This window comes from Apodemus sylvaticus, chromosome 1 (genome assembly GCF_947179515.1).
Source record: "Apodemus sylvaticus chromosome 1, mApoSyl1.1, whole genome shotgun sequence".
NCBI classification, from domain to species: Eukaryota; Metazoa; Chordata; class Mammalia; order Rodentia; family Muridae; genus Apodemus; species Apodemus sylvaticus.
The window spans coordinates 37344244-37403067 of NC_067472.1; the positions used below are offsets into that span (position 1 = coordinate 37344244).

General features: G+C 37.9%; 1 protein-coding gene across 1 annotated transcript; it reads left to right on the forward strand.

The window, feature by feature from the left end:
- The first annotated feature begins 1025 nt into the window (after window positions 1–1025).
- Window positions 1026–47844, forward strand: LOC127688892 (zinc-regulated GTPase metalloprotein activator 1). The gene is made up of 15 exons (XM_052188005.1): window positions 1026–1252; window positions 4866–4952; window positions 7753–7849; window positions 10024–10115; window positions 15566–15625; window positions 16766–16803; window positions 21878–21924; window positions 23638–23724; window positions 26247–26291; window positions 31994–32050; window positions 35914–35962; window positions 43968–44036; window positions 44138–44203; window positions 45860–45989; window positions 46312–47844. Exons 1-15 carry the CDS (start codon window positions 1102–1104, stop codon window positions 46425–46427), a joined length of 1191 nt encoding a protein of 396 aa, XP_052043965.1. The 5' UTR covers window positions 1026–1101; the 3' UTR covers window positions 46428–47844.
- The last annotated feature ends 10980 nt before the right edge of the window (window positions 47845–58824 follow it).

Genomic DNA, 58824 nt, shown 5'->3' on the forward strand with positions numbered 1-58824 from the left:
ACTATTTTCTATTTAACTGGTTAAAAAAAATTTAGGTCTGCTAATATTGACCTTACACCAATACAATCTCTCACATTGTTGGGAAAATGTATGAATGGCTCAAAATGAAACAAAACGGCAACACCTGAAAACAATTGACAGGAAATTCAGTAGTGAAGCTGGAAATCCAGCAAACCCCAAGAGATTATACATTGAATGGTACTCTTTTTTATGAAATTGAAAAACAAACAATGGTCAACATTATTTATGTGCATGTGTGTAAAGACAAACCATAGCAAACACATAAAGGAATGTTCAGTATTCCCAAGCAGATTCATGCCTGTAGTTAGTATTCTAGACTGGAGTATAAGAGATGCAATTTATTATTTTTGAGTTAGGGGGTACTGTCAAGGAGTCCATTACAAACAAGTACAAAGGATTCCAGAGACTAATGAGAATATTATGAACCAACAAATACAATCAATGATCTGAGTTTAACTTATATCAAAGTAAATGAGAAAGAAAAGTAAATAAAACTAATTATTATGTTGTAAAAGATGAGATAGCTATAATACATAATTATAATTGCAGAACAGTTACAACTAATAGCATGACTTCATAATCACTCTTTTTCTTTGTGAATGAAAACGATGTACTTCGTGAGAATTAAAAAGTGTTCAGTTGAGAAAGTCTGTCCTGTGGTGAAGCTGCCCAAGTCCTAACTGGTTTTGCCTCAGCCCTAACAACAGATGGTAGCTAACTGCTGGAGCGCACTGCAGCTTCGAAGCTAGGGAGCTCCTAGCGTCCTAACAACAAAGTGCAGTTTGGCTCACCCTTAGAGGACACGCCCCTAGAGCGTGCCCCGCACCCGGGGGTGTGTCCCGCTCTATAAGGGGCGGGCCCATTGCGCGTGGGGGCGTGCCTATCTCTGCGTAGGGGCGTGCCTCCCCGGAAGGCGTGTCTAGTTTCCATAGAGGCGTAGCTGGAGGGCGGGCTGGTTCCTTAGAGTCAGGCTGCGCGACTTGTTGTGGTGACGTCATCAGCCCCGCGCCGACTGAAGCCTGTTGCGGAAGTGCGCCTGGCGGCAGCGTTTTACCTAAAAACAGCTGTGCTGCTGGCGGCATGTTACCTACTGTGAAAACTGTGGAGGCGGAAGAAGAGTACGCGGAGGATTGTCCTGAATTGGTCCCCATTGAGACCAACAACCAAGAAGAAGAGGGAAATCTTGACTTCACCATTAAGATTCCAGTCACAATTGTCACCGGGTATTTAGGTAATTAACGGGGGGCTGCCGTGTCTCCTCAGGCACCCGGGCCTCCTGGCCAAGGACGAATCTTCGAGGTAGGGGCTGGGGTCTCTCTCCTAGCATTTTCAAAGGTGGTTTTGAAACCTTGACTCACCTTTTAATTTTATGGCCTCTTGATAAGTTGTCTTAGATTTGTGAAGCTCATCTCCCCTCAGTTTAGAATGGAAGTAGTAAGAGTCATTTGAGTTTTCTCATCTAACAAAACAAAACAAAGCAAACACGGTCTATTGTTATTAAAGGATGCCCTGATCAAGAGAAAAAAAGAAAAGAAAAAACAAGGTTGCCGTCTATGGATTGCCTCACACCTTGCTTAGTGGATTCCATTTCACAGGAACCAAACACTTCCAGCCATGAGTGGCAAGTATTTACTGTCCTAAACTGCCCTCTCCCCTTTTGAGGTCTGCTTGGAAAGCACTGTACGAGATTGCCTTAGAATAAGACCTTTGTTTTGGAAACTTTCCTAGGCTGGGGGTCCTTGAAAACACAGATTTGTGAACATGGTGCAGTTTTCTGAAGATCAGTTCATGTTATTTTTTTGCTGGAAATGTTTAGATATCCTTTTAAAGCGTTACACTTAACAAACAGCAACAACAAATAAGTGACTAAAAATGTGGAAAAATAAAAATTGTGGAAAAAATATGAATCAACTGGTATTCTCGTTCCTGTGTGCTGCAACAAACAAGTTGGATCTTGGTGCGATCTTTAGATGCGACAAAGAAATCACTGGTGTCTCCACACCACCAAGTTTTTTTTTCTTTCTAGAGTCAGACCAAGGATATTCTAGATTTGACTTGGGCTTCATTTTTAAAAAGGGATAATGTTTGGGATTCAGATGCTACTCTATAGAGTCAGAACAAATTTCCTTGTCCAAAGAGCATACTTCAAACTTGCCTTTCTGCCTCTGGCTTACTGATAGGTGAAAGGAACAGTATAGGTAATGAATGGCCTGAAGCTGTGGGGTCAGGACTTACTCCATCAACCTCCTTGTTACTGACTGAACCTAGGGGACAGTTTGCCACCTTTGTCTTTTTTTAAATTTTGAAATACTGGGAACTCTGTCCCACTAGCCTCTGACATCTTTCATTCTTAATTTTCAACCTATTTCTCTGGCTTTCATCCTTCAGTTTCACTTCTGTATAGTTTTTTATTTTAATGTCTTACAGGCATTTCCATACTTAATGTGTCCAACACTCTAGATGCTAATAACTTCACAAATCCTGCTCCTGAGATTCCCAACTATCTGCAACACTAACAGTATTTCCTCTTAACTACAGAAGTCCTGAACCTCCCTGCTCCTTATTATATCTTTGTGCTAGCTCTACCTTTCACTACAAAGTGTTAGTTTGATTGTCACAATCTTTAGTGGGTTCTACTTGGATGAAAATTTAAGTTCCTTAGCAGGAATTTAAGGAATTCAAGGACTTCTGTGATCTGGTTCCTACCTAGCCCCCTAGCTTGTCAGATGACTCAACATATTGATTTTACTTTACTTCTTTTCTTTCTTTGTTTGTTTGATTGATTGATTTGGTTTTTTTCGAGACAGGGTTTCTCTGTATAGCTCTGGCTGCCCTGGAACTCACTCTGTGACTCACTCTGGTATAGACCAGGCTGGCCTGGAACTCAGAAATCCGCCTGCCTCTGCCTCCCAGAGCGCTGGGATTACAGGCGTGCACCACCACCGCCTGGCTTTTACTTTACTTCTTAAGTGATTTCAACCTTCTCAATGTTGTAACCCTTTAGTACATTTCCTCATGTTCTGGTTAGTGGACCCCCCAGTTATTTTTGTTGCTACTTCATAACTAATTTTGCTACTGTTACATATTATAAATATCTGATATGTAGAATGGTCTTAAGTGACCGCTGAAAGTTATTTAACCCCACCAAAGGAGTCAGGACCTAAAGGTTGAGAACTATTTTCTTACAGGCAATGCTTGGAATACTTCTTCCTGTAACTACTCCAAAAGTTACTCTACATAGCATTTTGTATGTTTCCTGTTGAATGATCAACCTGCAACAAAATTACGGCCTAATTTGTATCTAAGTCCTCCACTATCTTCCCCCATTTAACATTTTTAAACTACATGGAGGCAAAAACTTCAATTTGGTGCATGCTAGATTCTTTTGAATGACTGTGAATTACATTGCAGTGTCTTTTTCTTGATAATGTGGTTAATTATTAAGCTCTAATAATTCTTCAGAGGAAATCTCTTACATTCATGGCTTTTCAACTTTCTCATTGGCCTGTTCATAATAATATTCAAGGCCTCCTGTTTTAAAAATTTCCTCATTGTTCTGTGTTCTTAAATTTGTCTCTCCTACACATCACCCAGTTATGCTGAGCTTTCCACAGCATTTTAAAGTATCATCTCTTCAAAAACTCTTAAAATGAATATGACCTAAAGTGTTGAAGATATTAGTACCCTGTTATTCGCTTATTAACTCCTGGTTATACCCTAGAAAATTTGCAAATGTATTTTAGTAGACATGTGCAAACTATGTAAAAACATTTTAGCATTACTGCTTGTGACAGCGAAATATTGAGGACAACCAACATGGCTAACTACATAAAAATGAATTATTTATTCTAATAATGAACTGCTGTGCAGCTATGGTATTGTTTAAAGGTATTTTTAAAAAACATTTGATTATGAACTGGGGAATTTTTGGTTCACAAGATCAATGTTTTTCTTCTGCTTGAGATGAACAAACTAGGTTTATTATGCCACCTGCTGGATAAAGTTTGTGTAGTCTTAGAAATTTCTCTACTGAATAGTCTGTTGTGTATACTTAATACCTCTGTACTCTGTTTCATAAAATCAATTTTATAGTAATAGACTGCTTAAGCATATTAGAAGTAGCTATATAGTCAACCTAAATTTATAGCTAGTTTGTGGATGTTGAAATAGGTTGAATAAGTTTACGGAAGTAACTATTTTGTTTTTTGTTTTTTGGTTTTTGTTTTTTTTGTTTTTTTGTTTTTTTTTTGTTTTTTTTGTTTTGTTTTTTTTTTTTTTTTGATTTTTGATTTTTTTCGAGACAGGGTTTCTCTGTATAGCCCTGGCTGTCCTGGAACTCACTCTGTAGACCAGGCTGGCCTCGAACTCAGAAATCCGCCTGCCTCTGCCTCCCAGAGTGCTGGGAATACAGGCGTGCGCCACCACTGCCCGGCAGGAAGTATCTATTCTTAAGAATGGACATCATGAAAGAAATCGACATTTTTTTTTTTAAATAGGTGACATTTCTTAGAAGGCATAATTCATTAATTTTTTTATTGAATATAAAATTTAGATACCCTTTTGCTGTATAAATTATGAAGATAATATTTTAGTTATATTAAGTTAGAATGACTCAACTTGTAAGATTATAATTACTTATAAGATTATATATACTTATATATATATAAGTAATAGTTTCCAAGTTTTCAAAGATTTTTTTTTAATCTCTTCTGTAAAGTCCTCTGTTCTATTTTTAAGTAATGAAAAATGGCACATAAATTCTTAGAAACACTTAGGATATTTTATATTCTTTTTGTTTCCTCAAAACTAGTCTTTGAATTTTATTGCTTTAATATGTTTTATAGGTGCTGGAAAGACAACACTTCTGAACTACATTTTGACAGAACAACATAATAGAAAAATAGCAGTGATTTTAAATGAATTTGGAGAAGGTAAGTGAAGCTCAGTAACTGTTATGTTGCAGTGATGTTTGGGGCCCTTTATTCTACTGCTGGATTGATGCTCTGTACTTAAAGATAAGATTGGATGGTATTATAATATGGGGCCACTATGAATAATTGCAGAAAAATAGGATTAATTTTTATTAATCTAGCCTGAAGTTTGTAGTCTAGAGGCAAAAGACTAGAGAGACCCTGCCTCCAGCAAGTGAGAACCAGCTTCCAAAAGTTTGATTTCCACATATCAAACACGACCCCTCCCACACACACAAATAAGTAAAATACATTTAAAGAGATTGATTGTGGTGCAAGATTTCCTGTATGCCAAGAAAGCTCTGCCTATCTGAACTACGCTTTCAGCCAAAAAAAAAAAAAAAAAAAAAAAAAGATTTCTAATAGTGCTTTGCTAGCTTTTTATTAATTGATATTTTTATTATACACAGGTTATGTTTACTTTTTAATTTAATTTCTTACTGTTTTTATTTATTTTGTGGTTTTTATGGTTTCTACCTTTTGCAGCATCTCCTGAACTTTCTTTATTAATGTTTTATATAGCTTAGTATCATGCAACTAAACTATGAAGTGAAAATACATGGTTTTTTGTTTTGTTTTGGTTGCTCTTTAAAACTTTTCCCTGGCATTGGTACATTGTATGTAAAACGTTTAAAATCATTCTTTTTTTTTTTTTTTTTTTTTTTTTTTTTTTTTTTTTGGTTTTTAGGTACAGGGTTTTTCTGTGTAGCCCTCGCCATCTTGGAACTCACTCTGCTGTCTTGGAACTCACTCTGCCGGCTGGCCTTGAACTCAGAAATCTTCCTCCCTCTGCCTCCCAAGTGCTGGGATCAAAGGCGTGCACTGCCACTGTCCAGCCTAAAATCATTCTTATGATAAACATCTCATATGTGTTTATTTCCTAGGTAAACCTTACTATATGATTTTTTTTATTTGAATAAAAGTTTAATTTTTAAATGGCTACCTGAAACTTAGGCCAAAAACCTTTGTGAGAATGAAGTCAAGTTTTACTGCATATTTAGAATCTTGAACAATCTTATAACAGGAACCACCAACTTAGTATGGAATTAAAAGCAAAACTGCCTCATAAGAGAAGTACAAAAGCCAGGCAGTGGTGGCACACGCCTTTAATCCCAGCATTTGGGAGGCAGAGGCAGGCGGATCACTGAGTTTCAAGGCCAGCCTGGACTACAGAGTGAGTTCCAGGACAGCCAGGACTACAGAGAAACCCTACCTTGAACCCCTTCCCCCAAAAAAGAACAAAAACCCAGTGTTTAAAAAGAATCTCAGTATTTTTAGAAAGTTGACAATAGATGAGAAGAAAAATGTTTTCAAGGTAGTTCCTTTATTAAAAAATAGAACTGGGCAAGTGAGAGTCCTAAGGAGGAAAGAGATATATTTTTCAGTTTTAGAATTGTCTTCCTGGGAACTTAAATTTAATATTTAATATTTTTTAATTTTTAAAATATTTTACAAATACACTTTATTTAATATTTTATAAATATACTTTATAAAAATAAGTTGCTTTGCCTGCAGGTATGTTTATATACCACATGAATGCCTGGCAAGTATAGAGCTCAGAGGATGGTTTTAGATCCCCTGGAACTAGGGTTATAGCCAGTTACAAGCTGCCATATGAGTGCTGAGAATCAAACCCAGGTCCTCTGTGAGACCAACAAGTATTCTTAACCTCTGAGCCCTCTCTTCAGCCTCTATTCATTTAATTTTTTTTAAAAGTATTTTTATTTCTTGTGCATGTGTGTGTTGTGTTTGCAGGCCCTTGGAGGCCATAAGTGGACCTTGAATCTCCTGTAGCTGGAGTTGTAGATAGTTGTGAGCCATCCACTGTTCAGTGTGGTTCTGGGAATGGAACTTTGGTGCCCCGCAAGAGCAGCAAAAGCTCTTAACCACTGAACCATCTATTTGTTTAGCTCTTGTTTTTAACATTCTTGAGATAAGTTCTCACTGATTGCCCTAGGCTGATGTGGAACTTGCTTTGGACCCAGTTGTATCTTAAACTCCAGATCCTTTTGCCTCAGGCTCCTCAGTGTTGGGTTTACCAGTGTATACCATGCCTGGCTCTATTTAAATTATATAGAAAGAAGAGTTAAAATCATCTAGCATACCATAATCTAATTATTTACTGAATTAAATACTTACTTTGGGTTTGATTTTTGTTGTTTGAAAGAAGAGGGGACTTTGGCTTGCATCACATAAGAGTCATTAGTATACTTTTTGAGACTTTTAAGCTGTTGGTCAAATTTGAAGTTTTATTGATTGATTTAGAGTTATAAAAGAATATGTGTTCTAAGCTATAGTTTTTGCATTATAATCTGCTGTTCAGAACTCCATTTCTGGAGAACTGGAGAGATGGCTCGGGTTAAAAGCACTGTGTGCTCTTCTAGAGGACCTGAGTTCAATTCCTAGCAACCTCATGGTGGCTCACAACCATCTGGAATGGGATCTGGTGCCCTCTTCTGGCCTACTGGCATACATGCAGGCCAAATGCTGTATACATAATAAATCTTTTTGTTTTAAAAAAACTCTATAGAAAATAAAAATATTAAAAAACTGTTTAAAACTGGGCAGTGGTGGTGCGTGCCTTTAATCTCAGCATTTCAGAGGCAGAGGCAGGTGGATTTCTGAGCTCAAGACCAGCCTGGTCTACAGAGTGAGTTCCAGGACAGCCAGGGCTACACCAAGAAACCCTGTCTTGAAAAAAAACCAGAAAAACAAAACAAAAACAAACAAACAAAAAAACCCTGTCTGTTTATATTTTTAGGGAGTGCAGTAGAGAAATCCTTAGCTATCAGTCAAGGTGGAGAACTCTATGAAGAATGGCTGGAGCTTAGAAACGGTTGCCTCTGCTGTTCAGTCAAGTAAGGAGTGGGTTTACTATGTGCCTGTTGGCTGACTTAAGATGTCTGCTGAGTATACTTCCAGCTTCGATTTTCCTTTATAAATTTAACTGAATTTACTTATATAGTTTATACCATTGTATTTTTGGGTAGGATATACATTTATTACATTGTGTCTTCTTTGTTCCTTGCTATTTTCTATTTGTTCTAATGTTTTTATTCTTTCACTGAATTTTTAAAAATTATTTTCAGTGTCTTATTTCATATATAAAAATTATTTTGAGTTAGTCTAATTTTCAAGTATTTAATCTCTTTTTTTCTTAAAATTTTTATTTTTATCTGTATTAATGTTCTGTTTGCATGTATGCCTGTATATCACATTCATGCATGGTGCCCACAGAGTCCAGAGAGGGTGTTGAATGCCTAGAAATTAGAGTTACAGACAGTTGTAAGCCACTGTATGGGTGGTATGAATTTAACTCTGTTCCTCTGGAAGATCACCAATTGCTCTTACGCACTGGACCATCTCTCCAGCCTCTAGTTGTCTAGCCTTTTTAAAGTAAAAAAATGAATAACTGTCCTAAGAGAGAATAACCATGGGGTGGGGGATGTCTCTGTGGGTAAAGTGCTTCCCACACAAGCTTGAGGACCTAAGTGTAAAACCCCATGGCTTTTCCCTGCAAATCCAGGGGTGGCAGTGTGAGTTACCCAGTGCTGGCTAGGCTGGGACTGGTAGATCCCTGACCAGGCTGACTGGTGAGCTCCAGGTTCAAGTGAGAGACCTTGTCAGAAAAAAAGTAAGGTAGGAAGCCATTGAGCAAGACACCCAACATTGGTATCTGTCCTCTGTGTGCACACATGCATGTGCACGTGGGCACACATGCTGAGACATACAAACACATAAGAAAGAAGGAAGAACCAGCCAACACTAATGGCACAGACTTGTAATCTCAGCTACTTGAGAGGCTGATGTAGGAGGATCATAAATTGAAGACCAGCCTGGGCTACCAAGGGAGTCAAAGCTAGCCTGGGGGACTTAGTGAGATCCTATAACAGAACAGAGAAGTAAAAAGAAGGCTGGGAATGCAGCTAAGTAGTAGCCTGCTTGCTTAGCATATGTGTGGCCCTGTGTTCAAGTTCTTGTATGAACACAGAAACAGAAAGAACCTTATGTCACAGCGTAAGTTCCCATGGGCAGCGTCTAGTTTACTAAGCTGCCATCAGTCCTAGAAGAGTACCTGACATACAACAGCAACTCAGATAAGTCATTTGATAAAATAAACTCTTGGATAAATTAATCATAATTACTACATGTGCTATTGATTTTTCTATACAATAGTGAATTAAATTTATACCTTGTTATTTGTGGTCTTAGATGTTAGACACTGAGTTACACTTTTTGGAAAGAGGAAGTAGTTATAAAGTCTTTCTTAACCAAAAGGCAACACATTCAATATTTGCCCTTACTTTTGATATTATAAAAATAAAAAATAGCCAGGCGGTGGTGGCACATGCCCATAATCCCAGTACTCTGGGAGGCAGAGGCAGGCAGATTTCTGAGTTAGAGGCCAGCCTGGTCTACAGAATGAGTTCCAGGACAGCCAGAGCTATACAGAGAAACCCTGTCTCAAAAAAACCAAATCCAAAAAACCAAAAAAATAATAATTGTAATAAAAATAAAAATAAATAAAAAATAGGTAATAAAAGCCTGTAGTGCCAGCATTTGGGAGTTGGAAGCAAGAGATTGACAGTTCTAGGCCAGACTGAGTTGCATAGTTAGATGCTGTCTTTTTTAAAAAAAATTACTTTGTATCCTAATTCAGACCAGAGTTAAATGGTATGCAGTGACATTCCTTTAATTTCAATTTAATCAATTTCCTTATTGAACTACTCTAGATAATAAATTTTATTATTATTTACACTGATTTTCTTTTATAAAGCTGTAAAATAAATACTGACTTGTTAGATGACATATTTTGCTTTTTGTCTTAATCAAGTATTAACTTATTACATAACATTTCTGTCTGTATTTGTACCTATTTTCTTTTTGTTAAATATTGGACATTTCAATAGAATTTAAATTTGTATGTACTTGAAAATATTTTTGTACTGTATTGTTGACACCTTTTAAAATTGTTTTTAGATTTAAAAATGCTCAGGTAATCAGTGATTGCTATGTTTTTGGTATTTTCCAGGGACAGTGGCCTTAGAGCTATAGAGAATCTGATGCAGAAGAAGGGCAGATTTGATTACATACTCTTAGAGACCACGGGGCTGGCAGATCCTGGTAAGAAATGATGTTAGTAGGCACCAACAGATACTTCTTTGAGACCTTAGAGAACTATTTGAAATAGTTTTTTTTTTTTTTGCATATGTTTTGTGTGGAGTGTATCCATGTATGTGTGCATGTTCAAATGTGTGTGAGCTCATATGCGAGCCTCTTCATGTAGAACTTGAGTTTGACACACCTTCAGTTGCTTCCTGCCTTTTATATTGCTGATGTAGGGTCTCTCAGTAAACTGAGCTTGTCACGTTGGCTGCTCAGGCTTGCTACCTTGTGCTAGCCTGTTTCCAGCTTCTCTTTATATACTTCACCATGATGGAATTACATGTGAACAGTTTTATGTGAACATTTTCCATCTAGTCTTGACATTTGTACAGCAAGTCCTTTACCTGTCGAGCTATTTCACCAGCCCTAAAACTTTACTCTGGATTTAATTTTTGTTGTTCAGAGGAAGAGAAATTCTAGCTTGCTTCACAGAAGAGTCATCAGTGTACTTCTTGAGACTTTTAAGCTGTTAATAGAATTTAAAGTTTTAACAACAACAACAACAAAAGTATTAGCAATTGATTTGGAGTTGTTGGTAGGAATAAGTTATGCTTTTTTTTTATAAAGATTTATTTTTGTATGTATGTATGTATGTATGTATGTATGTATGTATGTATGTGCATGTACCATATGTGTTCTGGCCCAAAGAAGCCAGAAGTGAGTGTTAAATCCTCTGGAACTGGAGTCATAGGTGGTCATGAGGTGCCTGACAATGGGTGCTCTTGAGATGGAGTAGGGCAGCATTGGCCATCAAGAATTAGGCTCCAAGCTGGGCAGTGGTGACCTTTAATCCCAGCACTTGGCAGAGGCAGGCGGATTTCTGAGTTTGAGGGCAGCCAGGTCTATAGAGTGAGTTGCAGGACAGCCAGGGCTACACAGAGAAACCCTGCCTAGAAAAACCAAAAAAAATGAATTATGCTCCATGGGGCTGGAGAGAGGGCTTAGCAATTAAGAGCACTGGCTATTCTTCCAGAGGACACAGGTTCAGACCCAGAACTCACATGGCAGCTCATAACCAACTGTAACTACAGTTTTAGGGGATTTAGTGTCCTCTTCTGGTCTCTTTGAGCCCCGAGGATATTTGTAGTACAGATATGTTTGTATGCAATACACCCATAAACATAAAAAATAATTAGGTCCCAAATGTTTGCATAATGTATTAAAATTCACTAGAGTTGGTCCCAAATAATTGAGGTCTAGTAAAAATGTGGAAACTTGGTTTTATTTTTTGCCATTTTTTTTAAAGCTTTATTTAAGAACATTTTCATTTGAAATTATTCTGTTCTAGTACGAATGAGACCAGCTTTCCATAATGAGTTTTATTCTGGTCTTTTAACTAGTCTAATTTTTTTTAAAAAATTATATTAATTTGTTTATATATTTATTTATAGGGGAAGTTGGCTAGAGGGGATGAGGGAGGATGAGGAAGATAGAAAATGAATGAATATAAGTAAATGAGAATGAATATGAATTTGTATGCTGTTAAGTGTGCAGTTGAGAGGACAGCCTATAGGAAGTCAGCTCTCTTTCTCCACTGTGCTGGACGGCTCTCTTTGTCTACCATGTGGGTTCTGGAACTTGAACTAAAGCTGTCAGGTTTGGCAGTGTTTGGCTCCCTTGCCTGCTCGGCCATCTCACTGGCTTCTAATTTTCTTTTTACTGTTTTTGAGTACCTTGCACATGCCAGGTATGTGCTCTGTACTAAGCTATGCCCTATGCCCTATGCCCTATGCCCTATGCCCTATGCCCTATGCCCTTCGCCCTGTTTTAATGGTTCTGGTTTATCATTTGCAGCTACATTTACTCTGATGAACCTTCATTTTCTTTATGCCAGTAATCCCCCTCATGCTTGTTTGTCTGTTCATTATTGTAAATTAATTTATTGGTTAAGCAATGATGCTATTAAATTGATTCCAAAGTGCTACAAAGCTTCTTTTTATATTAGTCTACTCTTTCCTTGTGTTCAAGCTTGGTTTTGTATTGTATTGCTTTCAAGTTCTTTGCTATAAAGAGCTACCTCAAAATTTCATTTGATGCCTTAAGATTATGTTTCCTTGAAGAGTGAATCCCTTGCCATTTGTCTGTCCTATTAAATTCCTCCATTCCTTTCCCTTCCTGACATTTATCTATTTGTTTTCCTCTTCTGTAATCACATATATGCATTTTGGTGTGGGAAGGTCAGAGGACTTTCCTTTACCTGTGTGCATTGATGGGGAATTCCTCTTAGTAGCTTCAGTATCTTACCCAAACATGTTTTCTTGAGCATGTTTGAAAGCTGGATATTAGTGGGACACGTGAAGGGGGAAGCTATGGAAATTGGTGACCGGACAGACAGATGAGATAAAATGGCTATTAATTACTGCCCTCCCATCCCTAGAATGGCTGTCTTGGGTGTGCCATTCACCTAGTAGTAGTACATGGTCAATTCTTGCTGCCGTGGGCAAGCATTAGACCTCAGAACTCTCATTCCTTTTGCTCTCAGTCCTGCAAAGCAAATTCTCCCAACTATAGAAGTGATTAAAAAAAATTATCCTTGAAATCTTTGTTGTTATCATTTACTTTTTCCCTTTATTGCTTTCCAGTTAGTTCTGTATTTTGCCTTTTGAGGAGTTGGTTCTGTTAAAGTAGTAGGATTTTGTAAACTATTTTTGTGCATCCTCTTTTTGGGGGTAGGAATTGAGTTAGGGAAAGACCACAGTAACTCACTGTCTTCTCATTCTGTTGCTGTGAGGAGACACTTTGACCACAGCTACTCTTATAAAGGAAAGCACATAACTGGGGCTTGGTCATTTTCAGAGGTTTAGTCCATTATCCTCACGCGGGGAGCATGGCAGCACATGGGCGGATATGGTAGTTGAGGGTTATACACCTGGCTCCAAAAGCAGCCAGAAGGATCTAGAGCTTGAGCTTTTGAAACCCCAAAGGTTTTTGAAACCCCTGTGACATACTCTTCCAACAAGGCCACACTTACTCCAACAAAACTACACCTCCGGATTCCTGTTAAGTAACCCACTCCCTAATGACCAATCATTCAAATATAATGAGTCTGTGAGGGCCATTCTTACTCAAACCACCACAGTCCCATAGAAACTTTGTTTCTAACTCTATTACTCTTCTAAATTTATGATTAGGAAACTGATCTTTTCTTATTATTTGGTTCTAATTAGATTTTGACATGTAAATTTTTAAATTTTTGCTTAATTGGGTTTTGAATAAGGGAGATTCTATATGTAATTCAGAATTTCTCAGGATTGACACAAATAATATTTTAGATTGTCCAGTTATCTTCTGTGAGAGGTATGTCTTAGGGTTTTATTGCTGTGAACAGACACTATTACCAAGGCAACTCCTATCAGATCAACTTTATTTATTTATTTATTTATTTATTTATTTACTTATTTATTTATTTGTTTGTTTATTTATTCGAGACAGGGTTTCTCTGTGTAGTCACGGCTGTCCTGGAACTCACTCTGTAGACCAGGCTGACCTTTGAACTCAGAAATCCACCTGCCTCTGCCTCCCAAGTGCTGGGATTAAAGGCATGCCCCACCACTGCCTGGCTCAGGACATTTATTTGGGGCTGGCTTACAGGTTCAGTCCATTATCATCAAGGTGGGAACATGGCAGCATCTAGGCATGCATGGTGCAGGAGGAGCTAAGAGTTCTACATCTTCATCTGAAGGCTGCTAGCAGAATACTGAGGTCCAGGCAGCTGGGGGGGGGGGGAGGGTGGTCTTAAAGCCCATGCCCACAGTGACACACCTACTCCAACAAGGCCACACCTACTCCAACGGGGCCACACCTTCTAATTGTGCCACTCCCTGGGCCAAGTGTATACAAACCATTACAGGGTGCTATCTTGAGCATTATAGAGTGTTTAACAGCAACCCTAGCTTCTACATACTAAATTCCAGTAGCATATTTCTAGAAGCAACTGACATTATCTTCAGACGTTACCTAATACTCCTTGGGGAGAAGAATCTCATACTCCATACCATCATCTCTGTTACTTCTAAGCACAGACAGATGGTTCTTGTGTGTCCTGTAAGGATTGTATTACATGGAAATGATGTTTAGAATAAAGACTGTAATACAAATTTACAATTCATCTTGGTAAGAATTAAGACTTAAAGCCATTTACTTGAATGAACAGCAATGAGGTTTTAAAGTTATAAAACTTATGATGTTAACACACACCTATGCATTTGGCTAAGTGAAGAAATTAATAATTTTTTGTATCAGTGTTTATTGTCATAATGCAGTAGATTTATTCTTTTCTCCTTTATCAATTAAAACCATGTTTTTAACTAAAAAAGTGGAAATAATTCTTATTGGCAATTCAGTTGTTTCTCACTTAGGAGATTGACACTCTCCAGTTCTTAGCTAAATAATTGTCATGGTAAAGTAATTTTCTTGAAGAAGACAGACATTGATTCTGCTCCTGTTACTCACAAATCCTATTTCAGTCAAATTGGAAAACTATTAAGTTTTTGGGGAAAAAAATCAATAGGTATCAGGAAACCATTAGATCTTGTGGCCCTTGCTATATCTTGCATGAGTAATCACTGTAAACAGCTGACAGGTGTTTCACTGTTGACACAGAGTGATGCTTAGGGGGACCACATCTTGTCAGAGTAGGCAGACAGCTTTAGACAGTGCAATGAGTTCAGTTCTCCTCGTTTGCCCCTGTGTTCATTCTTCTAGACAGCACCATCACTAACTGGGATGGTAATGCTTGGAAAAATCAAATACTTTCCCTTGCTGTCAGTTTCCTTTTTCTGTATTGTAGCACACTAATCAGAATGTGTGGTTTTGTGTTAAACCAGTTCCTGTCAAAAATAAGTTTTAATTTTTCTCTTAGAAATTATTTTCTAAGAATAATGTTATATTCAGCACTAAGTAAATATATGATGATGAATGATTACCACCAGAGAACTTGTAATTTTTCTTGTTCTTTTTCTTTTATAAAGATTTCAAGTGAAATTTATTGTGACTTTTGGGAAATCACTTTTATAAGTGATTTTTGGAGTTAATGTATTTTATTTACTTTTCCTTGGGAAGGATTTATTATTTGTGAACTATACGATAATCATATTCAGGATGTGAGGAAAAAGAAACATCCTGTGTATACTCAGCTATTGTGCCTAAATTGTTGCACAGTATTGATGACTAAATTCTTTTGGCATTAATAAGAACATTATGTTTGAATGTGAGAGTTTACTGTTTAGAAACGGGGAGAGGAGAGGAGTGGGATAACTACAGATCTTGAAACGTCTTCTTGCTGCAGTTCCCGTGAGAAGACTGAAGCAGAGGTCTAGCTTGTGTGTGTTTAACAGCAATTATTGAAAATTAAGACAATTTGAAGAAATACTGTATTTGATGAATATTATTACATTATGTATTTTCAGGTGCAGTGGCTTCTATGTTTTGGGTTGATGCTGAGTTAGGGAGTGATATTTATCTTGATGGTAAGTTTAAAGTAATATTTTATGGTTGGGCTTATTTTGTTTATATTGCAGTTTAATTTGTTCTTTTCAAATTGTTTAGTTTTTGACGAATCAAGTTTTGTTCATAGGGATTCTAAAGTCCGAGAAAGCAATAATACCAGGTGGTTAGCTATTGATGTTATCTCTGATTCAGGACTTCTACTGAGGCTTTCCTTTCAAACTATTCCACAGACGGCCTGTGTCCCCAGGGTGTGCTCAGTATAATGCCAGAGCTTTGTAGGTAGTCAGGAAGGCAGTGGGAAGAATGATCTTTCATCCCCTGCTTTCAGTTTTCCTTGAAAAAAGAATTAAGAATGCTTCTAAACACACATGTGCTACTTAGCTCTTGTCAGTCTGTATAAATTTATAAGCTTGATCTTACTTTCTTAGTGTGGCAACTCTATTCACTTTCTCCTGTTGTCTCTCTTTTTAAACCAATCATGTAGACTATAGGATAAGAATCATTGAAGCTGTGTTTCATGGAGAAGTAATATATATAGCATGTAGCTTGTTGAATTTCATAGACATCATCAGATTCTGCTGTTATTTTTAAAAACGATTTGACCTATATTCCAAAATTGCTGAGCTAATTGATCCTTTAAGAACTTAGGTACTTGCTCTGATGCTTTGTTTTTGTGAGCTAGGTATGGGATATGTATATGCTTTGTTATGTGGCAGAGGGTAGGAGTATACTATTCTAGGATGGCTCAGATTCATTAAACAATTTATTTAGAAAAGCTTCATTTTGACTGTGAAAAAAAAATAACCTACCTTGTATAGAGTTTTTCTTACTTTGTATTATGGAATTTGTCTTAGTTTGGATTTGAAACACTAAAGAATTTTTATTTTATTATTGACTTAATTTAAAATTTTTATTTTATAAGTTTTCTAGTTTCTTAGAAACAGAGCTAGTCATTTAGTATATATTTGAAACATAATTGCTTATTCCTGAGGTTGAGTTAAAGTGCCACAGAGAAAAAAAAATATGGTATTTATATGGTAAATATATGGTAAAAATTTTATGGTATAGGATTTGTGAACTAAAATATGTTTTAATTTTTCAAGTGTAGTTGCATAATACTGATAACTTTAAAAATGACTATTATGTTTATTTCTTTATAGGTATTATAACGGTTGTAGATTCAAAATATGGATTAAAAGTAAGTTGAGCAAATATAACTTGCTAATTGTCAAAGAGTAGGAATGAGGGGTTGGTTGTTATTGTTTCCTGTTTTTTTAAGAAAAATCTTTTTCTTAAATGCACTTTTTCAAGATGCACTTTGTGCCATCATCATTATTATTATTATTATTATTATTATTATGTGCTTTTAAACTTAGTATTTATTTTAGTCTGGTTGAGTGTTGTGTTAAAAATTGGAGTTACTATGGTATTTTATAAGGTTACTTAGTCAGGATAAAGTTTGGATATGTGTTATTCTCACTAGAATCCATTCCCGTTATTGGATTTTATAGAAAAAAACAGCCTAATAAAATATATAAAATCTTAGTTTGTTATAAACTGTTAGGAAACACAAATTGTACATTAGTTTTTCTTAAAACAAAATATTGATTTATTTAATCTTGAAGAAATAAAAATTAGTGCTTATAAGAAGAAACTGTTAAATGATACTCTTCTGTGAATACTTTTGCTAACTGCTGAGGTCTTTAAGGTTTGTCTTTGTTTATAAAATGAACTAAGATCTCAACAGCTTATTGCTACATAAAATAAAATAGCATTTTCCAGGTTTTCAAGTGAACTGAGAAAATTTTTAAAGAAACAAATGTTGCAAAAGGCTTTGGAGAGTAAGCTTGCCTCTGTCCTAGCGTCAGCCTCAAGCTCACTACCTATCTGGGCATATGAATTGGGAATAAACTCATAATTTCATAGAGGCTGGGTAACACATACACCTTTGTCTCAGAAATTGAGAGGTAGAGACAGGCAGATATCATTGAGTCCGAGGACAGCTTGATCTACATAGTGAATTCTAGGCCTGCTAGTCTGTATAGTAAGAACCTGTTTCAGAAAACAAACAAAATTTCTAGGGAGTATAAACTCAGTGTTTAAAGTTAGTTTAATATTTTACCCCTTGATGTATCTAAAGTTTAATTTTTATGTTGGGTTTTCTTCCAAATCTTTCATGAAATTATGTTTTAGGAAAATTTATCAGGTCTGTCTAAATGCCTATCAGTCTACTTTCCTGCCCCTCCTGCCCCTACTCTTAGTACCCTAATTTAAGATATTTGAATCCTGTTCTAGAGTTTAGAATTTAAGTTTATTAATAGACTACGGATAAAAGGAAGATTGCAAATATTACAGTTTTGGCCAGAACAATTCTAATGGCCGTGTGTGTGTTCGTGTTTGAAGGGTCTACTGTTTAGCTCATGCAGTCTTAATCTTGGTATGGAATCCAGGCTATCCTCAAACTCATATTCCTCCTGCTTAGATCTGTATGCTGGGATTTCAACTGAGGGTCACCACACCTTGTTTAATGAGTTTTCCTTTTAAAGATAAGTTCTAAGTCCTTTAACGACTGTTTTCAAAACATTTTAAAAAATGTGAATGGAGATAGTAAAAAGAAAGCACCAGAAAATTTTAAATTCTATGTTTTGAACATTTTTTTAGGCATGTTTGAATTAATTTCCTCTATAAGTTGATTCACAAATTTGGGGCACATAAGATAGCAGCTAGGACATTTTATTTACTTTTTTGTATACATTTAACATGTTATATCCAAAGTCAAGCTCTAGCATTTTATGTATATAGAAATTGTTTTATATCTATAGTTGGATATAGAGAGGAATTAAATAGAATCTTTTACTGGCATGATAAAGATCCCCAGAACAAAGCCATGTTCTGAATAATACAAATGTAGTATATGTTTAACCCCTTGCCACCTTGATAAAACCGCTTAAATTATTAAATCAATATACCTACACAAAACTGACATACTGTCAGGATAATGGAAACTTTAGATTTTCCAAGTCATATGTCAGATAAATAACTTTGCCTTTATATAAAGAATTTGCCAACTTGTCCAATTCCTCTGGTTGCAAAGCTTGACCTCAGTAGCTGCTTGTGATTCAAAGAATTCTGAGGCAGTACAAGTAATGACAGTTGGATAATGGGCAGCAATTTAAGGGTGTCATGCTTCACAGAGCCAGCCCATCACAAGTGAAGCTGAGAAATAGTACCCTGTGGCCAGCCAGCCAAATTGAAACCGAAGTGGTAATTGATATCATAGGCTATCACTCTAATGGGATTGTCACCCATTGATCTGAAATATTCATTTTTTAATCATGGCCAAAGAATTGGACAACTTAAAATGACAGCTCTCTATTCTCAAGGCTTGACATCTAGGCACTGACATTGTTCTTTTTAGTTCTACAAATGTGACAGCATTTAATGCAATAGAATCAGTGAATGAAGTTTACACATAAAAGGTCAAGTAAGAGGTTTCTTTTTGAGTCTTCTGTTGTATTGCACAAGAGGTTGAAACAATTCAGTCAGAAAACAGTTTGGGTTGGAAAAGGCCAGGAAAATAAATAGATTGACATTATGCAATATTTTTTTTTCAAAGCTGAAACCACAGTCTTTGTAAAGAACAAAAACAAAACAGAAAAAAAAATCCATGCTGTTATTTCTCCCCTTTTCCTTTGTCTGATATCTGACATCTTTGACATTGGATTTGTTTCTACTGTGGTCAGCACAGTTCTTTCTCAGATAATGACATTTTAGACCATCTTAATTTATTTCCTTTGGTCTTGCTTTTTTTTCTTTATTTCTGCAGGAAAGCACTCCTGGAGCTCTTCTAGAAGTTGTGACTATAGTAATAATTTATTTTGAATCATTTCTTTGAGTTCCTCAGCTTTGTTGAGTCATTAACTCACAAATAAAAATTGTATAGGTTTAAGGCATACAATTTACTACCCTGATCTGTGTATATGTTGTGAAAACATTGTCGAACAATCAAGTGTTAACCTTGTCCACCCACTGACATAGTTACTAATTTTTGCTAGCTTAGAGGTGCGATAACTGCAAATTTCTATTATTCCATCTCATAATCCTAATTTTAGTTGCCATGCTGAATTACCTTTTCAGAATAAATTCCCAGAATTTATTCCTCCTGAGAAACTAGGACTTGTGTTCATTGGCCATCACCTCACCTCTTTTGTTGTTCCTGCTGTTGTTGTAGGTCACTCTGAGTTTGAACCTTTACTTTTTGAATATGTTGGTTTGTTGGGTTCATTAGAACCAAAATTATTATTGCCAGTTTTGAAATATAAAGAAAAGCCACTGCCTCTAGCAGAGATGAGGAATTCTTTAGAGATTGGTATCTTTTTTAAAATTTTATAAAACTTCTAAATTGTATGCCTGTATATGTAGATTATAACATCAGTATTTAAATTTTTGTTCTTATTTTATAAATTGAAGTCTGACTTATGACCAAATAGCCTTTGAGTGTCAAACAAAGTTTTGGTCTTTTTGCTAAGCTTGACTTGGGAAGTAGGAATTTTGTAAGGAAAATGTAGTGCTGATACTCAGAAAAATAAGTGTTAGTATACATTTATTACTTTTTATTTTTAGAAAGCTTTCATCTGTGCATAGGCAAGGCTTTATCTCTTCTATAATTGTCACATGTATTTGTAATCAAGTTGTATACATTGGCAGACTTTTATTTTGGGAGGTTTTAAGTTATTTTGTATTTAATATTTCCTGTGTCTAAAGGTAATCAAGTCTTGGTCTGTGCCATTTAGCCCTAATGAAATTTTATCTTGAATAAATGTCTCAAACCTTTGTTAAGTTGCTTTGTGACTCTTCCAAGAATTTTTTATTACATTTAAGAAAAAATTTAAAGTAATTTTAGTATCTTTTTTGCATGTTACAAAGTACCATCAGATATATCAGTTGATATGCATACAGATGAAGCTTCCAGTTGAGCATCTTGAAAAATATTTGTTTTAAAGAATGTTGAATAGGATCATGCAGAGGCAGATGTATCATTGTTTTAGTAGATAGACTGCTCAGTGGAAGGAGATGTGTTACCCCATGTTGGATAGCTTTTTTTTTTTTTTTTCAAATTTAACAGAAACCCTGTGTTTATGTGAACAAATGGGAGTGTTAGCTACAAGTCATTCATGGGCTGTCCCAGGGCTGCGGATAGCTTTAGTCTCTTAAGTGCAGAGTATAGCATGCTGAGTGGACTGTTAATAGTAAGAAGCTACGAATAATTAGGAAAGAATGAATATTAATTCTGGTCTTTTTGGCGTGGAATAAGTTATTGATACATTGCACTCTGTTCTGTGAGCTGTGTGACTGGGAAGTGAGTATGCGGTTGAATTTATAAAAATTGTATTAAAAAATGAAATGGCTATGTCACGATTATAACTTTGGATCTGTCATACCTAAATAGTATTTGCTAAACTTTTAGAAGGAAAAAAACATGCCTCTATAACCTTAACTAAGTCTGTTAAATAATCATCAGTGTGTCTTCAGTTCTAAGCTATGATAGTTACCTCCCCGTGAATTGTGAAACTAGTGTGACAAATGTGATAGAACTTATAGGTGATTCTACATATTCTCTTATTCAATAATTAAGTAGTATTCTCTGTAAAACTGGTTGTACATGACATAAAAAGCTTTAAAAAAGATCTTAAATAGTGTTCACTTTACTTCTATTAAGCATGCTTTTAGTAAAAGATAGTCTGGTGGTGGTGTGTAAAAGTACAATATTCTGTGATGGGTAAAGGCAGTATAGGTATGTGCTACTTCTCATTGTCATATGCCCAAATGAGTTAAAACATTACAAAAATTAAATAATTTATGAAATTCCATTAAAATGTGAAGTGTTGATATAATCTAGTTGTTTATAGTCCTCAGTAGCTAGCTTTTTCGTGTAATAGGGAGTTTCTGTTGAGAGTCATATGGTTGAAAACATGAATTTGCAAAAGACAACCTCTGTTAACCCTTCTATGATAGCATAGATGACTTCAGGATATAAATAGTATTCAGAGAGGGGCTGCTTTCAGAGGTAAAAAGTACCTCATTGCCTTCTAAGTCAATTATATATAATAACTAACTAAACCAAAAGTCTTCTGTAAATCTGTATGTATTTAGTAATGGGACTTGAAGTCTCATTAAGACAAGAAAGGTAGCTTTAAAATAAAATCCTTTGTGTTGATGTTAGATTTTTGTGTTGTATTATAGTAATTTTTTTAAAATTTTGTTTTGTTCAGCATTTAACTGAAGAAAAACCTGATGGCCTTGTCAATGAAGCTACTAGGTATTCATATTTAAAGTTTTTATTAATTGCCAACCAACTAGAAAATAGAAGACAAGTAACCTAAAAACAAAAGAAAAAAGAAAGAATGATAGTAAAGGCAACTTTGTTTCCTTCTCCTTCCTCACATAATTGCTGTCTACCCATCATGGACGCATGGCCACCATTTTATGTCAGCCATTTACATTGTGGGATAAAAATGAATGGTGGATCTAGGACTTAACTGACTTTTATGAATTTCGAAGAGGTTAATATTTAGAAGCGTTTTATTCTCATGCCCCTTTGGAATTGAAGATAGTTAATTTGTTCCCTTAAAAATTGCCTCACTGTTACTTGGTACAGAAGAACAAATACTGAAATACTTTTGACTTGGTACTTAAAACAGTTTAAGTATTTTTAAGTTCTTTTTTGTTTTATTTGTAGACTTTATAAGTATTTAAAGTACTTTGTTTACCCTAGGTGTATTTTTACTAATGGGATGAAGGTTTTGAAATCAAATATGCTTCTGGGCTTAAGAGTGAGGCTTCTTGGGATACAAAATAAAGACCGAAGACAAATGATTCTTTGTTATCTTGAGGTTGATTGAATTCAATTTATTGTTGAACATATTGAATTCTTCTGTAGTCCTTCCTAAATGTTGTGTTATTGTACAATTGTGATTTAAGTTAACATGAATTTAAGTATGATTGAAACTTTTTCTCACCAAAATGGTTATTGTAGAAAATATACATAAAGCAAATAGAAAATACCAGAAAATGTAAAGTTCATGGAAGAATAAATAGATCTTTAATTTGGAAGATTTGGAGATGTGTGCATTCAGCCACATTTTATGTGGCATTTTAGCCACATAAGATTACTTACACAGAAGTAGGGTCGTGATATACATTCTCTAGGTTTTTTTTTTTTTCAATTTTGCTCATGTTTTTTAAATTTTATTTCTAATCCTGTAAAAGAACAGGATTAGAAAATAGTAGTCCTGTGGACTACTATTAGTCCACTAAATTAGAATTTCCTGAGGAATTGAGAAAAATAATGTTATGTTATATAGCATTTTGTCAGCTAAATTCTTTAACTGGGATTGCTCTGTATCTATTTTGCAACAATAAAACATATTCATGGGAAAAAAAAAAGCCAGGCAGTGGTAGTACCTGCCTTTAATCCCAGTACTTGGGAGGCAGAGGCAGGCGGATTTCCGAGTTCGAGGCCAGCCTAGTCTATAGAGTGAGTTCCAGGACAACCAGGGCTATACAGAGAAAAACAAGCAAAAAATACATATTCATAGTGATGAAGGTATCAATAGAAGATCTTGATGTATTTTTTGAAGTATAGTTTTTTAAAGCAAACTATTGTTAAATGAACTTTATATTTCTTTGCAAATTATGATAAATTTTATATTTTTTATCAACTAGTCTGTCCTTATTCCCATCACAGTAGATACTTTTATGCTTTTCTTTAACACATACACACATATACATGAACTGAAAAATAGTCTCTGATCTAAAACTCTAGAGACTTATCTATATAGGATCAATAAATAATACTTTTTGGATGAGCTTATAAAAGTCATGTATGGAATTCTTCTCTAGAGTGAGTAGCTTGGGAGTAAACTGAACCCAAGCTAGTTATTAACTGAAATGTTGACTTAAATATATTGTTTCTGTGGTTTTGTGAGGTCTTAACATTTTTCTTCTGACACTATGTTCTTTGCTCTTTTAGGCAAGTTGCTTTGGCAGACATGATTCTCATCAATAAGACAGACTTGGTTTCAGAAGATGAGCTAAACAAATTAAAAACAACTATCAGGTATAGTACACTTGACTATTGTAATTTAAAAGCTAGAAGAAAGAATATTTGGTGTTTTTACCATTAGGAGACGATAAATTTGGAGGAACTAGGGCTGCTTACTGAAGTGTAATAGTCTGTACATACTTAAATGTCACATGGCCCCCATTATTATATATAGCTCTTATATGCCAATTAAAAATAAGCCTATTTTCAATTTTAATGTACAGTGGAAATTATAAGTATGTTAAATGCCTTCAAATCTAAATTTTAATATGCAAAATATTTTAAACCATGACTATTCCTCTATAGGAATATAAAATAAGGTTTAATGTTGACTTGCTTAAAGGATCATAAAGGAGTCACATATATTGTTCTTGGCTAATTGACTGTTAAATAAGTAGAAATATACAAAATAATTCACCAGCTCTTGCAAAACATAATTCAGAATTTTTCGGCTGATATTCTGGGTCTACTGACTCTCATTATGAGTTTCTATTTCCTGTCCGTCCTTTGACTCTTTTTCTAAGGACTAGCCTCCTTAACCTCCCTAAGACAGCTAATTTACTTCTTCAGATGTGTGTCTTACCAGCTCCCAACTACTGTTTTCTCACTTACCAGTTTCTGAGTCTAGCCCTTCTTTATAATATATAATATCATGAATTTTCATCTGCAGATCCTATTTTTTCTTTTCTTCCCATTCCTTAATGAAATCTTGCTCATGCTGTATCACTTCTTGATTTTAATGGTTTCCTTAGTTATCAGCTGTCCTTTGTCTTTGCTTTGTCTTCATTGCCTATGTATGAGGGTAATCAAAGTAGACTAATATGAATGATCCTATGTTATTAATAAATAATCAAGTGGTCATTTTGCTAGCTGTTTTGGAGATTCCCATTCCTTTTGAAGCCAAAGGTGAACTTTTCAAATGAGAGTAAAGTCCAGAGATTGTGTTTTGAATTATTTTGTAAGTCTTAAACTATGCAATGCCATATATTTCAGTAGCTTTTCTTTCTTTCTTTTTTTCAAGACAGCGTTTCTCAGTGTAGCCCTGGCTATCCTGGAACTCACTCTGTAGACCAGGCTGGCCTCAGAAATCCTCCTACCTCTGCCTCCAAAGTGCTGGGATTAAAGGCATGCGCCACCACCGTCCGGCTTCAGTAGCTCTTCTTATTGGTCACTTTTAGTGACTATAGGGCTTTTTATAATGGATTAGCATTATAATATTTAATATTATTTCTGTTGGCCTCACATATTGACTGTAGTACCACTAATATATGTAGTATATGGTATAAAACAATCAAAAATTCATAACTCACTAAGTCTTTTCTAGTGATTATAATTACAAGAGAAAGTCATATTTATCCTTTATATTTTTCTCTTATTTCAGTAATAGTATCCTTAGATTTTGCTTCAAAAAGTACTTTCTCATATAGAAAGCAGATAATACTACATAGTGTTTAGAAATATGGGGGTTGAACTCTGCTTTGGTTGTAACTCTTGCTCTGTTTCTCCCTGTTCTGAGGGGGTTTATTTAAGCTTCTTGAATATCATCTTCAAAACAAGAATAAAACCTATTTCAAAAGTTTGCTTTAAGTACTCATGAGACCTGTGAAATTGCTGGAGCTTTGCAAAGTCCCTGACAGAGAGTGCTTCCTGAGCTATTACAATGGAGATTTGTTTCTTGGAGGAGAAAATTAAGACTTTTGTTGTTAGTAGTTAGTTAGTAGTCAGTTAGTCATCCGAAAATGAGACTTACCTCACAATTGTTGTACACAGAAAGAACCCATGAAAACATATTGAATCATTAGCACATATTTTGGACATGTATTTGTAAAGAACAGAGAATTAATAAAACCAAAACATATAGGTGTTAACGGTGTTTAAAGGGATTAAAGTATTTTTTTGTGGCATACAAAGGCAACCATTTTTTTTTTTTTTAATTTTGGTGTTTTGTGTTCAGCATTTCTACAATGTATGTATAAAATTTGGCTTTCTTGAAAAAGTTTTGAGTATACAAAAATATTAAGAAACTCTGCTTCTTATTAATCTTTTTTCTCTCTTCTTTGTGGCAATGCTGGGGTCAAATTTATTTGTTTTGTGCAAGCTAGTCAAGCCTATACCACTGAGCCAGATGCTATGTAAGGGCTGTACCACTGAGCCGCCATCTCCCTATCCTTTTCCTAAAGTGAAGGACCTCTTTCTTCTCTTTCCTTTTTTTGTAGTAACAAGTTTTCTTGAATGCACATAGATTGTGCCAGATTTGTGGTTTGAAGAGAAAGAATGCTAAGCCATTAACAAAACAACAAAACAACAAAACAAAAAAAAAACCAACAACAACAACAACAACAACAAAAAACCCCAGAACAAAACAAAAGGCAGGGTCAGGGAGAGACAGAAAAGAATAAATGCAAGTTGTTTTCCATTTTTACAAGTTATTTTACATTGTGTATATTTTACTTTTTGTTTGAGGAATAATTTTTGTGTGTTTTTTTTAAAAAAAAATAACCACTTTTTAAATTACTTTGTTTTGCTTTTTATTTCAGATCAATAAATGGACTGGGAAAAGTTATAGAAACTCAGAGATCAAGGTACTTTTTAAAATTACTGTTAGGAATGGAGGTATATATCAGTTGTGAGATTGTTGTCTAATGTGCACAAGGCCCTGAATTTGATTATTGTACTACATAAACTATATAATGCACATGTCTATACTCCCAGCACTTAGGGTATAGAGGCAGAGGCAGAAATTCAAGGTCATGCTTGACTATATAGAAAGTTCAAGAACAGCCTGGCCTACATGTGGTTGCGGGGAGGGAAGAAGAAAAGGAAAAAATTCTATTACTAATACCAACAACAAATAAATTAGCCTTTAGTTAAGGATAGACATTAAAAATCAGAAAGTACAGGCGTTGGTGGTGCATGCCTTAATCCCAGCACCTGGGAGGTAGAGGCAGGTGTATCTCTGAGTTTGAGCCTAGCCTAGTCTACAGAGCGAGTTTCAGGGTAGCCAGAAACCCTGTCTCGGAAAATAAGTAACTTAACTGTGCTATAACAAGGACATAGACCTAAATATTGTCTGAATGTTCTTTACAAATTAGTTTGCTATACTTAGTACCTTTATTAACATCTACACAACTATGATACATAAATCTGGAAAAGCACGTCAATTTAAGACCTTTAAATTGGTTTTTAATACTTTAAAACCTTATTTTTGCAAAAAAAAAAAAAGAAAGAAACTAATAAGAATACATGAAATTTGTATGTTTAAGGTTTTAATGCATGCATCCCTTTATATATTTTACATCTTTTATAGCTTCCTCTTACCTGTAGTTCTGTTGATAAAGATGTGCATAATCTTCTAAAATATTTGTATTGTCTTAAAAAACAACAACAAAAACCCTCTGTGAACTGTACTTTTGTAGATTGAACTGGTTTTGTTGTTGTTATTGTTGAATGGCATCATGATTTCAGAAGACTTCAATGTAGGGATATTTTGTTAAGTTCATGTTGGGGACAAGAATGGCTTAGTAGCCAATAGCTTCAGATTCACAGCTGGCAGCTTAGTGCCACCCAGTCTCTAGCTGAAAGAGTCTTCCATTGTCAACTGCAGAAGCTGTTTCAGCTGAGTGGGTTGTCTGCAATGGCAAAGATTAGAGGTGCTGACAGACGGCCAGAAGTGTGAGGCCGTAACAGCAGCAGCTGCTCTGAGCATGGACGCAGCTGGAGACTGAATTTGGTATGTGTTTGAGGAGCCACAGATGCCTTTAATGTGAGCCTGCTACAGGCACTATACAAGAAAATGTTCTCCCACATTTTCCAGTTCCATTGTAGAAACCTGAGAAGTCTAACACATACTCCAAGCCATTGCTCAGCCTTCATTCCTATCACAGTCTACATTTGTTTTCTCCCTGATTTTCTTTCTTTTATAAATGACAGACAGCTCCATAACTTAAATTAGCTTTTGAGAATCATATCTATCAGTAATTGTGGTTCTGTTGTGATAGCATGTATTTAGTTTATATTTTCTTTGTTTCCACTTTGAATTTATCTGTGTTATAACTAAAGTTCCCTCTTGATTAGCTTATATATTAATTTTATCATTTCAAACATTTGCTCTCTTTTAGGAATACTAATCATACTTCTTGCTTAAGGATAAGTGTGCAAGTGAAAAAAATCATTATCTTAAATATCTGCTGTTGGCAGTGGATCTGAGACTCTGAAATAACATGTCCTTGCTGGGAACTCAGAAGTTGAGTTAGAGACCTTTTCTATGAAAATCAGATATCTGTAGAAGTCTTATTATTGGGTCATGAGTCTTATATTAGGTATTTTCCCAAATTCCTAGAGACATACAAGCAACAACTTGGGCTTCTCAGTTTAGAAACTACAGATTTATTTCTTAGCAGAATAATGGGAATCATTTATTTTGAGCATTCTAGTCCCATTAGTATTTTAAAGTTGGCAAAGTGAACGTGCTCTAAGCAAAGGCTCTCCTTGACTTTGTAAAACAGGAAGAATCATGAGAGGTGTTGTCTTACTGGCAAGGTTGAATTGGAGTGACAGGCAATACCATTCTATAGGACTTTGTAGACATTGGAAGTAGGAGGGAAAGGTGGAAGGCATGCATTCGTATCTTTTATAGACTTCTTAAGATTTTAAAGATTCAAGTGAATTGAACAGAGGAAAATCAAAATACAGCTGATCAATATTAAGTTAACCATTGCAATTTTCCACTGGTTCTAGGCATTTCAGGGTAGGTTCAGGAATTAAACAACAGATAAGACACAAGTACTTTTAAGACACTGGATGGCTCAATCATTTTGGGGAAAACTGGCAAGTGAACAAGAAAAAAGTGACACCTTAAATATTATTAATATATCACAACAGAAAAGTTAATTGCTCAGCATTCTGTAAGAATAAGAAGCAGAAGAACGACCATTAGATTTTTCCTGATAAAGAATTGGGAAAATATAACTAGAAAAAATGATCATTTAACAACATAAGTAAGTGTCTTAAAATGCAGATAGGATCTTCTCATCTTTCTAGGGATGTATATGCAGAAATGTCACATTAGACCAGTGAGGGCAGATTCACACAGAAGAAACAAGAGTTTGATTGGAAGAAAGATGTCTCTACATTGTTCAGTTAGTGAAAGATACAACTAAGGCATAGTTTTAAGTAAAGTACCACAACTTTGCAAACCCAGCCTTAACACTTTCTGTGAAATGTTGAACATTGTACTTTGTAACCTAATGAATAAAGACAAAATGAGTTGTTTTTTTTTTTAAAGCAAAAAGAGAAAGAAAGATTTAAAGAAGAAAAACGATCATTGATTAGTCTTGAACAGTGAAGGGAAATTTTTCCCAGATGATTTGGCATACAGGTGCTTTTCCAGGATAGGTGTGCAGGTGAAGAAACTCTTCATTTAATATTTAGAGATAATATTTTAGAATGACTAGGACACATGGCTGTGTGTAGCTGAGAGAAAAGATGTGTTAGTCTTCACAAAGGATCATGAAAGCCATAATATATAGGATTTTTTCTGTAGGCAATAAGGAGTTACTAAAAGGTTAAAAAGCAGTGAGAGACTTGAGGGCTGGACTCACTGTGGGCTAGTCAGTCTCTGAAGTTCAGGGCATACAGGAAGGTTGGCAAGACTTGGGTGGAGTGGGATGAACATGGGTTTAGGAAGGGCAATGTATTTAGTTTTATAGTCACTTGAATTTTAGTTCCATTCAGAACAACATTTGGAAATTTAGTGCTAGAGTTTAGCACCAAGTTTTTGGAAATAACAGCAAGTGTGTAGACTAGGTGAGCCCTGTGGAGTAACTCATTGAATTTTAAAGGTGGCCATTAGGCAGTTTCCCTAAAGTAGTATCTGTAGGATGTATAAAACAGTAGGAGAAGAATGAACTTAATAAAGATTTTTTCTCCCTTGATTTATTTTCATATTTAATTTAAAATGGTAAGAGTCTTTTGATCTTATGGTTTGAATGTCTTAGAAAATATCTGGTATTTTTATTTCTGAAGGAAGATATTAAACAAACATACTCAATGCTATGAAAAGTTTTGTAGACATGTATTAAATGAGAATGGTCCTTCTTTTCCAAACCAGTGCTAGTTTGGGAAAAAGTTCATAAAAACTTCCTTGTGGAAGGAAGTTCATGCGGACCCTTGAGAATTTGGTGACTCTGTTGTTGGTGCTTTCCTTTTTAGAAGTACGGGGAGGATTTGCTACAATTTGGAGTTATCTCTAAATGGAAACATTTTCAAGGACAAACGCTGTCAGAGTGAGACAGTGGTGTATTTAGAAGGGTGTTTAGAATTGATACCTGCAGACTTCAGTCTATTCTGAAGTGAAGATGATAAATTCATGGTTTAAACTTGTACTTGTTTAACTGTTAAGGTGGGAAAGGAAGTATGCTTAATACTAGGATTTTGATCTCTTAGTGTAAATTGATACTCAGAAATTTCTTCACAGACCATTTGCTTCCTCACTTGTTTTCCTGGCTCAACACTTCTAGCATGCCCAGAATTTGAAGTGCTGATATAGTATATTAACATAGAATGTTGTGGTATTTGTTGTTTAATAAGATGGGAATTTGTCCGTCTATGCCAAGATAAGCGTTCATAATCTCGTAGAGTGCTATCCTAAGAGCGGCTGCCTGGGCGAGTAAGCAAGGCAGGCCTGGCTGGAGCGCTCTGAGCTAAACTTACAGTTGAATGCTTAGTCGGATGTCTTGAATGCGACAACTGTCTGACAAGACATTTGGAATGTCTGACAAGCTTTGGTCTGGTATTGAAATATAATTGTACCTTTGATCATAGTTTTGTTGTGTTCTTTTAAATATTTCCTTCATTTTAGTTTAATTATGAAGTCACAGTTCTCTGCTCTTTTGTGGGCTTATGTTAAAACTAAAAATCAGTCATTCGTTTTTGTAAATTTACCTCTATGTACTTAAACCATGAAGTATTGTGTGATTTTTAGTGATTTGAATTCCTGCATTCCTCATAGGGTTCAGTCCTTACTGATTTTCAGAGGAAGCATTTGGCATTTGGTCTGAGAGTGTTGTGACAGTAGAAGCTTAACTCTGCTTGTGTCCCCATCCTGAATGAGTAAAGTTAAATGTGATGTTCTAGAGGGAGTAATATTGATTCATACACTGGTTGTTTGACTCCTTTTGGTTTTATTTATATATTAAATTGGATTTTTTTTTTTTATGGCATTTAGGATTGATTCCAGAGCCTTACACATGCTTTGTCAAGGTGCTATATGCCCAGCCTCAGAATTCTAGGGTTGTTTTGTTTGTTTGTTTGTTTTCCTGAGACAAGGTCTAAGTATTTAGCTTGAGACCTATCCTGAAATTCATTATGTGACCAGGCTGGCCTAGACATCACAGAGATCCACCTGCCTCTGCCTCCCAAGTGTTGGGGTTAAGGTTTGTGCCACCACACTCAGCTGTAGAGTCCTAGCATTTTTATATTACCTTTTTGATCGTAGAGAAGGTATAAAAGAATTAGGAAAACCCCAGAGGCATTTGGACTTTGTGTAAACTGTTGTCTATTTGTTACTTCTTTTAGTGCATATTTGGGGTAATATGCAAAGTTTATTTAGATAATTTTTAACTCAAAAATATAGCATTTTAAAACTTATAGAGTTACTATTGAAGGACAATCAGAAGTGAAAAGGAACCTTTTTTTTTTTTAAGCAGTAACAAGTAAATTTTCTTTCCCTGATCCTTCCTATTCAGCTACATTTAGGAATTTAAGTAGAAATCTTTTACAGCATCTTTTTTCTTGCCTGTCATTTAATATATCACTCTAAATATAATATGCCGAATTAATCTTTTTTAAAAAGATTTATTTTATTTTGTGTATATGAGTGTTTTGCCTGCGTGTATGTATGTGTACCACATGTGTGTGTGCCCATTGTCCATGGAGGTCAGAAGAGGACATCAGATCTCCTGAAACTGGAGTTCCAGACAGCTGTAAGTCACCAAAAAGATGCTGAGAATCAAACCCCAGGCTGATTAATCTTGATGGTTATGTATTTTGATAAAAGAGCCTTAGAAATTTTTCTTTTTGAGACAGGATCTATATATAGCCCAGGCTGGCCTTAAACTTACTGTGTAGCCAAGGATGTCCTTGAGCTTCTGATGGATTTTTATCTACTCCTAAATGCTGAGATTATAGTCCTGTGCCACCATGCCTAATTTGAAATTGTATACTTGATTAATTGGATGTATTTCATTGAATTTTCAACTGTTTAAATGCATTTCCTTCCTTATAGAGTTCATCTCTCGAATATATTAGACCTTCATGCCTATGATATTCTCTCTGGAATAAGGTATGTTTTCAGTACTTTGCTCATTTTTAATGTAGTGTGTATTATTCCAGTTTCCCATTATTTAAGATGCAGTTTCTTTGGCATGCAAGTTAGCTCTTTTTTTATTTTCTAAAACATGCTTTTACCTTGCAGCCCAGGCTGACCTTTAAACTTATGCTCTTTTACCACAGCTTCCCAAGTACTGAGATTATAGGCATGGACTACTACACCTGGCTCACAAGACCATTCTAAGTATGATCTTGAAAGCTATGGTAACTGGTTGTTTGGAAATCAAAATGCATTTTTCTATAGAAATTGTAATGTAAATGACTAGTCTGGAAACTTATCAGGATCTCTGTGCCAACCATTATAATACTCTGAAAATAAAATAAAATTTGTAAACTATATAGAAAAATCTAACTGGCTTCTCTTACAGACAATTCCCTTTCTTTTTAGATTTCTGTCTTATTTTGGAGGTATCTTTATGTTAAGCTGTAGAAAAAATTATTCTTGGATATAAATGGTTTTTGTTGTTGTTTTGAGACAGGATTTTGCTATGTAGCTCTGGTTGGTCTGAAATATAGACTAGGCTGGCCTTGAACTCAGATAGATCTGCCTGCCTCTGCCTCTAAAAGGCATGTACCACTATGTCCAAATCAGCTATTTATTTATGTTTCTGCTTGTACTAAGAATATATGATATAAGATCTCTCATAATAAGCTTTTAGGTTATGCCTGGCGGTGGTGGCGAACGCCTGTAATCCCAGCACTCTGGGAGGCAGAGGCAGGCAGATTTCTGAGTTCAAGGCCAGCCTGGTCTACAGAGTTCCAGGACAGCCAGGACTATACAGAGAAACCCTGTCTTGGAAAACAAAACAAAAAAAAAAAAATCCAAAAAAAAAAAAAGTTTTTAGGTTACAATACAGGTTACAACATTGTTAATGTTAGGCATTAGGCATGATGATTTATAACACTGACTTATAAAACTCAGTGAATGACAGGTCTTTAGCTTTCTCATCTGAAACCAAATATATTTAAGTGCCTGCTTCTATGGGCCATGGTATTTTGTTCTTCAATGACAGATGGTAGGACTTCCTCTAAAAAAAAAAAAAGTCCATTTACATATAGACAAACATGAATATGAAACAAAGAACACACAATTATTTTATCTCTTCATTCAAAGAATAAACATTTAGGTTGTTTCCACACCTTAGCCATTGTAAATAATGTTTATAGTATCTTTTAAGTTTCATTTGTGTCTACTCAGTATCATGAAAATGGATACTTCTCTGAGTGTTTTGAATTAGTAAGGCTATTTTACTTATGAGTAGGCATAGTGAGCGGTTCTGTACTTGTGAGATACAAGTAGATACCCAGCCTCTTGGCCTTAGTATTGTTTACTCTTTGAAACAGCATCTGAAATAACCTATAAGAGTATGACATGGTGCTATATTGTACTTCTTTATCTTAAAGAGAATTTTAATGCCCATTTATTGTGTTTTTTTAAAAAATAGGGCCACTTTAGTGCCTGTAGGTATGGAATATGCAAGGCAACTATTTCCTCATTTTTTAAGTTGAAATCCAGAGAGGTGGACATGCCATTCTACAAGTCAAGGGCTAGAACTAGCCATTCGAGAAGTTAAGTCTCCAGTTAAGAACTATTTTCACTCATTGCTTCTGGTGTTGGACTTTTGTAACAATCCAGTAACAGACTAAAATGACCATTTCCAGAGCACCTAGATAAAATCTGTTTGCTTTTCTTGGTATAAATGAATCACATATGAGTGTGTACTCATTTAAATATAGCCCTATGTGTATGGTGCAGTCAGAGCATCATTGAGTACTCAGGAATGTTTTTATACTTGATGATGGCTGCATATGGAAATCATTAGGCATTGCATTGATTATTTTTCACACAGAAGATTCTGATTAATACATTTCAGATTTTAATAACTATGTGCTTATCCACTCTACTAGAGTATGGTTTCTTTACTTTTTATAATAAGGAACAAATTAAGGGCACAAAATTTCGAGACTTATGAGGAATTAACCCTAAAGATTCCTTGTTAATTTTTTTTTTTTTTAGTTTTTACTTGCATGTGAAAGTTGTATGTACTCACTCACTGTCTAACAAGACTGGAACATGATTTTCCAATAATTTTCTAATCTTATTCTTTTCTTTTTTTGACTAAGAGCAGTTATGTTTTAGTAATACAGGAAAATGTGTGTACTGTTGTCTCTTTTGTAGATGAGGCCTTCGCATGGCTTTCTTTCTGCTTAGCTGTTAATCAGGAGAATTCCTTCCTAAGCAACCAGCTGGGAAGGATTTAATGTGACACTGTCCCTCCTAAGACCCCCCAGTGTGAAGTCATTCCTGCCAATAGTTCTTGTAGCCTAAACTTGCTGTTACTAATTTACCCCTCACCATGCTTCAAGACAGGACATCTGCAAGGCTTTAAGTCCTCCTTCTCCCTTCTGCCTTGTCTCCGTCAGTGTCTAAGTGTGTGCTACAGTTGTTATGGTAGTGATTTGTTCTGCATATTGGTCTTCTGGCTCTTCTTTTAACAGAACAATGGATCCTGACATTTTGTTCCCCTTCATTTCCCCTCCCTCCTTTTTCTCTCTGAGGCTGTCCTGGAACTCACTACACAGACCAGGCTGGTCTTTTTTTTTTTTTTTTTTTTTAAACTGGTAACTGACTATATAGGACATTTATACTTGGATTCTGTTTGTCCTTAAATAATAGAAATGTTCATCTAAGAGAAACCCTTAAAGGAAAATTTACATTTCTAACTTTTCAAAGCAACCAACAACCTATTTCATATTAGGAAGCATGGAAGAGAAGTAAGACACTTAGAACACTACAGAAAGGCCATGCATATGTTTCTAAGCCTGTTGAAATTATCGTATTAATCTATGGGAATTATAAAGAAATCTGCTGACATATTTAACAATAGAATGATGCTAAAACATTAGTTTTTTTCTTCATTGTATGATACTTGTGATTGTTGTGCATTAAGAAACATTTTTTTAATTTTGTTATTGAATATCGTCTTCATTTACATTGCCAATGGTAAAACCTTTCCCAATATCCCTCCTCCCCTAAGACCCCCAACCCCTCCCCCTCCTCCTTCCCCCTGCCTCTCCACCCAACCCCCCCCCCACACACACACCCATTTCCCTTTGTTGGGGCCTCTGTTGAGCCTTTACCTGACCAAGGACCATTCCTCCCACTGATGCCCAATAAAGCCTTCCTCTGCCACATTTTTGGCTAGAACCATGTGTGCCCCTTGGTTGATGATTCAGTCCCTAGGAGTCTTGGGGTGTCTGGGTGGCCAAAATCATTGTTCTTCCCATGGGGCTGTAAACCCCTTCAGCTCCTGGACCATCCTCCAGCTCCTCCACTGGGGACCCCATGCCCAGTCCAATAGTTGGTTGCTAGCATCTGCCTCTGTATTTGTAAGGCTCTGGCAGGGCCCCTCTGGAGACAGCCATGGCATGCTCCTTTTGGTATACACTTCTTGTCATCCATAGTAGTGTCAGGGTTTGTTGACTGTTTATAGGATGAATCCCCAGGTAGGGTAGTCTCTGGGTAGCCTTTACTTCAGTCTCTGCTCCACACATTTTTAATAACATTTTTAATAGCATAGCTCTGACAGTTTTTCTCTACATATATCTTAGACTTCTCAACTTTTCTAAAGTTGTATGTATGTATGTATGTATGTATGTATAAATTTAAAATATATGAAGAAAAGTAAAATTGGAACTTTGGGGTAGATTCATTTGTGGAATGTTTGTTCCTCTATTGGCCTTGTGTCTCTAGGTAATAGATAATGTTAAATCAGAAGTATATGGATCTTTAAATCTGTAATTGGTTGTTCTTAGTTTACAGAAAAAACTCCAGCATGTATCAACAGCACCCCACCTTGATCAGGTAAATAAAACTTTATAAACATTTAAAGTATCTCTTTTAACCATGTTGGCTCTACATAAGGAATTTTTTTATTAGATCTCTTTCTAAAAAATTATTTATAATTAGGTTGGCAATTTTAAGAGTTTTGTATGTCTTTGAGGTTGTGTGATCTAGTTTTGCATAAGAATCTGTCATATGTTAAGCATTCTAATCCTCTTCCAAATATTTCAGGAAATCCTGTATTCGAACTTATTCTGATGAGAATTTCTACATAAATGAAACCTGCGAGTTCTTGCTGTATTCTACTTTGATTGTACTTAACTGTCTAGGAGAAAATAAGGGGTGGCTTATTGAAATAAAAACTGACCTTCAATTTTACCTTCAGTAGCACTGTAAGGCTGTGGGGGGGTGGGGAAGGAGGAGGGAGGGAGGGAGGGAAGGAGGGAGGGAGGGAGGAGAGAGAGAGAGAGAGAGAGAGAGAGAGAGAGAGAGAGAGAGAGAGAGAGAGAGATTCCTCAGGATGATATTTAAGAAGCTAGGAACAGAGTAGATAGATTTTCACTAAACCATGTTTCTCCTAAGCAAGTCAAAGAGGGTAGAACTTTAGGGTAACTCCCTCATTTCATTTAAAGTAATAAGAGATCTTGTGAGTGAGCTATGTGCCTGGCTTCTCTGTCTCGAAGCTGTAACTGAGTTCTCATATTATTTTTTAAAAGTTTTATTATTTTATGTATATGAACACACCATTGCTATTTTCAGACACACCAGAAGAGGGCATTGGATTCCATTACAGATGGTTGTGAGCTACCATGTGGTTGCTGGGAATTGAACTCAGGTCCTCTGGAAGAGCAGTCAATGCCTTTAACCATTGAGCCATCTCTCCAGCCCCAAGGTCTCAAATTATTATCATTTGTAATGGGGAGAGATAACAGCAGCCACTTGTACATTTGTCTTTGTATTGGCTCATAGGACGCTGTACTACCATGTGCATGGCGCATTTCTCAAAGAATATAGCATGCAGTACCTCCAAACAAGTAGTGAGAGAAATAGTAAGCCTTGATAGTGGAATTTGGGGGGGAATTAAATATATATGACATTTAGGAGCAGTTGTAGGATGAAATTGAAACACTTTCATATTGTGTTCTGAATGTACACTATCACAGTGTTTATAATGTCAGGCAGTGTGATTTGACATGGTTCCCCCTTGCATTACTCTACAGATTCTTTAAAAAGACTTGTTTCTTATGTAAAATAGTACTTGATATATAATGGCAATTCAGTGAATATTTGTCAAAGGAATGAAAAGCTGAGATTCTCAAATAGTGGTGTAGTTCAGAATCACTCTTGCAGCATCCTACCTGCCTGCCATCCCTACCTTCTTCCGTTCTTGCTGTCCAAATTCAGATACCCCATAGTCTTTCCTCTTCAAATCTCTAGAAATGAGGCTTATATACATACATACTAATCATAGTTCAACATTTTATGATGAAATTTTCAGTACTGTGCAAAAGTAAAAAAACAAAAGAGATTGTATACATCATTTAGTTTAAATGGTGTCAACATTTTGCCAATTTTATTTTATCTATTTTCCCAACATTCTTTTGCTAGAGTTTAAAACGTATTTTTAAAATAATAAATTTCAGACATACATAAAAGAATAGCAAAGAACCTGTATATGCTCATGACTCCTGCTATAGTATATTGAAGCAATTCCCAGACGTTACATCATTTTGCTAGTAAATAGGGCATGCTGTTTTTGTTAAAACTCAACATGAGGCTTTGGCACCCTGTCCTGCTTTAAATTCATAAATATAGGGCATATGAATATTCCAGAAAAAAAGGATCTAGGACTCAAGGATGAATTTTTTCATTGGTCTTAGTAGATCAGAGTTATAGAGGAGGAACTGCATATCTTCTTCACCCATTGGTGGCAAGTTCAGGGCTCAAGTCCCCATCACAAGGCAGATCAGCAAGAAGAAAGTATAACATTTTGCCTAGTTAATTTATATGCTGTGGAGGCCTTCATGATAAAATCCTTCACAACTAGATAAACCTGAATGTTTTTGTGTTAGGTTTAATGAATAATGGAGAGTTGTGGAGAAATGAGGTAGGGATTTAACAAAAGCTTATTTGTTTTGTGTGGTGTGTGGTGTGGTATGTGTGTGTGTCTGTGTGTGTGTCCCCTTTATTTTCAGAGGTAAGTGCTGTGTCCGTGCACTGTTCCAGGGACTTGAACCTGACTAGGTGGTAAATGAAGGAAATGAAGAAAAGATAGGCACAGATGGACAGAAAGAAATATAGAAAGGCTGGGTTTGGGTACTTGGGACTCTTGATTAAAAACTATCTGCACACCAGAAACTCAGTGTTTATTTTATAGAGTTGGACAGAGTTTATGGTATATAGCAGGACCAAGGAGACAGGTTTGTCTACTCTTGGTAGGAGCAGTCTCTGTAGGAGAGCAGACTTCAGGCTACTAGCCTGAAGTTAGCATTGGTTAGCAGCAGACAGTCTCTGCACACACACACTGTGTGCACTTGGTCCCCCAAAGAAGGTGTTGTCATTCCTCTGAGCCTGAGGCTATGGGGTCCTTGGCATGGCTGTGCCTATGAGCAACACTTGATTCAGGAACTCATTCAGGACTTCTTCCCCTCCTACAGATAAGGGTATTCTATGCTTCTTGACACTATCACATGAGATTCTTAGTATCTGTTACAGGGCGAGCTCAGAAAATCAGTCCTATGCTTTATGACCTATTTCAGGGAAAAGTAGGGCCCGTGAACTTATAGGTGAGAGTGATTTTCCTGCTTCTGTTTCTCAAATCCAAACTGCTGTGTATTGAGCTAGAGTATTGTACTGATTACTTTTCTCATTGCTTTAACAAAATACCTGACAAGAGCAACTTTGAGAAGGAACGATTGGGTTTTGGTTCACAGTTTAAGGTGTGACCGTCATGGCAGCAAGAGCAGAGGTAGCCGGTCATATTGCATGCAGTCAGGAAGCAGAGACTGCTCAGTTTGTTCTGTCCTTTTCTTCCTTCTGAGACCCCAGCTTATGGGTTAGTAGTGGCCACATTCAGGGTGGGTCTTCCACCAGTTAAACCTTTCTGGAAACATGCTCAGTGGTTCCATACGGTTTTTCTTTTTTAATTAACTTTTATGTGCATTGATGTTTTGTCTGCATGTTTGTCTGTGTGAGGATGTCAGATAGCCTGGAACCGGAGCCACAGACAATTTTGAACTGCCAAGTGGGTGCTAGCAATTGAACTCAAGTCCTTTGGAAGAGCAGCCAGTGGTCTTAACTGCTGAGCCATCTCTCCAGCCCCTCCATAGTGTGTAAGTCTAGTCAAATGGCAATGTAGCTATCCTGAACCTCATCAAAAGCTTTAGAAAAGATAATATGTTTATTGAAAGTAAATCATGCCGGCTTTAGTTTGTAATTCAGTGCTGTCTCTACACGCACGCTCGTACACACACACACACACACACACACACACACACATGTCCATGTGTACAAGCGCCTACCTTTATATCTCCCATTCAGATTATATTATATCAATATAAGTGTATCTAAAAATGTTGAGATGTCCTTGTGTACCTTCTGGTCAAAGAAAGGGTAGTTGCCAGGAAACTAGTAGGATTTTGTTAGCTGTTTGGCAGGCTTGGATTTGGGGTCAATACAGTAGGAGAGGAGAGGCAATCCAGATGTTGAAAAGTGAAAACGTATGACCCAGAAAAGCCGGCTTTAAGGTGTCTTATTGGATGGCTAGGACTGGAAGATGCTAAACACTCACACTGGTGTGAGCAGGGCTAGTCCTTGGGATCTAGAGGCCAAGCTGGAAGATCTGCCCCATGGGGTGAATGCCTGCTGTAGAAGCTGGGTGATCCCTGAGCTGTCTGTGTGTGGATCAGTGAGAAAGGGGAAGGCAGAGTAAGCAGAAGAACCTGGAAAGCTTTAGACACATCTGCAGGACAAAGAGATTTAAATGAAAATGCCACCTGCTCAGCGTGTGGCTCTTGGGGCTGAAAATACCACAGAGGCAAAGAATAATCAAGGGCTGCAGCACTGAGGCAGAGGGATTGAGTTTGAGGGTATTACAGGCTTGGTTTTCCAGAAAAAGAAACCACAGTAGGTCTTGTTTGCATAGGGTGTAAAACAGACTCTAATGAGTTAAATGGGAAAATAAGTCAAATCAGCAAACTAGAATTACTGTAGTTTTGTTTCAGAGGAATTTCTTTATTAGACTTTAGTTTTCTAATTTATTGCCTTGTTTTCTGTTTTTGTGTTACTAACCATCAGAAGGCACTTAGTTTTAGGTTCAAAGCAAAACTAAATTTCAAGATCTAGTCTGAGGTTGGTAATACCTGGGATATGCTATATATAAGTTATTGAATTTTATTCCTGAAAAAATTTACTTTCATTCGCCTATTTTAAAATTTCCATCATTCCTTGTTTCATCTCAATAAAGATGAGCTGGAGCAGGAATATAGATGAAAAAGCCCACAAGGCAGTCTGTGCTTTGTTCTGTTTATAGAGGCAATTTAGAATTTTGAGTTTTTACCATAATTTATAGCTTTCATCTTCTTTGAGTTTTCCTTATATGAAAAGAGTTTAATTGGGTGAAAAGCCACAATTCGGAAATAGGAGTCATTTACCTTGAACCCTATTGTATATCATCTTAATTTCAAGAATCAGTTATGCCTATGGCTAGAGTTAATTATATCCTTTAAAATACTAAGTGATAACAAGGTGTTACAGTGCCTGTCTCTAATGCCTATATTCCCACTTCTGAGGAGGTAGATGCAGGAGGATCAGCAATTCAAAGCCAGCCTCTCAGAAAACAAATACTAACCACACAAAGTCATGTCCCTAACCCATGAAAGAAAAAAAAATGCTTATAAATATCACTAAGCTACAGTAAAGCAGGGTGAAGGAGTATAAATGAAGGGGAGTCGAGTCAGTGAGGGAGTCAGTGAACACGGACATGGTATAGAATAGAGTTTATTCAGAATAGGGGATGGAAGTTAGTGGTAGAGAGGGAGAGAGGGAGAGAGAGAGGAGAGAGAAAGAGAGAGAGAGAGAGTGTGGAGGCCGGCCATGACCACGTGGAGAGGGGGGAAGAGCCCCAGGGGCAGAGAGGTAAGCGTGTGGGAGAGCGGTGAGCAAAGAGGGAGAGGAGGAGCAAGTAGCCCTTCTTATAGTGGGCCAGATCTCTGGGGCGGGGCATACCTGGCTATTGCCAGGTAGGTGTGGGGTGGAGCTTACACAAAACCCCAACACAGGGAATGTATTAGTTCAGTGCTAAGAGATTCTCAGAGAGTTGTTCAACTTAATGAAATACATGTATAACAAAATACACTTATGAGGCTTTTTAAAGACAAAATTATTTTCTTTTGAAACTGAAATACTGTATAAGGACCTTGTATTGTTCTGGAAAACAACAAAAACTGCTCAAGCTGATCTCTGTCCTTTAAAGAGCTTCTGTGTGCTGTTGCAGCACTGTGTGCCCTGTGGCACTCCCTCCCTCCCTCACACAGGACTCACTGAGCAGCAGCTCCTTCTGTGGCCCCCCGCAGGCAGCCGCCACGTTACTACTCTAATACAAGTAAATACAAGTGCGGTCCAATCATATCGGTCATTCCTGGCTCATTTCACCTGGCAAAGATTCCTCAGGGTTTATTCACATTTTACCATAAGGCAGATCCTTCCTTCCTTCCTTCCTTCCTTCTTTCTTTCCTTCCTTCCTTCCTTCCTTCCTTCCTTCCTTCCTTCCTTCCTTCCTTCCTTCCTTCCTTCCTTCCCTTTTCCCTCCTTCCCTCCCTCCCTCCTTCTTAATAATTATCCATTTTATGTACACATCACTTTTTAAAAAATTCATTTGTTGATGAGCATTGAAATCATTTCTAGCTTTTGGTATAGTTATTGTAACAAAATACAGGTAGAATTTTATAATCTATGGTTTCTATTCTGTGTAGCCAACTGCAGTACAAAATATTAAGTGGAAAAATTCCAGAAATAAATAATTCATCAGTATAAAACTACCATGTGTTCTGAGTGGCATTGTGAACCCTCTCACCGTGTGCTGTCCCAAGAGCTGCGGAAGCCATCCCATTGTCTGCTGCACCAGTGCCTGCCCGTCATTTGCTTAGTTGACATCTCTGTTGCCAGATCTACTGTCACATATCATAATGCTTATATTCAGGTGACCCTTCTGCTACTGAATCACCTCCCAAAGCACAAGACTAATAATGTTGACAATACAGATATGTCAAAGGGAAACCCTAGAGTTGAAAAGGTGAAAGTTCTTGATTTAATAAGAAATGGAAAAAAAATCATATATCGAGATTGCTAAGATCTATGGTCAGAATGAATTTGTGTCTGTGACAGTGAGGAGGAAAAAGAAACTTGTGTTAATTTTGCAGTGTGATTCAAAGCATGAAAGTTATGACCATGGTATATAAATGCTTAGTTAAGACTCAAAAGGCCTCGTGGCTCAGTATTATATGTAGTTTCATACAAATACCACAGCTATTGGATTGTACGTCCCACAGATAAGGGTGAGGGCTTTTCTGTGCCTTACATTTTAAAAGTCCAACACGTATTTTTGTTTTTATTTTTTTCTATTAATTTAATTACTCTATATCCCAGTTGCTGCCCCTCCCCCAGTCCTTTCCCCTTCCCCCTTCGTCCCTTTCCCTCTTTCCCCTTCTCTCCTTCCCTTCTCTACAAGAATGCTTCCCCATATCCCCCAACCTGGCACATCAAGTCTCTGCAGGGCTAGGCACATACTTCAGATGAGGCAAACCAGCCAGGGAACCAGATTCCACAGGTGGCAGCAGCTTTAGGGAACACCCCCACTCCAGTTACTGGGGACCCAAATGGAGACTGAGGTGCACAACCATTACACTGCATATGTGTTGGGGAGGGGCGGGGGGACTTTACTTCTAATGTCTGAGTAAGAATGCACTCTCCGCCTTGCATATTGACAACATCAGAGGATTAAGTGTCAGCATATTGTTGCCTTACATTGATCTTTAATGTTTTTAGCGTGTCTAAGTTTACATTAAAAAAATTCTGAATGCTGATGCACACCTGAAACCCCAGCACGCTAAGGATGAAACGGGGATTGTGAGTTCAAGACCAGCTTGGGATACATAGCAAGATCTTGTTTCCAAGTCAATGAAACAAAAAGTAAATCAATGAATAAAACTACTGGCATTTTTATATTTTCTTCTATTGTCTTAAGTGGTGTTCTAAAATGCTTGGGGAAATGAGTATTTCTAAGAAGTTAAACAGAGATGCATCTTCTTCCTGTCACAGTTATTTTGAGCTTGGCTGGAACATCTCACTGTCCATGGTGTTTTTGACAACTTGCTTATTATTAGCCTTTGTGTATTTTCATTCCTGGATTTGAGATTTGGGATGATATTGTGAGCAAAGGGAAGTTTGAATTTTAATCATGTAACCTGTTAGAGGAGACAGGTCTGTCAAGGTCAGGAGAGAATCTGTCACAGGCCTGAGCCAGGATTGCCGCACTGCCAGCCTTCCTGAGAGCCTTTCACCCAGCACCCGGCTCGCTCCTGTAGAGACCAAACAAACAGGGCTTTCTTTCTAAGGGAGCCGATTACACTTTTGTTTTGAGTCGTGCTCCTGGATCAGGGTATTTCATTGTTCTAAGCTTCATTTTCCCAACTTATAAAGTAAAATGGTTATCCCCAGTCCCTAGGACTGCTGTGAAGGGCAAAGGAGAGATGAGATGACACGGGCAGAATGACCACAGTGAATGCTACTCTCCATTTTTGTTTAGGACCCCCACTTGAAAGGTTTTGTTGGTTGGCAAATGCTAAATTGTTGATATACTTTATAGAATTGATAATTCCAAAATCACCAAAACAGAAATAATGGTTGATAATATTAGTCAGCTGAAACTCCATAAGTATGGCCTCTTTTTTCATCTTAAAACTGGTTATAGTTTTAAAAATAGGTGGTTGATTCTATAATAATTCTGGATTCTCCTCTTGATTTACAGAGTATTGTTACAGTCACATTTGAAGTACCAGGAAGTGCAAAGGAAGAGAGTCTAAATGTATTTATCCAGGTGAATGCAATTTTTAACTGATTAATGATTCATCGGCTGCTTTGTGCATAGTAGTTGCATTAGCAGTCCTTGGTCTTATGAAATTGTGTTGCCCGATACAGAATCTCCTGTGGGAAAAGAATGTGAAAAACAAGGACGGCCGCTGCATGGAGGTCATCCGGCTAAAGGTGCGCTGTGCAATTCACCCTCACAGACTTTGGAGAGAGTATCCTTTCTTGGCTGCTATGTAAAAACCATATTTGCTTTTAACAGAAACACTAGGCTTAGTACAAATAACCTTTGTCAGCCCTCATTTTCATCATTCCCATTGCTGAAAAGGAGCTTTAAAAATCACTGTAAAAAGCACGATTTATTTGCACAGCTTTATTTAGTGTTGCAGCTAAAATAACCTGTGTGCCTTGGTTCATTAGCCGGGAGCTCCTCTGCCAGGTGTCCCCACAGTTAACCGGCTCATAAGCTTGACACGGTCCAAACTGTTCTTCTCAGCACAGATTATTTTTCCAAGAGAGCATCATTTAACAGAAATAATACTGAAAATTCTGCCACTGCTGAACCTTGCATTACTTGATGCATTTGGCAGACACTAAATATTTGTCATATTTTATACAAAGGAACAAAACACTGGAATTCTTGTTCAGATTTTGGAAAGTCATTTATGTTACTCGACATAATGTGTGTGCATACTTTTGTGTTTGTCTGTCTGAATGTGGGCACTCACATAACAATGTGCAGGTGGAGGTCAGAGGACAACTTTTTGGGAGTCAGTTCTCTCTGTGGGTTCTGGGAATCAATCTCAGTTTGTCAAGTTTGTGACGTAAATCCCGCCCTTTCCAATGGGGCCAGATACCTTGGCACACCTTCATTGGACTTTCATTCACATGAACTATAATAGATTTTTATTTGGTCATTGCCTAAATTTATTATAATATATTTCCAAAACAGATTTACCAATAAAATATCTTAACTTTTCAAATTTTGTAGTTAAATTTGTGAAAGAAGTATAAAACTCTTAAAGTCAGAATACATAGTATCAGGTTTTTTGTTGTGATAAATAACATTGAAAAATCCTAATATATTAATTTTATCATTAGAAAAGGGAACCATTGCCAGGCATGGTAGTACAGTCAGGGAAGTAGATCTCTGAAAGGTCAAGGCCAGCCTGGCCTGCATAGCAAGTTTCAGGGCAGCCAGGCTTGATAACAAAGATCCTGTCTCAAATGAAACAAAAGAAAACAAACAAACAGAAATAAGAAAAAGGAAGCAATTCTTTATTTTTAAAAAAGTAGCCAGGCGTGGTGGTTCACATCTTTAATCCCACCACTCAAGAGGCAAAGGAAGGTAGAGTTTTGTGTTTTGAGTCCAGTTTTGTCTATAGAATGAGTTCCAGGATGGCCAGGGCTACATAGAGAAATACTGTTTCTGGGGGTGGGGGGTGGGGTGTCAGTATATACAAAATTATTAAAAGTTTTAAGGAACATAAAATATGAAAATAATTGAACCAAGTGGTTTCTTTTTTTATAGCTCTGGTATAAGTTTGTTTTTTGAAAAGTGGTATTTTCTTTTTTGGGGGGGAGGGGTAGTGTTTTGGATTTGTTTTTTTTCCGAGACAGGGTTTCTCTGTATAGCCCTGGCTGTCCTGGAACTCACTCTGTAGACCAGGCTGGCCTCAAACTCAGACATCTGCCTGCCTTTGCCTCCCAGAGTGCTGGGATTACAGGCGTGCACCACCACCGTCCGACTGAAAAGTGGTATTTTCAAATTTAGGGTACTATTTCTGCTTGCAAATTTGAGCTAGGGCTGAGTGATCATTGTTCTTTGAACAGGGACTGGTGTCTATCAAAGACAAACCACAGCAAATGATTGTGCAAGGCATCCATGAGCTCTACGACCTGGAAGAGAGCCTAGTGGGCTGGAGGGATGATGCTGAGAGAGCCTGCCAGCTGGTCTTCATTGGTGAGCGCCAAACTTCCGAAGGGACGGGCAGGGCTAGGTTGGAAGGAGATGTAATGTGTTACCTAACCAGTATTAGCTAAATAAGCATGTCTAGTTGTCTGAATCATGGATAATATAAGATTTTGCTAGAACTTTACTCTTTAGACAACTTAGAACTTTCAAGTGCTAACTTGGCTTCGGGGCTTAATTAGAAAGTTGTGGAAGGAATCGAGCAGTTACTGTAGATTTTGTAGATCACTAGAGAGCACCTGCATTTAGCTTTGGAATTGATAGGTGAACAGTTCTTTTAATAAGCATAATCACTATTTTGTTGTGTTCTCAGGTAAAAATTTAGATAAGGACATCCTTCAACAACTCTTCATCACTGCTGTGGCTGAGGCAGAGGCAGAGGCGCAAAGGACAGCACCAGGCAAAGATGAAGTTTGTCCATCGGACTAGAAGCTGTTCCTTACTGAAAACAAAGATGCATTTAAATCCTGGATCCATTACCTGTTATGATTTGGGAGTATACTGTATGATAGTATTTATTTTATAAAACACATAAAATTTTAGTAAATTATTATAAAAGCATCTGATATTCATAAAATATATCCTCTGGAGGTTTTGTGAGGCAAGTATTTCACAAAAATTCCAGAATTTTCTTTGAAGTTTAAGCATAACATCATTATTTGTAAAAATGATGCCAAACTTTAACATTTTCATTTTCTCTTAAAAACCTCAGATGATTGCTGAGATACAATGATTATATTGATAGTAACCAGAAAGTACTGTCATATTTTATTTACAAGAAAGGTTAACCTTTCTTTTTGTGTTATGTGTATGGGTATTTTGCCTGCATGTAAGTCTGTGTACTCTGCACATTAAGTGTCTTAGGAGTCCAGAAGAGGGCACCGGATCCCCGGGAGCGGAAGTCGCAGATGGTTGTAAGTCTCCATGTGGGTGCTGGGAATTAAACTCAGGTCCTCTGGAAGAACAGCCAGCACTCTTAACTACTGAGCCATCTCTTCAACTCTCTCACTGTGTTTTTAATAGAATGAGTTTTTAATGTTCCTAATATTTAAAGAGTCAAAGGAATCAAACCATCTCTGACAATCAGTGATAGTGTAATCGTACTTTGGCTTTTTGTTCTGTATTCTACTTAGAAGATTATAATTGTTGAACTTTAAACTTTAGTTTTATTGCTGGCATTAAATTTATCTTGCCTATTTTGAACTGTGCTAGTTTTCTGTATCATGTGAGAAGTAATGAAGTACACTCTTTTACTATCCATAACTGGGGATAACTATCTGTGTGTGCATATCATTGTACATGTGCATGCATGTGTATGCATGTCAGCTTCTGAATTTCCAGCCAGTTCTCCTGTCTCTGCCTCCTATCTCACTGTAGAAGTCTGGAGCTAGGCTTATAAACCTAAAACAAGTCTGAATTCAAATTGCCAAAGTTTTGTGGCTAGCAATTTGACCTGTCGCTCAGCCATCTTACTGGCCTCACAGATAACTTTTTACAAATATTTCTTAGGTTTATGTAATGTCTGTATGTGAACATGTGTGTTGGTGCCTGTGGAGACCTGAAAAGGGCATCAAGATCCCCTCAAGCTGAGATAGCATGCAGTTGTGTGTCACTGCATGCTGGCAATCAACTCAAGTCTTATGCACATTAACAGTAAGAGTTTTTTTTTTTTTTAATTAGAAAAGTCTTTTCTTTCTGATCCTTTCATGCATAATATTGTCCAGTAAATACTCTTGCATATGTATCTGAAATGGCTTAGTAACACACACACATTATTTAAAAGGACCACTGCAGGAACTGACCAGCTGTCCAAATATCTCAGCTCTCAGGATCTTTTTTTTTTTTTCTTGGAACTTACCCTGTAGACCAGGCTGGCCTCGAACTCAGAAATCTGTCTGTCTCTGCCTCCCAAGTGCTGGGATTAAAGGCATGCACCACCACTGTCTAGCAGCTCTCAGAATCTTACTTCTCAATTTACTTTACTTTCTGAAAATCATACTTTCTGAGATATCATGTCCAAACATGAGAGGGGGAATGTTAGTCATGGGTCTTAAGAGTGGTGGTTCTCAGCCTTCCTAATGCTGTGACCCTTTAATACATTTCCTTGTGTTGAACACCCCCAACTACAAAATTATTTCATTGCTACTTCATAACTAATTTTAATATTGTTCTGAACCATAATGTAAATATCTACTATGCAGAATAGCTGATATTTGACCCTTGTGAAAGGGTTGTTCATCCACCCCACCCCCACCCAAAGGGGTCATTACCCACAGGTTGAGAACCACAGCACTGATCGAACGCCAACAAGGCTGTCTCCTGACAGGAAGGCTCCTGCAGTGTTCACAGTCCACATGGCTCGGTTCTCAGTTGGTCTTCAGTATCTGTTGGGACCCCAGAGAAGTAGGTCCTAATACCAGCAAAGGGATGCTGTAGCTAGCTGCTGGGGAGATGAACTTGCCAGAGAGTGCAGCAGGCAAGCGGGCAAACAAAAAAAGCTTCCTTTTTCCTTGTTCTTTTATGTGTGTTGCTAACAGAAACTGTGGCCCAAATTTAGGGTGGATCTTTTAACCTCAAAGAATCCCATCAGAAATTCTTCACAGGTGTACTTAGCTGCCTGGGTTTTGGTTGATTCCAGATGTAGTCCTGTTGACAAGCAAAATTAGCCATCACAAGGGGATAGAAAAAAATCACTTTATTTAATATAATAGTTTTAGAGGTGGAGTGTATTTCCTTTAAGAAATAAACAAAACAAAACCTAAGACAAAAATGCAACTTAAAGTCGTTAATACGACCAAAAAAGGTGCTGTAATGAATTCTCCCATACCAAGGAATCCCAGTCTCACCTTAAATGTGCCTGCTAGGTTGTCATTCCATGTTGCGTTTACTCTGCTGTTTCTTTCTCACATTGCACAAGGAAGTGGTTCAGCCTTTAAAACTTCGCTAATATCGAGGATTCACTAATTCCTAAAGGCACTAGCCCATTGGATAACCTGGCAATTTCAGTCTCATTGAATACGGTAGCCATGAAAAAATTTAATAGGACACAAGTATAGCCAACAAAGAGAGGAAACCTAAACCACCTGTTGTTCTTCCATAATATATTGTCCCTTTACTCTGTAGCTTCTGGTTTACCAGACACTGAGCCGGCACTTGGAGATTCAGTAATAGCATCATAGATTAGTTTTCTGGCGATATGTAAAGAAGACACACCATGACATATGCCAAATTGACCAGTGGCATGTGCACCCATGGTGGCTTTTAGTTTCAGGTTGGGGCTTTCAGGCACTTAGAACTGGATTGGTACAGAGTCTCATGTCAGTATCTCTGTACCAAGTGACAGGGTCAGTGCTCTGGTCACCAGCTTAGCAGTAAGACCCCTTAAGTGCTGAGCCATCCCTCCCGCCTCTCAGATAACTTCTGAGAGTCAATGATTTCTATGTAAATCACTGGTGTGTCTGTGTGCAGTAATTCAGTTTTCTCCTGTTGTTACTAAAAGCCGTGTCAGTAGTAACTGCTCAGATTGTATAGGTAGAATATAATGAAGAGCTTTCCTAAACTTGACAGTTGTTGAACACCAGTCAGTGCTATTTGAAACAACTTTGTGGATAACCCACCCCCAGAATTTAATTACGTTTGAGAAAGACTCTCACTGTGTTATGTAGACAAGCCTGGAACTCATGACCTTCCTGCTTCAGCCTCCCAAATGCTGAATGGCTGTGCTGGCCAGAAAGGGGGGCTAATTGATTAAGCGATCTCTGGCTAATTGCCGCTATTGTTTTCTTGTGGACGTATCGATGAAGAACCCAATCTTCCTTCCCTTTAGTCTCTATTTTTAGTGTTTTTCTTATCACTCACTTGTCTCTTGAGTTTTTTTTTTTTCTTAGTTCATGTTGTAGAAGATGCATTCATTTTATGGCAGTGAGCTTTCAAATAGAATGTTGGCTAATATCTGAATCAGATTTGGACTTCAAGATTATTCATAACAAGTTATTTTTTTTAAATTACGCCATAATAGTATTATTTGGCAAATAATAAATGGTCTAAGTTTTCATGTTCTGGACCATGAAAAGGAACTTGTAGTTTGTGTATCTTGTTGGAGAAATATTTTTATATAGTGATTTATATTTTTAATAGTAATGTTAATCTATACTTTTAAAATGTTTTTTTTCTTTTTTTTATTGATATATTTTTTATTTACATTTCAAATGATTTCCCCTTTTCTGGGTCCCCACTCCCTGCAAGTCCCATAAGCCCTCTTTCCTCCCCCTGTTCCTCCATCTACCCCTTCCCACTTCCCTGTTCTGGAATTCCCCTATACTCTTGCACTGAGTCTTTCCAGAACCAGGGGCCACTCCTCCATTCTTTTTGGACATCATTTAATATGTGGATTATGTCTTGGGTATTCAAAGTTTCTAGGCTAATATCCACTTATCAGTAAGTGCATACCATGGTTGATCTTTTGAGACTGGGTTACCTCACTTAGTATGATGTTCTCCAGCTCCATCCATTTGTCTAAGAATTTCATGAATTCATTGTTTCTAATGGCTGAATAGTACTCCATTGTGTAAATATACCACATTTTTTTGTATCCATTCCTCCGTTGAAGGACACTTGGGTTCTTTCCAGCTTCTGGCTACTACAAATAGGGCTGCTATGAACATAGTGGAGCATGTGTCCTTATTGCATGCTGAAGAATCCTCTGGGTATATGCCCAGGAGTGGTATAGCAGGGTCCTCAGGAAGTGTCATGCCCAGTTTTCTGAGGAACCGCCAGACTGATTTCCAAAGTGGTTGCACCATCTTGCAATCTCACCAGCAGTGGAGGAGTGTTCCTCTTTCTCCACATCCTTGCCAACACCTGCTGTCTCCTGAGTTTTTGACCTTAGCCATTCTGACTGGTGTGAGGTGAAATCTCAGGGTTGTTTTGATTTGCATTTCCCTAATGATTAATGATGTTGAACATTTCTTAAGGTGTTTCTCAGCCCTCTGAAGTTCTTCATGTGAAAATTCTTTGTTTAGCTCCATACCCCACTTTTTAATGGGGTCATTTGGTTCTCTGGGTTCTATGTTCTTGAGTTCTTTGTATATATTAGATATTAGCCCTCTGTCGGATTTAGGGTTGGTGAAGATCCTTTCCCAATGTGTTGGTTGATGTTTTGTCCTTTTGACAGTGTCCTTTGCCTTACAGAAACGTTGTAGTTTTATGAGGTCCCATTTGTCAATTCTTGATCTTAGAGCATAACTTTTAAAATGTTTTACTTTTTATTTTTATTGATGTGAGTGAGAGTGCACATGTGTGAGTACAGTGCCCCGTGCTGCCAAAACCCAGGATCCCCTCGAGTTACAGGCACTTGTGAACTGCTGGGTGTGGGTGCTAGGACCCAGACTCAAGTCTTCTGCAAGAACAAGTGTTCTTAACCACTGTGCTCCACCCAGCTGGTAATCCATGCTCTTATCCTGCCTCTGGGGGCCTCACGTATGTGCGTGAGCTCTAAGTGCTTCTCATTACTGCACATGTATCACACACACACACACACACACACACACACACACACACTGTACTTTAAAAATACAGGGCCCCCTCTTCATTCCTGCCATTCAGAAGTCTGTTTTTCTTATACACCATGTTTCCAGTGTGAATTATTTTCTCAGGATAAGAACCATAGTCTAAAGTACTTTTTTTTTTTAATTTAGAAACGTCATAAGATAGATTCAAGGTTTTATTTTTATGTGTGTGTTAAATAAAGTATATTTGGTGTAGGATATTTCTATGACACTTCATATAAACCTTATTAACTGCTTCACAAAATTCCGAGTACAACATGAAAATCATTCATGCTTTTGAAGTTTCTTGAGAGCTCTCAGTTTGCCTGGTATCTGCATGGGCAATAATGGCACACAGTGGATAAAACCAGGTTCTCGAACCACGTGGAAAGTCGGAGGCAGAGCTAAGCCATCAGATAAAAGACCAACGTTAGAGTGGTCATGGAAGGTCTCTGTGGAGAGGTGACCCTTAGAGAACCGAGCCTAAAGAGCCAGTCATAGGGCCGGTATGGCTCTAAGAAGAAGAGACCTCTAGGTGGATGGCAGCATGATGTGTTGGGAGACAGACAGGAAAGGAGACAGGAGTGGCTGGATATTAAAAAGCAAGGGCATGCTATAGAGCAGTCAGGTGTGCTGTTCTTTGTGAGAAGAAAAACATTTGGGTTATCCTTTTTTTCAGGTAGGGTCTCATTACATAGCCCAGGCTATCCTGAACTTGCTATGTAGAGCATGCTGGCCTCAAATTTGCAGATTCCTGCTTGCCTCCGAAGGGCTGGGATTAAAGCCAGTCACCACACACCAGATTACACTTTCCAGCGTTAACTGTTTGGATGGGTGGGCGCTATGGCTGTGGCACACGTAAGGGTCAGAGGACAGCACCGTGGGATTGGTTTTCTCCTTCCACCCTTACATGAGTTCCTGGTGTTGGACTGAGGTCGTTGGCTTTACTCACTGAGCCATCTCATTGGCCCTTGGGTTGCTTTTTTTTTTTTTTAATTTTAGTTTTGCTTTTTTACTTATTCACTTTACATCCTGCTCACTGCTGCCCCTCCCCGCCCCCCCCCCATCATCCCCTTCCATAATCCTTCCCCTGTCCCTGATCCCCTCCTCTGAGTGGGTGAGGTGCTCCTAGCGATGCCCTCCACCCTGGCACTTCAAATCTCTTAGAGGCTTGGTGCTTCCTCTCCCAGTAAGACTAGAAAAGGCAGCCCAGCCAGCAGAACATCCCAGAGACAGGCAGCAGCTTTTGGGATAGCTTCTGCTCCAGTTGTTCAGGACCTTCATGAAGGTGAAGCTGCACATCTGTTAGATATGAGCGGGGAAGCCTGGGTCCAGCCTGTGTATGTTCTTTGGTTGGTGGTTCAGACTCTGAGAGCCCCAAGGGTCCAGGGTAGTTGACTGTTTTCCTTCCTTCCCCCTCAGGCCCTGCAGTCTTTCCTCCTATTCTTTCTTCCAAAAGAGTCCTCAAGTTCCATCCACCCTTTGGCTGTGGATGTTTGTATCTTTCTGAGTCAGCTGCTGGGGGGACAGAGAACAACATGCCCCTGTCTACGCGCAGAGTATTAGTAGTAGTGTTAGGGACTGGCGCTTGGCCATGGGTTGGCCATGAAAATGAATGGGAATCTGCAACTGACAGGGGCGGGGTGAGGAGGTGGAGGCATCACAGGACTAGACAGAGACCTGAGATAAGGGAGGCACCCAAGAATCAATAAGAGTGACTTCATCTGTGACTCATTACATCAGGGATATGGAACCAGAAGACACCTCCTGTAGCCAGACAGGAACCCCAGGGGAGCAATAGGGACACCAACCCACCCACCAAACTTTCAACTCTGAATTTATCCTGACTACAAGTAATGTAGGCATGAGGGAAGGAGCAGAGACTGAGAATGGCCAACCAATAGCCAGCCCCACTTGAGACCTTGGATAGCTCAGTACACTGGGACAGGCTTAGAACATTGGGAGCTGAGAGTTTGAGTGTGTGCACTGTGGGCAAGGAGGCATCCCTATCTAGAAATCGGTGCTGTTGTGAGCATCACAGTGTATGTACATCTCTTTATGAATATCTCTCTAGTATGTGTGCAGCTATTCCTGTGTAGGATTTGCATGTTTAAATTTTTGATAGATACTAATTTCCCTTTAATTAATTAATTGCCCTTTCAAATCTATATCTTTTCCCTTCATTCACTAATGAAGGGAATGTATGAAAGTGCCCACTTCCTAACTACAATTAGACCGTATTTCAGCTTTTGTGATCCGAGTGGATAGGCATATCACTGTTTTACATTCTATTTTTACTGCATTTTGTTTTTATTCCTTAAAAGGTATGTTGTTCTTCCCTCCCCTATCCCTACCCCCACAGAATTAAGTAATTCCCAAATGTTCAGTCTTATTTTAACTGTACCTTCAGGAGACTTTGAACCTTGCTTCAGCTATTTTAAGGAGTTTTTTTTTTGTTTGTTTGTTTCATTTTTTGTTTGTTTGTAATACAGTAATAATGTGGCCCATCAAAGGAGTCCTATATACCCCCAGACATCACAGGCCATTGCAAATACTTTTGGTTATTCTCCACAACCTGATTGTAAGACCCAACTGCTGAGGACACCCATACTTAAGGCACAGAACAGAGAGAAGTGAGGCTGGCACTTTGATTCCTAATGGCTAGGACTTGTAGAGCTGGAAGGTGATGTGCAGGCTGCCAGAGGAGAAAGGTAATTGCCAGTTTCATCCAACTATGAACGCTGCTTGCTCCAGTGACCTGCCTGCAAGATATACTGGTACATACTTGACACTGATAATGAGATAGACTAGATTACCCTAGACTAGATAGGTCCTGTGCCCTGGGAGAAAACCTACCACTATTACTCTCCTAAAGAAACACAGTAATGAAACAGCTCCTAGAGCTGGCCCCACCAGGCATCTGCCATGCAATGGTGTGGGGGGGGAGGGAGGTATGCCCCCTTACCCTGCTCTGCTCCTCAGCATCTGCAACAGGCAGGAGAGCTGGCCCTACCCCTTGCCAGCTGTGGCATTAGGTTAGCTAGCCCTGGTAGTGTGGGTGTGGGAGAGCTTGTGGGCTGACTAGCTTAGCTACCACCCAGGCCCAGCTCCAGGGCTTGGAGCTGGCCCACCTCAACATCTGTGAACTGCTGGAGCATGTGAAGAGGCTGGTCCTGCAGTTCCAAAGCCGCAGGATCTCCATGACACAGGACAACAACAGGATATCTGAGTGGAACCTCTTTAAGGATCTAGTACTGATGGAGTAGCAGAAGCCAGAGGCCTTGAACCAGATCAATGACTCATTACAATGAATATTTACAATTGAATATGTGTGGACAAAAGGCTATACTGTGTGACACATTATAGCTTCCATGATGAGTTGGGGGTGCAGAGGTTGCAAGGATGAGGGCTGGATATGAAGGGACTGGGAGATGAGTGGGATTGGGTTACATGATGTAAAATTCATAGAGAATCAATAAAAAGTTTAAGAGAAGCAACTTTTAGTGATGTTTGTTATATGCATAGGTCAGTATGTTGTTCAACTCTTATAGAAGCTTCTTGCAGTGGAGGGTAGATGAGTAGCTCAGAAGGAGACCCACAGTTGGACATCCTATAGAGCATAAGAAACTTTGGATAGAGGATGTCTATCACACTCCTTCACTTAAGGCTCAGAGATTTTATGCAGAGGGGGGCTAGTCTTAATAAACTTATTAATTCTAAATAAACTAAGAATTTTGGTTACATATAAAAATAATGTGGGGTACCCTTTATTATGGAAAGGTAATCTGATGATAATGATGATCATGATTATGATGGTCAAGGTTTAGACATGGCTTACCTAAGACTTTATTTTTTACTGCAGGATATAGGACCAAAGTACATTTTTACTGAGTTCCTGTCTCCCTATTTATAAAGTGGGGGCAATAATACAGTTCTCTCTGGAATAGCCCAAGGGTTAAATGTCAGGTATGCTGAATACAGGATCCTAATAAATGTGAATTTCTACTTTCTAGCAAGGCTCACTGTACAAATCATATTATAAGCAGGCTTTTTGATAGCTTTCAGCTTTAAGTAAGAAGGGACAAGAAAATTGGTACCGACTTTAAGACAGTTGCAGAAGTGTCAGCATAGTTGTGGAGGAAGACCAGATTGGCACCTCCGTAAAACCGTGGAGTGTTGTGCCTCTGATTCTCCCCTTTGGGTGACTGTCAATGTACAAGCTAGAAAAGACCTTATAATTACTCACTTAAGCTGACAAAAGCTCTTAACTATTTTCCCTTCTGATAAACCCAGATTTCTTTTGTGGTGGTTTGCTAATTTAAAGAATATTTTTTAAAGAATATCTTCTGGGGTCTGGGACTGTAGTTCTGTGTATTCAAACTCCTTTAACCTAACATGTTTCTTCGAGACCCATTTGGAGTAATATGTATTACTTCATTCTGTATTGCTGAGTAATATTCCATGGTATAACATCTTAGGGCTTCCATTATTGTGAAGAGACACAAGGTGAGTCTTATAAAGGAAACCGTTTAATAAGGGCTGGCTTACAGTTTCAGAGGTTCAGTTCATTATCATCATGGTGGGAAGTATGACAGTGTGCAGGCAGACACGGTGCTGGAGGAGCTGAAAGTTCTACATCTTGATCTAAAGGCAGCAGTAGGAGACTGTCTTCCACAGGCAGCCAGGAGGAGGGTCTCTTTCCCACTGGGTGGAGCTTGAGCATAAGATCTTAAAGCCCACGCGCATGCACAATGGCGCATTTCCTCTAACAATGCCACACCCATTTTTACAAGGATGCACTTCCTAATAGTGTCACTCCTTGTGGGCCAAGCATTCAAACCTATCCAAACCACTGCATGCAAACGTGCAGCGTATCTACTTTATGTATCTACTGATCAGCAGACAGGTACTTGAGTTCTTACTCAGGGCCTTTAGGTCTTTCTCTTGACTCATCCTCACCCCCTGCATGGTGGGGAACTGAACGTAGGACTTCACACATGCTCAGCATGTTTGTCTGCCACTGAGCTCCACCTTAGCTGTTCTAGTTAGCTGTGTCAAACCATTGGCCCACAGAGCCGCAAGAGGGGAAGGGCTTTCTTTCAACTTACCTTTCAGGTGGCAGTCCTGAGTGAAGCCAGATCAGAAACTCAAGGCAGGAACTTGAAGTAGAGACCATGGAGGAACGATGCTTGCTAACTTATGCTTGGCTCGTTTCCTTGCACCTTGCTAACTTATGCTTGGCTTGTTTCCTTGCACAGTCCAGGCTCCCTGCCGCACAGTAAGTGTGGCAGGGACACATCAGTCACCAGTCAAGACAATCTCTCACAGATGTGACCACAGGCCAATCGGGTCAAAGCAATTCTTCAATTAACAGTCCTTCTTCTCAGGTGACTTTAGGTTGTATCAAGTAGACAACAACCAACCAACCAACCAACCAACCAACCAACCAACCAAATGAACAAACAAACAAAACCTAACCACTATAGCAGTCTTCCTTTTACTCTGAGATAAGAGCGCACTAAATTTAATTTCTTAGACTGGTCTTAAACTTATGCTTAAAAGCCCAAGTACATCTCCAACTTGGAATCCTTCTGGTCTAGTTTAATTCATGAGAACTGGGTAAATTTTAAGAATTGTATATGTATATTGTATATTGTATATATGTATGTGTACACACATGTGGAGGCCAGCCTACTGTTCTTCAGGTGCCATCTCCCACCCCACCCCCACCCAGCGACCCCTCTCACTCAGGGATCCTTCCTGTCTCTATCTTTCCAGCCCTGGGATTACAAATGTGCTACCATGCCTACCACTTTTATGTGGGTTCTGGGGACCCAACTGGAGACCTTGAGCATGCAAAGCAACGCAATTTACCAACTAAGTTATTCAACACCCTGCCCTTAGATGTATTAAAGATTTAGATTGAGAGACACACCAACATCTCAGTGTGCTATGGGACGTTTGTTACTGTTAGTGGGCCATCATTGCCACAGGCTCAGATAATCTGGAATCCATATATCATATTCTTTTTCTGTTGAAGAATCACATCCAGGATAGAACATTGCATTTTGGGGGGGGGAGGGGGGCAGTAGTGACTCATGCCTTTAATCCCAGCATTTGGGAGGCAGAAGCAGGTCGATTTCTGAGTTCAAGGCCAGCCTGGTCTACAGAGTGAGTTCCAGGATAGCCAAGGCTACACAGGGAAACCCTGTCTCGAAAAGCTAGGGGGTGGTGGGGGGGTGGGGGATGGGGTGGGGGTGGTGGGGGGTTGCACTCAATAGTCTCCTTAGGTTGCTGTAGACTATGACAGTGCCTTAGCTGTACTGTGTTTTTGTGCCTTTGGCAGGCACATGGATACTCTTCAGTTAGGATGTGTCCTTTATAGTTAGGCTTTGCATTGCTGTTGTCATCACGTCAAGCAACCACACATCAATATGCTGCATGGTACTTGAGGTTGGCCTTCATCTCCTGTCTGAGGTTTGATCTGATTTCTCCGCAGGAAAGGCTACCCTGTCCCTTTTTCTATTGTACTTTGTGTGTGTGGGGGGGGGGATCACATGTAAGTAGTTGGGAACCAGACTCCATCTTGAGTAGCTACTTGAGTTATTTGAAATTCTACAAGAGATTTCCTTTATTGATTTAATCAGTTATTCTTAGCAACATGAACACACAATATATTTTAGACATTGAGTTACAACCAGCTACTTTGATTGTTCGGTTTGCCCCAGCATGGCCATGGGGAGCTCCTTAGTTTGTTCCTGAGTCACCTTTGAGATTAGACCCAGAATGTGGGGGGTTTGTTTTGTTTTTGAGCACATTCTTACACCCTTTCATTTGTAAATAACCCAAATCCCCAGAGCAGTTGACTTTAGGAAAACCAACAGTACTCTCTCACACAGAGATTCAGAGAAGGGGAACTGAGTCTCTCCAGCAGGGGGTGAGGGCAGCATCTGGGGCCAGCAGATTGAATGAGACACCTGCCGGTCCTCGGTCCTCCTGCAGTTTAAAGCACACAAATAGTCATTGGTTAATTTTGGATTTAAACACAAATCTGCCAGGCTCAGATCTGTTGTTTGTCCTACCTCAAGCTGCACCCAATGGAGAACCTTGGAGGGTAAAAACCTCCATAGAGCAGACAGCTTAACTCAAATGCTTGCAAGGGAGCTGTTCTCAAAAGACACTAACTTCTTTAAACTACTTTAATCCCAAAGGTGTGGGGCTATTTTTGGTAGTCAGCTTCTGATTTCTCAATAAAGGTTGCAATCACTTACAAACATAAA

Excerpts from the sequence above, each read along its gene's own strand:
- LOC127688892 (XM_052188005.1), top strand. The coding sequence starts at position 1,102 with ATGTTACCTACTGTGAAAACTGTGGAGGCGGAAGAAGAGTACGCGGAG. Across the intron at positions 10,116-15,565 it reads CACGGGGCTGGCAGATCCTG|GTGCAGTGGCTTCTATGTTT; the intron begins GTAAGAAATGAT and ends ATGTATTTTCAG. Across the intron at positions 32,051-35,913 it reads GATATTCTCTCTGGAATAAG|TTTACAGAAAAAACTCCAGC; the intron begins GTATGTTTTCAG and ends GGTTGTTCTTAG.